Genomic DNA, 62,658 nt, shown 5'->3' with positions numbered 1-62,658 from the left:
CCCTTCAGCCAATCAAGTAAATATGGCATCATTAAAACCACGTTGCGTCATTAAAACATGGACAAATAACACAAATAACTAATGTCACGTTGAGTTGATAAGACGCATTGGGTAGTTATTTACTTTTGTAGAACTCAATAATTCACAGCGCAACATGAAGAAACATATTTTTGTGACACTTTAAAAGAAGAAACTTTTGTTCTGAAATAAGTTTGGGGCTTATACTTTCTATGGCCATGCTTGTAATTGCACTGAAGGAGCTCAATACTTTTCTTTAATAGCTTGAAACTTGCTGTTGCTCTTTCTCATGGAGGTTAGTAGTAGCTGTCCACCTTTTTTCTGGCAGACGCTTAACTGACAAGCTTCGGGCATTTGGCAAGATGTTATCCAGCATGGAGCTCATCTACTGCTCCCTCTGACAGGCCCCGGCACCTGCCAGCAGCCCCTTACCTCCTCTCACTGTGAGCGAACAATGCTCCGTGCTGAGGGAACTCTCTCAATCTCCCTCGTGCAGGTATTTCTCGCCTTGTTCCCGTGTTTTCCTCCGCTTTGATTAGACAGAGGAAGCCGAGGAGATACTTTCATGGATAATGAGACACTGGACAGAGGTTTTATTTGTTTCTAGAGCTAAGGTCTCCATTGGTCTGTTGGCAGAAGTGCTGAGGCTATATGGGCCTGCAGACGCGCCGTCATTTTGCTCTTTTGGTCTTCATTAAATCCATTAAGCTTTGTTAATTTTGTCAATTGATATGTTTCTGTCGATGTCTAATTTTGCTGACTGAAATAAAAACTGAATAAAACTTTTGTTGGCTCATAAAAGTGAAATGAGCAAATGAAAGGCATAATAACAAAAAGGACCAGTATAGTATCAACGGTATTATCCCAGCTTTCCTTTGACTGATATAATCTGAAGAGGTAGATGAGAAGAGTCTAATTTGCTCTCCTTTCTCCGTCGCAGCCAGGAAACTTAAGGTCTTACGCTTAATGCTGCCGTGACCGTGACAGATAAGCCCAGTGTAAGTCTACAAAGCCAGCTTCAATGCGTCCCAGATTAGTGCACCTCTTCCTCCGGGACCCTGGGCGGCACTGTGGACGACCCCGGCCTTGGCGACATGGCAGTGGGACATACAAGTGGGGAAAAAACGCCCTTCCTCTCGCCGTGATTAGAGCTATAATGGCGTCTGAACGCACTGTGGGCTGTTGGAGCGCTATCTGCTTCATGTGTGCACAGAAAACAGCAGGGTTCACGATCATTGCAATCTGCTGAGTGAGTTATGTGCCATAAGCTCAGAGATGCCCGCACTGTGAGCATGTTTTGTTCTTAAATGGGGTATAGTTTTCCATTTCCCATCCATTAATATGCATAGAACGGCTAATGAGGCTGAACCAACTTAGATAATAAGATTCTGGGGCTGCGGCACCGCTCGCCGCATTAATGGTGTAGTTCTTTGCCGTGAGGAATGTGTCTCCAGATGCTTTTGGACATAAGCTCAAAACGGGGGAGAACAGTGTCCAGGGCACTTGAATATACACAGCTTTTGATCTGCACTTGGACCCTAATGTTTTGTTACCCCTCCTGTAAATATTGTCTGTAACTAACTTCAGTGGAATCACTATCTTCACTGTTTTACACATTCATAGATCGCACAGAGGAACGTGCGGCTTTGTTGATCATTACGGCCCAATATTTCCATACATGTTTCAGCTCTTGCTTCTAAATTCATCTTTTTGTTGTTTTGAGGATGTTGACTAAGTGCAGCTGTAACATTAAACGCTATTTGAAAGGTCGCAATTAGCAAATCGCTCTAGCTGCAATTGTTTGTGTGATGTATATTGACCACTGCAGAAAACAAACTCCATGGGGTGTTATTATGTACCCGCAAACCATGAAATGTAGACATCCACAAACACATTCTCAAATATTAGTTTGGTAGTTCATATTTTAGTCTTCTCTAACATGTTAATGCTCCTGGATGTTTTATAAGGGGCATTGGACACTGAATATGTATGTAAAAAAAACATCATTTGCAAATCTAATCGCTGACCCTTTCCTTGCAAGGGGAAAAAAATAACTGCAATTGCATGGTCTTCCAAAATAGTTCAGCTCACAGTATTTTACAACTTCAGATAAACCTCCGAAGCATCTGCTGGTGGTATTTGGTTTTACAGTACAATATAGATTCTGGATTGTATTAAAATAATCCAAAATTCAAGGTATATTGTCTTAAGAGCGGCCAAACTGTGATTCTTGGCCTCCTCCTGTCAGCACGTTCTGTGACGGTGTATTAGCATTGTCTCCTCACAGTAAATATTGTGTCCCCATTCAGTCAGAGTGAAGAGAAAGAGCATTTGACTACAATGGGCTATTATTGGCTATAATAGGGATGAAGCAGACTCTCAGGAGAGACTGGGAGACTTGTGAACTGGAAATGTCTGCTGTTCATCACAGCATTTTACAGCCAACATTTTCTCGGCTAGAGCAGCATCACTGCCCCAGGATAACTTACACTGATGCCTCACTTCATTTACACACAGAAAGCGGCTTGTGGGGCCAAGCCGCTCTGAGGCCAGCCCTCTGTATGGATCCATATTAGCCTGCTCTTCTTTCATTCAAAAATCCAACAGGAAAGACAATCGTTTTTAGTCACTGGACCTTTGTGAAACATTTTCTCCCTCATTGTTCGCTGTTCTCTGGTTTACCACCCAGAAAGTCAGCCGCACTACTCAACAGCACTTTTCTGCACTTCCTGTGTGGACTCTCCTTAAATGCAGCAGTGCCTATAACATTGTGTCTCTCTCCTCTCGCCCTCCCCCATGCTGACCCTCTCACTGCCCCCCCCTCTAGACGGACCCCTCTCTGGTGCGGGGCCCGGCTGTCAGGCCCTCTCCTGTGAGTGCTGCTGCTGTGATTTCCTCTGGGCCATCAGGTGGGCTGCTGCTAACTAGCCAAGCCTGAGACAGGGTGACCTCAAGCCTCAACATGATGGGTCTGAATCAACAATGTGTTCGCCTAAACAGGGAGGGAGAGACCAAACAACTTAGAGCGCTGCCTGCCAGAGCAGGCCGACGGGCTGCATATATCTAAAAGTTATCTACATTTTAGTGTGCGACCAAGCATCTCATTTTCCTGCGGCATCCTAAAGTGTCTGTGGGGTCCGGGTTATGGCTTTTTAATCTTTACTAAACGCTTTTGCTCTGCTGTGCGCGCTGCAGTGTTTGTCACAGTGGTGTCTCACAGTAGGTGTATTGTAAATCAACTGGGTGCTGTGTGAACTGTCATTATAGTGATCATTAACAGTGGTGATATCATCAGCACATGGCACATACTTCATTATCCAGTCCCTCCTCTGTTTCTGAGGCCCTGCTGTATTTTTCTCTTTCACAACACTTTCTGATGTCTGCACAATCCTATAAGCCTGTCTGATTAACAGGCTCAGTGTAATGACTTTCTCCTGTGCCATCGTCTCCGATGGATCTCATTAAGGGTAATCATACTGTGGTATGAGTACCGAGCACTCTATGCACAAGCTAAGGTTTTTAAATAAATAATTTTTTACTCATTATTGAGTATTTAACAGGTGAGATTTAGTTGGTCAGATGAAAAATGTCATTTTGCTAATTAGAGTGATCAAGTAAATGTGTCTGTCAAACTCCAGTGTAGTGTGACTGCGCAGTGTTTGCCAGCGTTTAAAGTGATCATCAAATTTAATGATGGCATTACTGAAGAGCTGAAGCTTGCCGCAGTCACTCCCCACTCTCCAGGGTCTTCCTCTGCTCCTCAGAATCTTTCAAACTTTCTCTGTCTCTATTCCCTGGAGCTCGCTCCCATCATATCTGAAATGCGCGTACAGCAGTGGCCGTCTTTTGCTTGAGAGCTCTTTGCCTTATGCTTCCATCAGAGAGACTGAGTCTCACAGATGCACTGCTTAACAATGCCATCCCCTGCTCCCATCAGAGGGGGAAGGTTGGCCCGCAGAATCAGGGGGGCAGGTCCCCTGTGATTGGCCAGAGCTGAACATCGATGCCAGCTTCCATCTGTCATGATAGCCTATCTCTGAACCTTCAATCTGTCAAAAGCTTGCTGCCTAGCTGAAGGCTCCAGGAGATTTGGCGTGCTAAACACATTTGACAACAGGCATTATCGCTGTGAGGGGCCCGGCAAAAAACGCCATCAATGTGTTAATTGTGGCTGGAGATGTAAACTGTCACTTCTCATCTCTTTTAACACTTGCACTGCCACTTTATGCTCGGTTAGTTTGCCACAGTTTGGTAAACATATGGACATGTTTAGACTGATACACTTCTCCTGAAGCTCCGACTCACATCCTGTATATTTACTAGACCTGTTCCTTTAGTAAGATCCAAAAGTAATACTGATCGACATGACTGAAATTTTTATCACTACTGTATTTTGTTTTCCAAAAATAAATTGGTCCACCTAATGCCTGTTTCCATCTTTTAGAAGACTGAGTGAATGAGTTATTTTGATCTCATTCCACTTTTCCTTTAGAGCCTCAACCCCAAATGTCAAGTGCTGTCCTATTATCACTAATTGATTATCCTCTATCAAAGCACCTTATTATTTGTGAGTTGTAGCGATCAGCCCTATTATTTGCAGGCTTTCCCCTGACAGGCCTTTAATGGTGATGGTTGGTTTAACCCCCGGGCCTTGCTAATAGGATTTAGCAGCAGGTGACTGGTAACACAGACGCACTCCCCCCTAACCCTTTCACCCCCAGGACCATCAGACCCTCCCACTGCTGCTCCACAGACACACCACTAATTCAGCGCTGTCATTGCGCCCGCGCTGATCTCACTGCGCGCTGGCTCCAGAGGCAGTGCTGTCAGTACTGGCTCTCCCCTCCTCTTTGTTTTGTTTTTGTGGAGTCAGGATTCACTGGTGCAGCATACGTATGCAAAAGCCAATGTAAATAGAGCTGAGGCAGACAATGCGCCATCTTGAGGGTGACAGACGATGGCCAGACTCAGAGGCCATGGCCTTGCAGGTCCAACAGTGATGTAATCTATAACACACGTTTTTATTGTTTCAAATTATTGTTTTTTACACAAAATATGAACAGCAATAATATATGAAAGTGAAAAGAGAAAAGCAAATTGATCTGATTCTTTAATATAATATTTTCTCACATTGATTGAACAGTAAAATATCATAGCATTTGCTTACATTACTTATTGTATGTTTGGAAATTAAAAGTTGAATTTATCAATAAAGAAATCAATTAAATGTTTCTTATTATTTTACTTAAAAAATGATTTCTTTATTTATTTAAGGTGCTCCAGGTCTTAGTAACTAAAATTAGACACATTAGCCAGTGGTTTCTAGCCTGGCACTGCATCACACATGCAGAAGATTGAAAACCTTCCCTTCCCCTCAGAATTTCAGTATTCAGTATTTAGAGATGACCATTGTGTGTAAACAATTAATATTAGTAGAGTAGTTTACTCTGTGCCTAATTTCATCACCTGCATTTGTTTCTCTTTTTCTCAATGATTGGGGACAAAAATTGTATTTAATATATCTGATATAATAGGGCACAATGGGTGCAACCTGTTTTCCAAATTCTTCCAGTAACTGCTGATTTACAAATCACCCACCGATTTCATATTCTGGAGACTTGTCAAAGCAAGATACACATACATAACGAATGGACTGACTGGATGTGCTATAAAGGATTTTTTTGTTTGTGCAGATGTGACATAATTGTCCTATACACACATTTTTTTCATAGAGAATTCTCAACCTGCTATTTGTTATTGTTAGCAAAACCGCTCTTTATTTGCTTTGGTGGGCACCAGACAATCGTGTTGACTTTGGGAGGACTGTTTTCTGCCCCCTTTTAAAGTGAAATCACAGCTCCGCCCTTGTCAGCATACTGTACCTAGCGCCTGTGGCCGTTATCTGCAGCCCCTCGGAGCTAGTGGGCTCATAAGAGAAGCCTTGTCCCTTGTGTATCGGTCTAACAGGCCTGTCAGAAGCACTAGTTTATCCAGGTGAGTGCTGGGTGTCATTATCGTGGCCTTGTCCATCAGTATCACAGCAGCTAACTGAGGTGCGGCCATTCTCTCAGCTTTTATCACTTTATTTGGTGCCCATCCGTCTACCGTGTCCAGACAGTGCCACTGGTCATCCGTTTACCCGCTCAAGGGGAGGAGGAGCGCAGAGAGCCTGGGCACTGGCGACGCGGGCTGCTAACAGGAGGGGATGGGATTGTTATCCTAGTAATTAAAGACAGAGTGGCTTCCATGGTGGCTGTGCGGACAGGATGTGGCAAATTACTGCAGTGGTTGTGAGGGAAAGCGGCTCCCCTCTCTGCTCTGTCTGCTCTCCTGGGAGCTCATCATCTTCTCTAAGAGTCAGAATGGGATTTTGTAACCGCTATTCCCTCACCTTCCTCGTGTCTTTCTTTTATTTTCTTCTTGGTGTCATCCTCCTCTTCAAGTGCGTCTCAGAGTCTACAGTACCGTGTTGTAATTGTTGGGATTTAGCTCAACTTTGAGCTGTGCAGTGTCAGCGTTGTATGTTTGTATATTTACAAAGCGAGAATGATTTAAGTCAGCCTGTGAGTTGAACATGACTGATTTTGATCATTTACTCTGAGAGTTCCACAAAGTAATTCCCCCGACATCGGCAGAAGGCAACACGAGGAGACAAAGCGTAAATGGTAATTTATGTGCACATTTCATTCCTATCACATGTCACGAGCGACAGCCCGAGAGAGACCATGAGAAAAGTGTTTTGTTATTTGAGCATCACTACATATTTCTGAGCAAACCAAATGCCGTGTTTGTGGCTGTGTGACACTCTGCTCTGGTCCTTAGCAGAGGTGCTCAGGTGGTGCAGCTAACACTGGCCCTCGCACAGTCACCGCCCCGACAGCAAGGGGAACACTCTGGGGTTTAAAAGTACCCAAAGCATCCTGGGTAATTAGCCATTACGGCGCTGTCACAGAGGGTTCTGCAGTCAATACAGAGATAATTTGGGCAATGGTGAATGACAGTGCTGTCCAGGCTTTTGGGATGATCAAGGACAGATCCAGCTGCAGCAGGCATCTGTCAGGCCCATGAATCACTGTGGAGCCAGCGGCTGGTGAGCGGAGCAGAGAGAGGCGCACAAATAAACATGTTCCCCCTCTCTCCCCGCGCCACACCGGGAAATGGCTATTAAAGGTCTGCCGTTACAGAGCAGCCAGTGGAAAAGGCTTGTTACCTTCAGTGGCAAATGAATGACATTGGGAATAAGGTGAGGAATAAAAGTCACGCCAAGGGGACATTTCTCACTGTTATTTCAGCCACGTTGCTAAGACCCACGTATGCAGCTGGCATGCAAAATTAGACTATGAAAAGCAAGATAGATATCATCACACAATAAGTAACTTGGGTGGAGAAAAAATCTTCCTATAAAAGGAAAATAGTGTGTGAGGACCAATCAGATCACTCATGCCCAAGGACCAGGAGTTTATTAAGATGAACAAAAGACCCTGTACAGGACTTAATGTAGCCATAAATATCTTTTGTTCCGCATTGTAAAACTGACACTTTTCTTGTATCCTTCATTGGCTTATCCTCACTGTGTCCCCAACATTATCTAACAAGCTAGCAATGTGACTATTTCTGCTACACACATATTTACACAATGCTAAATGTCAACAAAGAAAGTTGCATGTACAGCTTGTTTTATTAACACTATCCTATGATTAGTTTAAATGTTCTATTATGATTATTATTTGTACAGTGGCAGAGGAACTCCTTTCTCCCATTTCTAACACATTCTTTATATCACAATGTTTGGAATATGTTGGTGACCATGTTATAACGTTGTCCCCCTTCGCTGAGTTTTTTGATAAGTTATTCCTTCAGCTGCCAGCAGGAGGAGCCTCATTTAAAGTCTTCACCAGCTCAAGTGCCTGTATTTCATTGTTGCTGTTTTTATACAAACATCATTTCAAATGATAAAATAATGATAATAAATGGTTTGTATATAGCGCTTTTTCTGGACACTCAAAGACACTGTACATTGCATCATTCATTCACTCCATACAAGTCTGTTTTTAATGCATAATATGTCCACTTTTATGTATTTACCAGAGCATTACAAAGCCTTTGGGGAGAGCCGTGAGTTGCTGCTTGGACACTGGCCGGCATCTGATCGCCCTCTGTCGGGTCGGCCGGGTGAGGATGTATGATTCTTCCAAGACCCAAAACATCCCATCACCCAGGTAACATCACTGACATTGTGCCTTATTGCAATGGTTCCTGACCAGGAGTACGGGGACCCCTTGGGGTGCTCGAGGACTTAGCAGGGGGTACTTGGAACTATTTCACGGTAAAAAAAACTAAGTGAAAGTGAAAGTAAAATGCATAGTTTTGGGAGTATTTTAGGTTTATTGAGAACATTACATTGGCTACATTTACATGGAGACCAAAAATCTGATCATGTACTGATTTCTGGAGTTCTCAGATTATTGACGTGGCATGTAAACAGCCTAATCTAATATACATTATCTGATATTAATACAATCTGATTGCCTAAACTAACCAAGAAAATACATAAAAAGGCCACAAACTCACAAAGACAAAGATTTAAAGACATTATGAAAAGACTGAAAGAATTTTTTTTTATAACAAATGAATTAAAAAACACAAAAGAGAATCTATAATTTGTGTGTAGAGAAAGTACAGTGTGTTTCTAACAGTTGAGTGATTAAGGTGCTGCACATATGCACAATATTACTCCATCCTCAGTGTTGTGAGTTTTAGTCCTAGCTCTGATTATTTACTGTTCAAATCATTGCTCCTTTCTCTTCACCCATACATTTTTCATTTAAGCTGAAGCACAGTTGCTATTTTGTATTTTCCTTCACTATTACAATTACTAAAGAAAATAAAACATTGCTGACTGAGTTTGAATCCTAGACCTTTAAGTTTATTAACCCTGTGCTGTATCCACTCGGCTGCCAAGCTCAAGACGCTGCTGCCACATGGACAGCAGTTTGAGTCCAAGTTCAAATATGGAGGCACAGTCATTCTCCACCTGGTTCTGCAGATGGGCCCGATTGAAGGAAGGGGATGGGAAATTTATCAGTTGCTAAAAAATCCAACTCTGCACTGGCTCATGTAGAACCCAGAGTTTTGGATTCTCTGATTTCTGAAGCGAATGTAAACACATCAGGTCTGATTATTGGGTTATCTGATTTCTCTAGTTATCTGATCTGACCATGTAAACGTAGCCACTGTCTTTATAACTTACAAATAGTCCTTTTGACTAAATAAACTGCAACAACTCTTGAGGGAGGTGGTACGCAGTGTAGCACTAAATGGTACAAGGGGTCGGCAAGACAACAAAGGTTGGGAACCACTGCTCTTTTCACAATGAATGTATCAGAGAGAATTTACTAATGCATTACAACAGCTTTACAAATACAATGTGCCTTGCCCTTGTGTAGTTATAAGGTGGGACATTACTGTCTCTTGTTCCCTGACATCTTTTACATTTTTCCACAGACTTTGTGTTTGCCTTAAATAATTTCTTTATTCTTCTCTGGGTTAAAATCAGGCCTCACGATTATAATAGTTGTAAAACATGGTGCTAACATTTTTTTTGCTTTTTTAATACCTGCTTTACACTGCATTGTTCTCAAATGTAGGCTTTGTCCTCTGTGCATACCGCCTCTAAAACCTGTGTGGGAGTTTTTCTTCTAAAGTAGTAATGCCTTATTATTCTTAATCATAATCACGCTGACCTTCAAATGCACAGGATCTAAAACTGAAACCCCCTGTAGGCAGAGGTAATAATAGCGTGATTTACTCCGACTGTCCCAAATAATTCCAAGCTAATCACAACTTTTGGATTTGGGACAAGTGGATGATGCATAGCGCCGGCGAGCTGCTTATGGACTATATTTACTGTCACCTTAAATGGAGCCGTAATGCAGTGCTGCTCACTTCCAGGCCTCTCATACTCTTTGATTCTTCATTAGTGGGGGAGATCATTTTCCGTATCCACCGTAGAGGCATATGGTTTGCATTTGTGTGAGATATAGGTCCGGGCTCGGAGCAGCATATTTAATCATGGCTGTAGAGACTCTGCCTGGGGACTTGAGCTTCTTCTTATCATACTTTAATCAATAAAGCTGGCACTATGTTAACACAAAGCTCCACTCTGTACCTGAGAGCGGGGCCGATATGGGTGGAGAGAGCCCAGGAAACGCTGCAAATGAAATATCAGATTACCCCCAGATTAAGTAGTTTATCTGCATAAGGTAGAAAACTATCTCTGTAATGTTACATTGAAATATTTTATGCCAGAAATGTTTCTTGTATTGTACTGTTTTTTCCAGAGTTCTTATTGAAAAAAAAAACTATTACTTGCTATTTCAACTACTAGCTATTTAAAAGTAAACAGCTAGCTTATGAGCTAAACCCATTTGAAACCCTCACAATTCTCCTTCTGAGGCACTGAAGAGGCACCAAGAGCCCCCACAGCTGCTGCACAGTGGAGGCGTCAAGGAAGCAAGGAAGGGAGAAACGAGAAGGTATCCAGGCGAGACTCACAGCTAGGTCTCACATGCCTTCAATTGTTCTGGCTAATGGACGTTCACTGGCGAATAAAACAGATTAACTGCTAAGGTCTTCCCAGAGGATGGTGAAAGACTGTTGTGGAGTGGAGGGAGCTGCGCAGGAGAAAGAGGAAGGAGGAGGTGGAGGAGCTGACAAGTGCAGGACACCACGCTCTGAAACAGGAACAAACCCAGGAGGCGCTGCACTGTTTCAGAGGATTAGAGACTGAAGGCAGTCAACCAGGTTTCCTCTGGTCAGGTTTTCACCGACCTCCAAAAAAATACTGGACAGGTTGGGCATGCTGGGCAGGTTGGCCCACAGTGGTGGCGTGGCTCAGTCGCAGCGGCTCAGGACTAACACCTGAACACCGTTTAGTTGCACATTTGTACAATGACAAATAAAGCACTTACTTACTATTACTATTACTACTACTGAACATTGACTTTGCCAGTTTGGTAAAAGTGTGTTGTTTTCCTTCTGTGGGAAACATTTCTTTGTGCTCTTAATATGGCACAGCTACCAAGTAAGGTTGTAATTAGTTTGGTTTATTTCACACGACAAATATATCAGCAGTTTTGGCTCTCGACCTTTAAGTTCCAGCAAATGTTGGCTGATATTATCTTTGGGCTTAACTCAGTAAAAGGAAATACATGGACTTAGCACTTTGTTTCTTTATGTAATGGGGGTAAAAACTAATGTTAAAAGCCCCTAAACATGGGCAGAGCTTAGCTGCAACCCTGTGTTTTAAAAACCTGTAGCACATGTTGCTGGAACTTCTCACTCTTCACCCCCATAACAAAGCATTTGAACCAATTCAAGTAAAATACATTTATTAAACATGGTGCATAAACACACACACATCAGCCGACTTCTACTGAGCGAATGTATACGTTTGGCAATGTGTAGAGTTTTTGACGATTTCTTCTCACGGAGCGTAATTCTGTGAACAAAGCTGCAAAGTGCCCATAATACAAAAAGGAAGCAGCTCTCGAATTGTTCCCTTCCTTCAGCATAATTACCACCATTTGTCTAAGAATGAAATTAGCTCCATGATAGGCAGTAAAAGTAGCGATCCATCACATACAATGAATTCTGATATATCCCAGTGACAGTCAATTAAAAAAAGAGAGATAATCCGCACCTTGCTTTTAGTATTTCATTCCACATATGTGTGCTAAATACAAGCCATAATTCTACATCAGTCTGCTGTTTATCTGTCCTGCTCATTTTTATCTGCGCGATGTGATTTGGTGTCTCCATTCAGGCAGGACGACTCGCTTCTTGTGACTGTTGTATGACCACATTTGAGTGTTCCCCGGGGAGCCATTCCTCTATATTCGTCTATAAAGGGAATTTGCAGAGAGCAGAGTGAGCGTGTTATGTCGGTCATTTGCTGTGCACGGATATTTCCCTCTAAACTGCGCTTTAAATGCTACGTTTCTCCCCATTACTCCTCGGCGAGAAACATTTAAATGCCCTTTAATTAGTGTGTCCTTCGTCTGTATCGATAGGCCACTGGTAATCACTCAGAGGACTAATGGCTCCTAATTGAATTGCCTTAAAGTGGAACACAATGCATCCAGTCATCACCGACGCAACGGCAGCAGCTTTTTTTTTTTTCGGGAGGAGCGCCAAATCGCGGGGTAATTTACTTCAGCGTTTCGCTAATCGAAGATACATAACTTCACAGCGGCGGCGGCGGAAGGCCTGGCGGTGTCAGATGATGCTTTCTCAATAGAGCCCGGGGAGGGATGGGGGAGCGGCGGGCGGATCATCAAAATCTCAGTAGCTATTGATTTGATCTTTTCATATTGTCAAGGAGAAACCTAATCATAATAGAGCAACATAGCATGATATCTCCCTCAAACGCCTTTTAACAGCCATTGCGGCTCATTATCCGGCGAGCTGCAGACACACCTCCGCACCTATAAGGACGTCCTGTCATGTTATCAGAGCAATCAAACACCGGCGAGTTCCGCACAACATGGCCGCCGCACTCACTGATGAACACTGAGAGGAGAAGGCAGTGGTTACAGGAAGTATTCAGACCTCGCTGTTTATTCCTGTGGTATACGTATCAAACTGACGGTCTCGTTTCAAGTCCGTGGGCAAACATCTTGGAACTAACCAGGCCTGGCTTTGCTTAGCTTTTCGAGATCAGGCACAGTTGCACGTTCTCAATGTACTTTGGCCGTATAGAAGCTGTACTTTTCTCCGTAATAAGCAATTAGTAGTAGGCCTTTCAAAGTAATTACTATATCGACTTGTCTTTTAGTAAATGACAGCTAAACAATATATTTTTGGGCTCAGTCTTTATCATCTACATCTATTTATAATTTTTTCCTCCCTATTTTCTTGATAACACTTAAGGTAAATACTATTGTTTCATTGTTTTTGTAACTTACTGCTTACTGACTAGTACTTTTAGAACAAACGTTTGCTGTCATTTTTATGCTTTGGCTTTTCTTTGCCGTAAAATGGTCTTCTATAATATCCTTTATCTCTATATTATCCTGCCTCAATATATCAGACTTCAATTTCCTGTTATCTTGAGAAGCCTAATAAGTATAATTTTTTTCAAGACTTAAATTGTTTTATTTCTAATGCGGTATTGTCAGGTAGTCGGTGTAAGATGTTTCCAAAAGAGAAAAGAAAAGAATTATTTTACATATAGTAAAATAGACATAATTAGTTGTCCGAAATCTTTTAGGATTCACTGTATTGGACCAAAGTATCCATGTACCTCTCCGTCGAGTCACAACTATAATTATGCAAAATATATTCATAGATCGTTAAGCTGACATTCCTTTAACATCTGGGTAAAAGCTGTACCTTAACTTTAAAAAAGCCTAGTTGTAACCGCACTAGAAGTTGTAATAAATGGATGTGAGAGTGAATGAGCTGTTTTATACAGTACATTTTATATAGGACTTAATGGCCCTATTTCCTGTAGTGGTGTCATTGGCATCACTGGAACTTTCTGTCCTAATTACACATCAGGCTGTCTGTTTCACATCTCCACAGTCCCTCATTATCCCTGAAGCCACCTCGCAGTCTTCAGTGCTACATTAGTAAAATGGAGCCTTTGATTTGTCCTCAAGAGCACAGACTTTGAAAAGATGAGATTGGTACAAGTGCGGCTTAGTGAAAGGAAGAAGTGTGGAGTATTAGCTTGGACGTGGCCTCGGGTGTTTCATATATTGACCATGTCGCCCTTCAGAATTTGGGGAGAAACTCCGCTTGAAGGCCACAGAAGGGATTTGATGCATCACAGACATAATAGGGGATATTTTGGCGTGCTCTCTGTATGAGAAGTCTGCTTTCCCTCTCTGGATGTGGGGAGAAGGAACTTGCCAGAGGGCATTTGTAAAAGCAAAATATTTTACTTGACAGTGGAAACAATCAGTGCCCACACCCCCCGCAGTAGTAATGATGCAGTGAAATCCAATTGCACCAAACTATGGTGAGCCACTTACTCACTCTTGCCGTACATGTAGTTCTCTGCTGTAACCAGTGTTTCTGAAATCAAAGATATGTCCATGGGCTGCATTTGCATGAGGCTGTCTGCCTCTGGCTCACTGGCGCTGACATTATGTCGGTCTTATTAAAGCGCTGGCCATTCCTCAGTGCTATAATTCAGCACAAAAATGACAGCAATAAGAAGCTGATCATGTCGGGTCACTCTGTTTGAAAGCTGCTCCTGCCTCAGCCTGCCTTAATTAAAGCCACCCAGCGCTCTTTCATCTTTACATATTCTGCGCCTGGGACATTGATACTCATTATTTCTTAAGTCTAAACACCAAGACTGTGTCAAGAATGCATCCATCATTGGCTGGCGGCGTGCAGTCAGCAGAAATATTTCCACCTTGTCAGCAAATTTAGCAATTTGCAATTTTCTTGCAGGGCTCCTGACATGTTTTTATGGCGGAAGATGAGTTTGAAATGCACAGATCATTAGGATGTGGCTTGTTAGTCGCCTGTGCCGGCCCTGGCTCTAATCACAGTAATTAACAGAGCCACATTAGAGAGCCACCTCAGAGGAGTGACTGTTCATTTGCATGGTGCTGCTGCTGTGTGCAGTGAATGCAGCAGTGCAGCCCTGGATGCTAGGCCCTATTCTCCCATTCATTATGTGCTAAAGCTTGAGTTATCCTCTCCTTGGTGCGGGGATGAATGTTATTAAAGGCATAGCTGTCTGACACAACTCTAATGAAAAATAGGATGTTTCTGAAGGTTATGTTGCCAGCAAGCTCACAAATGCCTGCTTCATTTTTCCCAGCCCGGCACAGGGCAGTGTAATTCCCACCTCTTGATAGATCTTTTCTCTTAAGTTTTTTGTGGCTGTGTGTGCTGGAGACTCATCATAAAGAGACCTTTATTATCTCTGTTTTTTTCCTCTGCAGATGCTCAACAAAGGGCGACACTGGACTTTCTGGCAGATGATACAATTGTGAAAAACTACATCCATGTGTGTTGAACAGGGGTCACTGCCTACGGATCTAATTTAGACCCGCCATCGTTTTTATGCAAGATAAGTGACATCAGGGGGTATGTTGGAGTCTTAATGTATTTTGGTGAACCTGTGCAAACAAACAAATCACAGAACTCACTGTAACGCTACACTGAAGCTTTAATCTCGGGCCTTCCATTAAGAGTGAGATCACTGTCATGGCAATATCTGCTGCTAATTCAAGTCTAGTTATGGGTTTTTTATTAACTTACATTTTAAATTTAATTTTATTAATGATTTGAATCTATTTTTGGTATTGAATAGAGCATACTTAATTCAAATGTACAGTCAAATAAGTCATAGTGTTGTATAGAATAAAATCTAATGATATTATAGAGCATTTGAGGGAAAAATTGGGTCTGTAAATGTTTAAGTAACTTCTTCATCTCAATGGGAAAGACAGAAAAAAATTGCTTTGTGTCAGGTCAAGCCGTGCCAAAAAAAGCTGGGCATCTGTTTTATGAAAATTCTATTTCATGAAGTCTTCAAGACATTTCGTTTTTTCATATCGCTCCTATTGCGAAACATCGGTTAAAACTACAACGTCTCATCTGAGTTGTAAGTGGACAAAACTAAACTCCAGTCACTTCCTTGTTTGACAGAGTAGGGATTGGTGTTCGGGTCAGGATTTCACTTTTCGGAGCGCAGTCCGAGGTGCTAGGTCATGTTGGAAGTGACCCGCCCCACCCACACAGCCGCCAGTCTCCCCTCCCCCCCTGCCCCGCTCTGGCCCGCCTGTCCCTAACAGCCCCATCAGAGTCACAGGGATCACACGGGACGCTGCTGACAGCTCCAATTTGCCCTGCGTCGAAAGAAATAATACATTCAAACAAACAGAAAAAAAAAAAAAAAAAGACTTCTTCTTCTCTCCCCAAACCGGCGTGTGAGCATATGTTTCACGTCCGCTTCACTCGGGGCGAAGTAACTCTCAAAATGAAGGTGATATGAGTCGAGTTAAATTAAAGCTAACAACATGCATCATCCGCTGGCAGTATTGATTTCATATTAAAAATCAATATCAGGGATTTATTGTTCTATTATGTCCAAGAGGCAACACAAACGAGCTCCACGGCCTTTATTTAAGAGAAGAAGAAGAAGAAAAAACTCAATTGATTGGTATGTAATTAATGTATGAGCAGAGTAATATGTTTGTGAAATTATAGAATATATATTGTTGTTTTAAAAAGGAAAGGCATTTTTTACTTACTTTGTTGAATATAGATGTTTTAGTGCCCCCTGAAAAGTAAATAATGCAAAGACAACAACAAAGCATATTTCTTCCATTAGTATAATTAGCATTTTTGAACATATTTGTTTGTGCTTAAATGTCATGGTGTAGAATAAAACATTGTCTCTTGTGCAGGTCTTCCCTCCTCTCCGTCTGCCTGTGCTGTTGTTGGCTGTCTAATCAAGAGCAGAGCCTATAAACACACATGTTTGGAGGTCAGCCAGCCGCACCCCGGACAATTGGTCACCACCTCTCGCTGGGCGTAAATCACTGCCTCTTTCCGCAGCCAAAAAAACCACAGGTACGAGGGCGTTCCTTTGCCTGAATCAGAAGAACATCGCGCAGAAGGCTAATTGGTGTAACGTGACGCTTAAATCTTTGGAAAGTTGTGAGGTCGCGGCTTATTCCTGAATTACGTAGACGCTCGTGTACTCTGTAATCTGGTGTGGAGGATGTGATTTCTCTCACCTGTGGCGCTTTCAAAGCATCCAACTGTTGTGTGGCTGTTGTCTGCGGCGCCGGGGCGGTTTGTTAGGGGATGTTTTTTTTTTTTTTTTGAAGCGGCGACTCGGCGTGTCAGATTATGCCACACATCCATTTGACTTTCATAAGCTGTTTACGCTTCAGAAATTGTGGCAATGGCTTCTCTCTTGTGCAAAAGGCTTTTACATATGTTGTGCGTCTTCCCGAAAAACGCCGCCCCAGTTATAGCTATCATTCTGTGGAAAGGGGAAAAAAAAAACACAAAACAAAACAAAGCAGCAGCGCGAGCTCGGGAAGGTTACATGAGGCTTGTCATTTCGTACTTTTCGTTTGTGATTTGCATCTTGTCTGGGATGAAGTGTGCGCTGGTAGAAGCGAGGGGGGATATAAGTTACATTTGTTGCTGTTTTTATTTCTTCTTTTTTTTTTTTTTTTCAATTTCATGCATTCATTCATCTTTCGCCTTTTCAATTTCGCAATGTTGAAACTTCAGTGTTTGAATTTAGTTTAATCCCTTTTTCCCCCTCTCTCTTTTGTCCGTACCTTGAAAAGAGAAATACCGTCAGTCTTCCAGGAACGGCTTAAAAAAATGTCCATAAGATACAATGAAATATAAATAATTATGTAAATAAGAACATAGTTTGCTTCATTTTTGCTGCATTTTTTTCAATTCGTCTTTTTATGTTTGGGATTTCCATAGACGACAACCTTTTCCGCAATGTACCAAACTTCTTTTGCACTATCAATATGATCAAAACCCATCTTTATAATTCCGATAAATGCATAATACTTCCCTGTTACTGTTACATGTGCATAATTTAGTCCCATGAACTTTTTAGGAACTGCCTCAAAAGCTGCACTTATGTTTGAGGTTTTGCACAAAGCCAGTGGTATAATGTGCTTAATTTGGAGAATATTGCTTACACATGGGCTCTTATTAGTGTGTGCAGGTCTGCTCTAAGGATCAGTGGCACTCTCCTTAAGGGATGGCCTCTCTCTTAGGGAGGGATGAAGCAAGTGCATGTGAAAAAAAAGCAGCATGACTCCTGTTCAAAGGCACAGACGACTTCTGACTGGATTAACATTTATTGACCGTTGGAGCTTTTCTCTTTTTTCCCCCGCCGCCTTTTTTATTTTCTCTTCTCTTCTCTTCCTTTCTTTTTTTTTTTTTTTCCTAGCTCCAGGACAAAGATTCAAACTTAATTGCTGTGGCTGTTCCACCAACTGATCACCAATGTGCCAACAAAAGCCTCCCTAATAGGCGCTTCATTAAGGATTAGAAAGTCTCTATTACAAAACAAATTAAGCATGCTCTGATCTTAACCTATAGGTCGAACGGCATTACGGCGAAGTTTAAGCTGTTAGACGGGCTGAAAAACTTATTACGGGTTAGCGCTGAGGTAGCAGTTTGGTATTGATTTTACGATAGCTAGGTATGATGATTTATGGAGTGCTTGTGTCAGTATAACAAGCTGAAGGACACACAATATCATCTCCAACATCATTAAAATTCAGAGGTCTCCAGAGCTGGCTCATCAAGTACTGTTCACCACCTTGGAACAGGCACAAAGGCATAGTTGAGGAAGACCAGCCAGCGCATGCATCCACTCACAAGCATTTAAACTGAATTCTCCACGACTACGACAGAATAGACAGACAACAGTGTGAGTAGTTGTTTAGTCTTTTGTTTGTTTGTTTTGGGTTTATTTCCGTTTTTTAACTGTGCACTTTGTGATTTGTGTGTAAGCTTGGTTAATGCTTATATCAATCGTACAGCGCGGCAGTTCAAAAGGTCTAAGCCTCAACACAATCAGCTCCACTGGCTCTGAACAGCAGCCACTAAAAAGAGCGTCAGCTTCACGCCAGCCAGGATGTGCGGTACACTAGAGCCCCCACTAGGCACACGGCGGTAACGCGCTCCGTCCGCCCTCCGAAAAGCCTGGATAAAAAGCTTCTCTCAGGGCTCATGATAAACGAGGCAGCTTTTTTCTTATTTGTTGTTTATTTAATACACTGAATATTATTCTCAGCAATTGTCTGATCTGGTTAAGGCATAAATAAAGACAAATTTAGTGTTGGTATAATGTTTTTCATATTCCACTCAGTCGCATATTGTAAATAAATTGTCTATATTTGTTTTTTTGTTTTTTTTATCCAACAGGGAAGTTGCATTTTTGTTGACAAAGAAAAGTTTTTTTTTTTTTTTTACATTCCTTTAAAGGTGTATTACGAGTTCTGATTTCAGGTAAAACAATTTATAACCGGGTTGCGCCATAACTTTTTAAAATAATTCTTTTGCTGTAAATGTGGTTTGAACAATAGTATAGTTTTAATAATATCCCACTCATTGCGCTTCTAAATAATCAAGTGTTTTTAAATAAATGTATAAATCCCATCGAGAATGTTCCAGTTTTTTACATTTCTGTGCAGTCACTTAAGTAAGAGCATATACTGTGTAAAAGACAACTTTAAAGTAGCATTTTCGGTCGTAATGTAAACAATTTCTATGCTTTGCTGCTAAAACAGGATTCTATCAACTGGTTGCTGTCTGTTTTCAGAAATCGTTTCCCGTTAAAAAACACCCCACCCCGATGAGGAGACGTGACACTACCATAGGAGCAGCTGCTGTCCAAAGGCTGGCCAGTAGGATGCAGGTGAAGCTTCAGATTCCTCCGGATCCTCTTCACCCGCCACTCCCCCCCCCCTTCCCCTGCACCCCCCCCCCTGCCCCCCCTGCTGGATGCCAGATTCTCTCCATCATCTCCTCCAACCGTGAGGTCTAAGCGGCGGGGCAGGGGCGCGTGGGCGGACATGCTGGGTGCTGGCAGAGTGCTCCGTCTGCTTGTGAGTAATGTGACTACAGACATGAACAAACCATCACCTCCCCATCCCTAACCCTCCTCTCCTCTCCTGTCCCGTACCCCTCTCTTTTTTTCCCTTTTTTTTTTTTACCCCCCCTTTCAAAATTTCTAGGAAGGCTCCCGCTGTGACTTGGCGCACCCCACTGGACAGCTGGAGACTTAGAGGCGAGGAGACGGTGCCAAGCTCGGGGCAGGGGAGCTGTAAAGGTGTAGGGCCCGCGGTGGCTCCCATACCTGCAAGCTGATCACCGGCCCATCATCTGTAATTATCCCCACTTATATAGCAGCCAGGTAAACGCTCGCGCAGACCCAGCCAAAGCATCGCTGGCGCATCAGAGAAAGTCTGCAACCCCGAAACGCAAACTTGAGGAAGAATCTATCTCATTATGTGGCTGTGATGAGGAAGCGGTCTCCGTTCTTATTATTCTGATTGATACACTATTACGGCTGCAGTAATAGCCATAATAGGCCTCTGCATTGTTGAGCCACAGCTAATTATATTCCCTAACAACAATTTGCTCAGTCAGTGAGAGCTTGTTATTAGCAAGCCCAAATGAGGAATACAGTATAATGAGAGTAGTATACACATATATTTACCTCCGCCGAGGAGCGTGTGTGTGTGCGCCAGTGTGGGGTTGTTGGTGCTAGTTTAGTTTGTTAGCAAGACCGCTTAATAAGGGATGGTGAGCTTTTAGTGGAATTATCAGCATGTTGAAAATGGTTGAAGAAAGACATTTTGAGGGGGGGCCAACAAAAACTGTGCTGGACAAAAATACCATTACATTTGTTTTATGGCTGAAATGAGCAAATTGTAAAGATTATTATGTACAAAAGTTGCTAACTCTGTAGTTTAGACCTCTGCAAACATGTTCTGAACATATTGTGATGTACTTTTCCAATGATTAAGTTTTTTTCTCCAACATTAGTGCTCCTGGACCAAATATTTCTTCTACAAACATAAGTCTATCACAATTGCAATGACAGTGGTCAAATTAGCATTTGCCCTAGCATATTAGCATATAATTTCATTGCAAGGCAAGACCAATGCATTTTCTGATATGATATATTTCACTGACTTTGTTGATTAAATAATTCTATTAGTTGGATTTGTTTTGATGGCTAACTCTACATCTAGGTGAAGAAGGAGCTGAAAGTGTAGCAGTGCGTTTTCAGACAGCTTTGACCCTCTTCGTAGATTGCCGTGCTTGGCTATATGTAGATGATATTAAAGCGAGACAGTTAGTCATGGTCCCCTATAGCTCCTAAAGTAGAATAGATCCATCCTTTAAGGAAAACACAGCACTTTAACATTATAAATAATAAGATAAGCCGCTCCCGTGTGGGGCACCCATGGCCCATTTTCCCCGCCCTTATTGTGAAAGTATGTGCCTAATCTTGATTCATCAGTTACTGGAGCTTATTATGGAGCGGTGACAGCACGCTCGGGTCGGTGATAAATGACACAGCTCAAGCCAGATTCAGAACGTGAGGCTCAAGTGCCAATTATCTATGCAGACCTGGTTAATAAGAGATCCCGTGTTAACTATCTGATCTCAGCGTGAGCGTCGTTTGTCACCGAGGGCCCCCATGTTTACCTCGACGGAGGAGACCTCCCCTGCCTAACATATGTAAAACCCGCATCTTTGTTCCTGTAATAACCTTTTATTAACGGCCTGACATCATGATTAAGTTTGGCCCAAACACGCTCACAATGAGGTAGACAATTACCCCGGGCGCTCGCACCACCGTCGCACATCACAGTCACCGGAATAATGAATATTGAGCTGCTGTTTGATCCATTCCACATCGAAAGCCCAATTTGCTGGAGCACCTGGAGCTGTGCCACTGCATGCAGTTTTTTGAGGCGATGATGGATACTCATGGGAGCTTATTTCCATGCACACATCTTCTCCTGATTTGTAAAGATGATAAGTGCTTTGACCTTAACTCATCATTACAGCTCATTAAAGCTTTTGTTTGCTCCACCTTGGCAGCAGCCGCTTTAAATCAGCTGCTTGAGAGGCATTAGCGCTGGCCACTGCAAAGAGTTGTCGGCGTGTCTGCGGTTTAGTTTTCATTTAGTAACTTCTTCGAGGTCTCAAGGTCTCCGATTAATAAACACTTGCTGTGGTCAGAGGAGCAGCAAAGCAGAGGGAGGTGAGATGCCCCCTGTCCTCTGCGAAAAGCCATCTCTGCTTCCCGCATCCTGATGTCTGGCTCGCAGCCTTGCTTACTCCTTCCCTGGGAAAGTAGCAAATAAAACTATTTGCAGTTCTGCAGAGCCAAGGGACTTTGTCTTCCATCATGAAACACCTCAGAGCTCGTAAGTGCAAGAGTTGTAAAAGACTTCCAGACAGCACTTGGAACATTTCCTTTAACCTTAGTTGTCCAGCGCGAAAGGGAGAGGAATGATTTTTGCGGAATATATAATTAATGGAGTGTTTTTGTATCATTGCTCAGATATGGAGTCAGTAGGAAGCCAGGTGGAGCGATCAGATCTCCACAGCATCCCCACTTCTTGTCCCCCACAGATCGCGAGACTGTCTAGGCAGCATCTGCTGAGGAAAATAAAGCCCCTTTCCCTTCTCATGTAGAGAAGATCATTTGCATAATATCCCCCTCTGTAAGGTGAAAACAGAATAATAATTGGTTTGCCCTTTTCTCTCTGTGTGTTGTAAAACAGTTAGGAATTAATTTGAGGATAACAGTGCAATTAATTCTAAATGCTAAAGATGGTGTGGGGGCTCTTATTCAAAAGAGGAGAAAGGATACAGAGGCTGAGGTCATGAGACAAAGACTTGTAGTGTAGTGTGGCTAAAACTTAACTCTACTACACTTAAAGAGCTGTGGAGGCTGGGGCTGACAAACAGGGCCGACCAGTGCGCTCATTTACCCTCCACATTCACTGAAGAGCCCGCGCCTGTACACACAGCTCTGTTGTTTGGATACTGTCTTAATGATGAATAATGGTCCAGCAGCGGGAAAAAAGGTTGCGTGAACACTTGGATTCATGAGTCTATTTTAACCTCGTTACAGTGTGCTGTAAATTTAACATGCATTCCCATTATGCCTAATGAGCGACACTCTAATCAGTGCTTAACTGGGTGTTCTGTTCTTGTTTTTGTGTGTAAGGACTGATCAGCTGGGCTCCCTCAGACACATGCCACTAACAGCGCCTGAGAGTAGAGCCCCGCGGTCAAGGCCAACTACTTGACTGCTCAGATTTCACTATAAATCGTACAGTGATTTTAATTAGGACAACAGTCATGACAGCTGGATGGTCGCCGCTTTGTATCCCACTTTACCCCCATTGCCCTGTCCAGTCGCACTCATGCATCCGGCTTCTTATGATGCCGGATGCATCATAAGACTCCATATATAAAAAAGGCTCCATATATAAAAAAGGAAAAGTAACAGTTTTGGAAATAGGGAAAAAGTAATACTTCTTCAAGACTGTTTGTATATATCGTCACCATGATACCATTAGATATCCCTACATCCTCAGTAACTGCTGATCAAATTCATAGGATTCATGCGCTCGGCCTGACATGCCCAGTGTAACATTGACACAGGCACATGCATATCTGTTGCGTCACCATGTAGGCCAGCGCCGGGCGTTAGCATATCCAGTGTTGTAACAGTGGGCCCGCACATGTCTCCCCTCCTGTAGCCTGTCCTATTAGGAGTAGTGGCTTCATTCGCCCGCACTTCCACAGTGGAACAAGGAACACGCCTCACCATGAGTCCCAATTACACCTAATGATGGCGAGAGGATGGAGCACATGCAGATTGTGCCGCAGTTCCTTTGTCACGCCGGGCACAAGGCGCGATCATTTATCACACCAGTCATATCCTGCCCTCCTCCCCGAGCCCAGACAATGAGTCCCAGCACATCATCCATGCTGTTATTTGTGTTTAACTGCCAGGAAAGCGGGAAATAAAGGTCCCGTTACAAGGCGTCGCAAAGGCATGAGCTGTATCCTGCATGCAAACCCGAGAGTGACAGGAAAGCTGAGAATAGATATATCCTAATCTGAGGTGGCCCGTGGCGATGTGAGAGTGTGACTGTGTTGACTGTTTTCTGCTAAAAGGGAGTATATTTTTTAATTTGTTGTATGTTGTTGAAGGTAGGTTGTTTAGGATTTAGTACCTTTTATAAGTAAATACGGTGTACACTTTACTTCACATTACACTCGTTCCCAGTTGCATCGGGAAGGGCATCTGGTATAAAACGTCTATACTGTTATGAACTGAATTGTTCGAGATTTCGCTGCTGTGGCCAAAACAAAGTTGATTTGTATGTGCCATGCTTAACTCACCTACAAGCCGCCGCCGCTGCTCTCGCAAAGCCTGAACCTATGTACTTTCGCTTGTTTTGTATCAATTTGCTCTTTGAAATCCAAATGAGCGCTGTGTATTGTCTGTAGAAAGGCAGGGGAGAGCTTAGCGTGAGATTTGGGAGGCGCAGTTGTAGCGCAGCGCAGAGGCGGCTCGGCGCTTGTCAGTGGCTTTCTCCTAATCCCGGCCTGATCTTTGTGTTTGATCCGCAGCATGGTCCTGAGACGGCATGAGCAGCAGCTATTGCCGTAATTTAAAGTCAATATTGTACTCATGATCCCTCTCCCCGGGCTAACTCAGAAGCCCTCTCGCCGCGATGGAGGAAGTCATAGTTGCTGCTTAGAGGGAATCCTGCTCCTGTGTACCTCTCTGATTCGCACATGAAGGCTGTGTACGCTCACGGAAAGTGAAGGCAACTCGAGGAGGGAGGATTAAATGTGGTGTTTTTCCCTCTTCGCTGGTGCCCGCTCTGTTTCCTGAGTCAGAGGAGCACAGCCAAAGCACTAAGCTGAAGCTCAATGTTGGAAATAGTGGACAGGGTTACAGGCGAATTGCTCAATACAGTATTTCTAGCTGTTGTAATAGTTGTAGTGGTCTCAACATTACTCTCTTTGACTATTCAGAGAGGCTGTGGCATTCCTCACGCTTAATGCACAGGTTTGTACCACCATGCAGCACAGGTTCCACTCCTGAGCATGCCACTTCTCATCGGAAAGGACATCCTTAAGCTTTAACTACAATAGGCCTGCACTAGCACTAATCAGGACCCGATAAGGAATACTTGCTGCGATTGTGGGAGTTCCTAAGTGCTCGTTCTGCTTTCTGATTGGATAATTGTCCTGAGAACTGAAACAAATAACACTTTATTGATCTCACAATGGAGAAATTCACTTGTTTTCAACATTCAGGCCATTTTTTTTATTATATGTTTTCAACAATTGATAATCAAGAACTCACATTTAATTCTTTATTCACAGAAACAGACTATACTTAATGTATTCATGATAGTACCACATCAACATCATTGTCATAGAAATGCTTTCTACTTTCTGTTATTGCTGGAAAATATTACTAACTCTCTCTCTCACTCGGGTTCATAATACATTTATTTTGTAAGCCAATATTCCTGTTGCTTATATAAGGTTAATGTGACCGCTCCTACGAAGCCTATCAGAAGCGGTTATCGACTTGGGGATCCAGCTAACAAGCCCACAGTGACATCAATAGCTTTGATGATTCATTCAGAAGCGCTTTAATAGATCTAAGATTAGAAAATGGTGCAGATCCACAAATCTCCTCCCATGTTATTACACAAGCCGCCCAGATATTTATCCAGTGTGAGTGACATGAGCTATAGGGGGCGGCTCAAGGGCCTGTTAAATCCATACGTGTCATGATCGGCCGTGTGTTACACTAAAACTTTCAACAGAGTGCATCGCTGACAAACACTTTGATTGAGGCCATATGTAGCAATAAATTGAAGCGTCAGGGTCAGTGAACTCTCGGCGGATGGGGTGAAATGTCAAAAATTGATTCTCTCAGTGGTCACTATTTGTTTTGCTGTAGTGTCAACATTTTATTGTGGTGTGGCCTTTTATTTAGTTTACTGTTCAGAGGTGTAGTGTCTGACTGAAGTGGACAGTGATGACTACATTTCTTTTAGATCAAAATAGATGCTGAGAATTAAGGAAAATAAGCATTAACACTGGTCATACTGCCTTTGTTATGCCTGCTATGCTAAGCAGAGAAGGACCTGGTTGGAACCAATGATAATTTTTACAACATATTTTAATCTAGTTTTAGTCTTACTCTTTTGACGAAAATCTAATTTAATTTTAGCAATATGTGTCAAAAAATATATTGAGTTTTAGTCTAGTTTTAGTCAACTAAAATTGCATGCCTATTTAGCTACTAACTTTAGCTTTTAACTAAATTTAAGATGAATTTAGTTGACTTTGCATTTATAATATTTAATATACCGGTAATCATATTTAATCCAGGTTCTGTGCTTTATGGAGCTTCTCCCACATAAACAAAGCTCAGAGCTTTTCCTTTGGCAGAGAATGTATATAATATGAGACTCTTTCAAACTGTCAATCGAAGTTTGGATGGTTTTAACTTTAATTTAGTCTTATTTTAGTGGACGTTAGTGATAGTTTTAGTCTCATGAAAAACTTTAAATTTAGTTTTAGTCCAATTTTTGTCGGTAAAAATATTACTTTGACTAAAATTATGACTAAATATTTAGTTTGGAAACACCAGGAAGCCTGTGTGAATGTGTGAATGTGAGGTTGGTAGTGGTCGGAGGGGTTGATGGCACAGACTTTATTATTATTATTATTATTATTAATCTTTTATTTTAATCAAAGCACCTTTGTCACCGGTCACAGATTGTATCTTGCTAGTCAACTTTTATGCACGCTACATTGTACAAAAACACTGGTCTTTGCCTGGGTAAGTGTTTCATTCATGTTATGTTTTTGTGTTTCCCAGTATTACTTGTTTTGCATGTTAAATATTTTTGCTCTATTTCTTGATAATGTAACAAAATAATCATTGAAGTAAGGATGTTAATAGTTTTGCATTATTTTCAATTCAAAAGTGGAGAAATGCTCAATCTATGCATGGTCACAGTTAAATACAGGCACTACAAGCTTTGGTTGCATGTATCTACATATTCTGCCTTTAAGATATTTTCTTGCTACTGATACGCATTTCTCTATCCCGTCACTGTTATGAAAAACCTTTAAATCTTCTAAATCTAGTCATTATTAAGCCCTATATTTAGCCCGGGAGCAAATTTCCCCGTAACACCCTATTATTTAAGCCAACCCCAGGCTGAATTGAGCGTGTACCTTTATTGTTGTAGCTCCTGTATGTAGCGCAACACAGAACGTAATCTATATCCGTGGACGCGACACGCGCCTCTGCCCCACTTATAACTTAAATGACTAGTTTAGTTAACCTTCCTGTTTAAGCCCAGCATATTGTTATGACAGCAACAGTGCACTGCATAATTTCCACGGCATTAACATCAGTCATCGTCCCGCCGACTATAAATACACCTGCCAGCGCTTGGTGTTTGGGAAGAGTTCTTTCCGGCGGATGGTGCACAGGACTCCAGAGGTGAGGCGCTCTGATAGTACAAGCTCATGAAATATTTGCTGACTTCCATCACCTATGGGACTAGTGTTCTGATGGAGCCAATGATATGTGCCCCTATTAGTCTCCAAGGAGTTTCCCTAGCCCACTTTCACCCGATCTGTGCCAATTAAGTAGCAGAATTATGTATATTAGCTGGAGTCACTTGCTTTTCCGCGCAGAGGAATGCGTATAGGGGAGGATGACAGAGGGATAGTGTTGAATAATTAGAGTGAATTTTCAGAGCCCCGGAAACTCAATCATACGCTGCCATATGCTAACTATTTTTAACCTATCCTCTCCTCCCCGTCTCCCCCCCGTCTCCTTCGTTTGTTCCCGCAGAAACACAGTGTCCCCGCCGCTGCTACTTTGCTCAAAGTAATTGTTAAAAGTCTGCATCAAGACTGGAGGGGTTAGGGGGCACGAACAACCTCCTCTGCAAAGTCAGTTTTTTAAAGTTGATTGCAATTCCTAGTTTAAAAAAGTACTCCTGGCTTTCTATACTCGTCGTGTCTAATTCTCATCTTCTCTCCATCAGTGCTAAACAAGGAAATAGATGGCGAAAGCTACGCATGAAAAATCAGTAATTGAGCTCTTCAGAGTTGCTGTAAACTCATTATGTCACGCTTGGTCTGCCTTCCGTACAATACTTGGAGCGCTGGCCTGTAGTCTTCTTTATGGGGCCGGGAGCTTTGGGGAAATATAAAGTGTCACAGGCAGAGCCCTCACGCTCGCAGACACTTCCCACAGTCATCAGTATTCTAATGAGTCACCGCCGCCGCCGGCCCACTCTGTTTATTTTTAGAGATCCCAAGATTGATGAGACGCTCATATCATCCTTAACCACCAACTAATTAACTAATTAGGACATTCAAATGAAGACTTGCTCTGGATAATGCGGCGTGGCTCGTGGGCAAACAGCTCCAGATTCAAATGGCTTGACTCAGCTTTGGGAGTGCAGCCTCTCCTTTTCTCATTTATAGTTCGTGTTCGCCTCATTAATGCCTAATAGTTGTGATGAAGGCATGTGTTGATCAGTGTAAATAGGGCTGCCTCGCATGTCACCAGTGTTGTCCTTGTCTCGTGTCATTACATTGGCCATGTCTCAATCTTGAAAGTTCTATACTATTGAGCATACATTCTTTGCAACTGAATTTAATTATATGTAAGAGAAATATATAGCCCAAATGTTGTCAGCAGAGGGTGCATGGAGTCGTTTGAGGCAGGTTGTGTACATGCCACTCTAGAATTTTATGCCATCATTTCAGATGGAGGGATTGGATTTATATAACAATGGGTTATTCACACTTTTTGAAAAGACGTAACAAATATCATCATGTAATGAACCTTATCATTTTGTCAGGGATTTTGTCTAAAAACTGCTGTGAGTCCAGTGAGACTCATCCAGTTTTTTTAGTCCCTTCATCTTCACAAGGGGGGAAAATGAAGGGCAGTAGGGTCTAGGTCTAGGCCACCCCTCTAAACCCAATGAACAGGTTTTCTGACACAGTGTTCCATCAGAAGACCAGAAGAACGAGAATGTTTATCCTGGGCCTTGTGAATTTACATGTGAGGAAGTGGAGAGATCAAAGGTCTGCGGAAATCCACTTCCCCTGGAGCTTGGTGTCCCAGTCGCAGGTCCTCATTGTGAAGCAAATTCCAGTGGGTGAAACAGTGGACCAGAAGTCACCCTATACGTAAATGGAGAGGTGTCCAGAACAGGGTTCTTCCTGCATGTCTGCTTCAAATGAAGTGATTCAGAGGAGCAGGCTGAGCTGCATTCTGATAGAGGGAGAAGAGAGCAGAACAAAGGTCCACTCTTGTCCATCTGCAGAGGAGAGGACAGAGCTCTGACTGGAAACTGCAGAGCCTTTGAGGGAACGAATCTGACAGGATGGACTGAACAGCACCAGGATGGATGTGGATTCTTCACATTGGAGACTAGTAAGAAGAGGTGGAACAACCGAATCTGTTACCAGCAAATTTCTATGAGGAGTTGTTGAGAATGAGCACTGTGCGATGTGAATTCACCTGCCCCAGAGAGACAACGACACAGCTGTCTACAATCATTATTTTGACTAAATTTGGTTAACACAGCTGAGCCAGCCCAACTGTGACAAACTTGGACCAATGAATCAACAAAGTGTAATCTGTAATAATGAATAGTGTAATTAAATGTGCTTTAAATAGTATAGAAATGCGATGCTAAATCTATTTTTTTTTTTATGTAAGTATTTTTTTTCTTTATTTACTCTGGATATCAACAATAACATTGGATGAACCAGATGTATTGTTTTTTTCAACACTTGAGTCTACAATGACAAAATAAACAATATAAAACAAGCTCAAATAAGGCACATTTTACACTTGAAACAGATCTGGCCTGATTTTAGTCACTTTCTGAACTCTCTGCTAAAGATGTCAACGTCAGCCTGCAGTTTTTGTCCAGCGGGGATAGAGTTCCACAGTCTAACCCTCTTAGAGGGTTAAAGGAGAAGCTGGACTGTCCAGAAGATGTCTGAGCTTTGGGAGTGAACTAGGTGATCTTGATCTGTTGTCTTGTTATTTGAGTGAATCATTGGTGGGTCTTTTAACGTTTTAGAGTTTGGGGTGGCAAAATGTAACCTAGTTGCGCTTCTGATTGCTATTAGTTTGTGAATTCTAGAGCTGTGCATTTAATTTAATTTTAACAGCCTTCTCGGGCAGTATCCGCACCTGGTTTGGAATTTGGTGGAGTATTTTCTATTTTTCTGTATATTAAAGAAATACTATGTAACTTTTTATGTGGAAAAAAACCTGATATTTGTGTGTATTTGACCTTTTAGTTGCTTTATGGGTGCTCTATGATGCTTTATGGGTGCTCTATGATGCTTTATGGGTGCTCTATGATGTTCCAGAATCAATTGTTTTTGGGTTTCTGGCAAGTCTCTGGTACGAACCTCTCAAAACAATTGATCCTGGAGCGTCATAAAGTCCACTGTGAGGGAAGGCAAAGGTGCCAAAATGCTCTCATAACACCACTGAGTACTAAAAGGTCAAATAATGCACCAACATGACAAATATTTTTCAGTTAAAAAGTTGCATAGTGCACCTTTAAGGGATCCTGGAGAAAGCATTACTTTTTCGTTCAAGCTGAAGCTTATAAAGGTTCATTTGATCCATTTTTAAAATCAACATATTTCTTCAAAAATCAAGCCTTATACTGTGCACTACTTGGTCTTTATATGTCTATGCAGTTCAGGTATTGCCCTTACTTATTTCAGGTGCCCTTAGTCATGTATAGCTTACCTTCATGCATTCACTCAGCACCCAGAGCCTATGTTTATTTCACATCACAGGACCTCATATCGATCACGCCAACAGCGTCACCTTATGCCATATGCACCCTTACTCTCCACCATCGCCCCATGATTTCAAATCACACTCCGCTTAGGCTGACTTTGAACTTTGACTCCACCTGCAGCTATAGGGCCTTGACGGCTCACCGAGACCGACATTTCACTCACAGTCTCATAATTAGTTTTTTTTACCATTGACTCATTGACTTTCCCTCGCCTTGATCTTGCAGCATAGAGAATCTGGCTGGTCAGAAAAGCATCATTATCTATCTATTCGCGCTGATTGTTTGCCCGTAAGGTGTAATATGTCAGCATTTTGTAGGCTGTAATTGGAAAGAGCTATGGATGATGGGTAATTGTTGTTATAAAGTCAGCTCCTTCAAAACATGCACTGTTACGAGCTATTAGAGCAGCAGAGAGTCTCCTTATTATGATTGAGGAGATGCTGGTTTCACTTTGTTTGCAGCTTGTTTTGTTGAAAAATGCCTTTGACACCAACAGTTGGACGGTTTAATCCCGACGCGGCTCCATTTTTAAAGGTTAATAATCCTTTTAATTAAGGGATGAGTCTGATATTGAACAGAAAACCTAATCGCCAAAGGATTACCGCCGAGATGAATATAGCCATAGCAATTAGTCCAATAATTAAGGTTTTAGTGCCGGACCGAGATGCAGGGAACTCTCGTGATGTGTCATAAAATTCATAGAGTTGTTAGCGCGAATGTGTGAGCGCGCTGGCTGCTCGCGTTTACGGTGTGCGCCCGGGGTGGTGCAGGAACATGGCGTCCCAGTGGGTAGAGCTACAACAGATGTTCGGCCCGAGTCTGGCTCTCACAGCACAATATGATCGCTCCATCAGTAAGCACATCTGCATTCAGCCAAACACTATGAATAAATAACAATGGCGGCAGAACGATAAATCATCTGCGGAAATGTATCACCTCCATCCTAAAACAAAAAGAAAATGCAAGTAAGCTATATGTATATGGACATGTTATAGAGTATATACAGTATATACTGTGTCCTACAATCATGCCGTCTTGGCCGCTTGTTGTCCAGTTCCAAACAACAGCATTTCAGACTTGTCACTTGTCACCCGTATCTGATTTTTTTATGTTTACAAGTAACAAAGGACACATTTTAGAATTTTCAGGGTGCATGATCGATAAGTGCTTTATAATTAGATTCACAACAGACAGAGGTCTTTCTGCTTTTACAATGGACAAGGTACATTATGGAACTTTTTATGTGATATTAGTGTGTATTTGACCTATTAGAGACCCAGCGGCTGTATGGGTGGTTGGCAGGGCACCTTTACTTTCCTTCATAGTGGCCTCTATAATGCTCCAGGACCAGCTGTTTTAAGGATTTCTGGTTGGTATGGAATGCATGCGTAACCATGTAGATGGTTCAATCATCAGAGAAAACTTACCAGAAACCCTAAAACCACATGGATCCTAGAGCGTTAAAGAAGCAGCCGTGATGGAAAATAAAAGGTCAAATACGCGCTAATACATTTATTCTCATTACATATTCAGTCAAAACTTTAAGTTGCTTATATTTTTGGACTTAAAAAAATCCACATCTAAGATGAAAGGCACAGCTATATCATAGGGTATAACCCAGAATCCTTTTGGAAACTCATCACTTCTTTCTTTATAACTTTTCGATTCATAACCATTAGCTCACAGTATACATTGCACAGGGCTTTGCAGAAATGCATAATTTGATCATGACGAGATGCATTCTGCTAATCAAACTAGCTTTGGTAATGAAACCACCTCATATCTTTTAATTATAGTCTTATTCACAGAACATGTGCAGTGGATCTGATCACGTGACTTTTTCATTACTGGCCGTGTTTGAGGCTGAGGGAATGGAGACGATGGCAGCTGCTGATGACCAGTCACGGCGGGGCACTTGTGTCTGTAATTGCATTTTGTCACCTACAGAGGGTGTTAAGAATCCTTGTTAGAAGCGATGGGGAAAATCTCAGAGCAACAATTATTGTTGGGCAAATTACCAGGTAGCCAATATCTAAGCTGTCAGGAAAGGTTAGGAGGAATGAGGGGAAGAAGATGGACTATTCAGACATTCATCATGGCCATAGTTGCCACTTCCAAATTGAAAATGGGGAGGGAATGCTGCCTTCATTTTCTCAAAATTTGAATGAGTTAGCCTGGATTATTGCGCTGATTGACAGAGAGGCTGGATAAGTAAATGGCCTGGTAATTTATGTGGGTGCTTGTGTCTTAGATCCATTCCACATATCACTGCTAGGCGTTTCGGCATTAACAGTGCGTGATAAACGAGATGAGGATGAACAGGCTTCAACAGCATACTGTCTACATAAGCATGTGTGTATGAGAAGATAAATCTGTATTAGAAGGTTGCATTAGAACGCTACAGTGGGGATGGGCACCGTGTTACATTTACTCCAGTCATTTATTTTAGCACCCATTTGGTTATTTGTGGAGACTTTTTTACATATATATATTTTTTTAATTAAAAAAAAGAACATTTCTATGCAAAATAGATTGTGTCTCTCGAAATATCGATAGTAACAGCAGAAGCAGCAAAATTAGTTGTAGTAATACAATATCATCATCATGATTTGGTGTAGAGTTGCAGATTATATCACCAAATTATTAATATTAGGTGACGCAATATCCACATCTCAAGAAACCACAATATTTTGTATAATCACGGAGGTCTTTCTCAGCAAAGCCTAAAATTTTAGTCCACATTTGTTTTTGTTTTTTTGTATTGTTTTGACACAATTGAATGATTAAAAGCAAAATGCTTACAATGGGTGAATTTGCATCCGTTGTTCCCAACTTGCACTCTCAAACACTCTCTCATTCATCCTGGCCTATTGTACATGTTTTTAGTGGTAGGGGAAACCGGAGTACCCGGATGAAACCTACGCAGACACGGGGAGAACATGCAAACTCCAGAAAGGCCCCGTCCAGGTGGGAATTTAACCCGCGACCTTCTAGCTGTGAAGCACGAGCACTAACCGCTGCGCTACCGTGCTGCCCAATGTCATGTATATGTTTACATATGATATCAAAATAGTTCAGATATATCAAATATTGCGTTTTTCCTCATATTGTGCTGCACACCGGCTGATGGAGCGGTTGAGACTCTGGCCTCACAATAAGAAGGTTCTAGGTACCACTGGCCTGTTCTGCCCCCGGGTGCTCCGGTTTCCCCGATCAACCGTTGGCAAGCTTTTGGATCATAAACAGTTCTTATAGGTTTACTACATACTGGTTTTAGCCATTCAATATGGAAACCCAAAGCATGGAGCTCATTCCACTTTGTGATTGGCTCATTAGCTTTATAAGAAAAAATGGAAACATTGACAAGTTTACATCATGTAAAATCTAAATTCATATTGTTATCATACAACATGTTACCTCATATCTGGGGACATGAATAGGCTATGTTTATGTAACAACACCATCTTTACATGTAGTTGCTGTTTGTTTTTTTCTCTGCCAGCCAAGTTAATTTATACTTGTGTTGAAGAATGTAGTTGTAGATAACAGTACTTTACCTCGAGTACACATGTATTTATTTTTCCTCAACTGACAGACATCTCATCCTTCTCCAAACCTCATTGGCAGGATTTCTGTATTGGCACTAACTGCCCGTGGTGGTACCATTGCACAGCTTTGCCACGCGAGACTCTGCCTCCACCATCTGTCTATTTCAACTCTCTATTACATTCAAACCACATGCTTGGAATTGTAGCTTCCTGGTTTTAATGGGATTTTTGAGGCAATCATAAAATAAATATTCTTCTGTCCTCTAGCTGCCGGGGCGTCGCTCCAGCCGAGCGTCCATGTTCATTTGCCTTGTCCTTTGAATCCCATTTATGGCGGGATATAAATTGAATTATTGAAAAGCTATTGTTTGTTGCGTGAAATCAGTGGAGCGGTAAAGGGGTTAAAGTCGGAGAGTCATAAAAACAATAAGCAAGGCTGAGGAAAAAAATCTTCTCCAATCAGGATTGGGTCAATATTTTGCCCCCCACCATATAACAGGATTTAATAGGACATGCTCTGTGTGTATTTATAGATTGGGGACATCTGCTGAAAATGGAAAAGGTTTAGGTAGTATTGATTGTGAATTGTAAAAGTTTTACTCACATGCTGCAGGTGACTCCAAGTTTTGTGGGATGCATTTTGGGACATGATCTACTTGGAAAACTAGGACTGAGTGCGACAAGAGAGGAACTGCCAGTCCTGTGGGTAAAGTGGACAGACTGCTCCTTGTCACTGAATTATATCTTCTCTTACACATTTAAGAACATAGAGAAATAAAACCATGTTGGTGCTCTCCTGATAGCAAACATCTATTTTTATATTGTATGTTGGATGGAACGATTCTTAACCTTAATAGGTGTAGCAGTTGTTGTATTTGTACCTTTGTTAGTGGTACTTGTGGGATTAGCTGTAAAGTATGGCATAATGAAATCTCTTTATACTCACAGCAGGTGTAATATTAATAGTAAAAGTAGTTGTAATGTATTGTTTTCTGGTTACTGTTTTGACCATCACACCACCCCAAAGGTGTTCCTATAATGTTTACCATTGTGGTAAAAGCAGCAGCAATATTAGTCGTTGGATATTGTCAGTTGGTGTTGGCAACTGAATTAAATGTGACGTGATTTCTGCAGCACTAGTGGTGGTGTAGTGGTAGAGGAACGGGAAAAATGGAGGGTCCAGAGAGGAGGGTATGCTACACGCAAATATCCATCTTGTCCAGCAAACGAACCCCAGGACCTTCTTACAGTGGGGTGAGTGGACCAACCACTGTGCCAATTATAAGTGTTATCTTACAACACTTAGACTGCAGCTTTTGAATTTCCTCCTTTATCGTTGCATAAATGAGGTGATGAGTTTTGTTCGACCAGTGCCTAATTACCGAGGGTCAAGTTCTGCCATGGTCCGCAGTCTCTGTTCCTTGGATTAACGAGACTGCCTGACTTCTACCTGCTGCACATCATTCCTCATTGTTCTCCAGCATCAGTTATGCAGGGGGCGCTGATGAAGCTGTTAGCGAAACATCTTGCCCGTGCTCTTGTCACCGCATCTCCGCTCAGCCATTTGCAAGCTGTGACCATTGTTGATTCAAGGTGAGCCCCGGTATTATTGCCGTACAGGCTTGTGTTTTTATTGTTGTTATTTCCGAGAATGAGGGCCCATTTTGTCATTTAATTGAGGCTCATGGGCTCGGGCGGCGAAACGGCACACGGGGGAATAAGACGTCAAGCAGCTGAATTTCCACAGCCATTAACTGTTCCACACTCAATTAGAATGCATAGGTTCCTGACATCACATAACTTATGGGTCTCCAGGCTGAGATAACCCCCGCTATAAAAGCACCACCGCTTTGAAGACGCGCAGCCAGATACAGGGGGTTCAGGAAGTGTTCATACCCCTCTTAATATCCCTATGTCTATGTTATTATGTTAAAGTCTTGATCTGACAAAGCTTAGATAATTTTTTCCATTCTTAAAAAATATAGTTGTAGCAAATCTGTTTCGTCCTCACGCAGTGGCTCCAGAAACATGTAGCATATCTCTTTTACAGAGACACCAGAGATATGTTGTCTAACCAGTCAGGAAATTGAAGGATAGATTTTAAAGGGCACCACCTGACAAGAGTTGACTAAGTTTTGCCTTGTTGTTAACTTGTCTCATAATTCTAAAGAATGTTGAAAGCAGTACTAAGTAACTTGTTTACCTTAATAAACCATTTGCGTAGTGCCTCTGGGGGTAATACAAGTGCTAATGGGATGATTGGGGGGTCTTTTATCTCCTCCTGGTGTCTCTGGCCAGAAAACCACAATTGCAACTTTCCTGCCTATGAGTTGGAGCCACCAATACACACTAATGAAATCACGAAGAAGAACAGGCTAACGGGTAAAGCTAACTGAGGGCTAGTGGCACGTTAAAGGTATTTACAGCCTAGAATGAGTGAAAAAAAAATATCTCCATTGTGTAATTGGATGTTCAATATCCCTCTCTCCCTTTGTCTTTTCTGTCACCTTAGTATTATTCTCATGAACAATTAATGAGTAAAAATCGCAACATGCTACGACACGTGCAGTGGCGCTTATGGCCTCTGGGGGCATGAGTTACTTAGTTCTGCTTTAAGTGACTCTTCACAGCTCAAACAACACACACAGCATAAAATTACTATTTGCAAATCAGATTTCACAAATTATTGACTTCAATCCCATATGACATTGCTTTTAAGGTGCAAATAAATTGACAGAAACGTCTGCTGTTATGCAGAGAAAGGGGAAGTTTCCCATGTGAGATTGTGACTGGATATTAAAGTACCTTAACCTCCAAAACGAATGCCAAACATTTTCAGAACTGGTTTTGTCTTACACTGGAGTGGCAAAGATGGTAGGAGCTGTTTTAGGGCCCGGCATAGGTTGAACGGGGCTGATCTGTTCGGTTCTCCAGCAGGCTGTAGACAGAGACCACTCAGTTCAGGTCCAGAGGTGGCAATTAATCCAGTAAAAGGTAGATGCTGTTTGGTTGCAATTGTTAAGCAGAGTCCAAATCCTTGTGTGCTGTTTTGCCCCATTTTGGAAGAGGGATAGGTGTCCAGCTTCCTCGCAGCTTGGACAAAGGCCCAGTAAGCAACCAAAGGAAGGCCTTGTGTCCCCTCAGGGGGAAGAAGAGGTCTGTTGAACAACAATGACCTAAGCTTTTATATGGCTTCAGGTTAAAGTTGGTTGTTGTCCAGACTTAACATCCCAATTTTTTACTGGCATGAGTTTGCAAGCACATTAACAACTTTCAAGGAGTAAATCTTGGAGTGCTGAATGCTTACAACAACTAGTCTGATGGGTATGCTGTGCACCAACGATCCTAGGAAAAACAAAATCGATACAAATGCTTCATATACTTAGATATTTAGACGCACTGTGTTTTTTTTTAATTCACGCTAGTTTACTTTTACAAAACACCGATAAAGGACAAAACTGATTTTATCCCAAAAATCAGGTACAGGGCCTTTAATGTATGATTTGCAGGTTAATCAGTGCAGAAATGTTACCCATAGAAAGGAAATTGATATGGGTTTATCATCCAATTTCAGCTTGCGTTTTTAAAGTTTTCCCGTACAAATATCCGAGGCGTGACGTGATAAAACGCTTTTATTGCTGGTGCAGCGAAAAACATATCGTGCTGGTCGGCTCACAGGACGCCGACGATTACTTCTTAAGAGCTTGCGTCTTCTTTAACCATCAATTAAAGGCACTCTCACAGCGGCGTCCTCACATCTCCATCTTTAATAAATCACGCACCAGAAACAATGTAGGAGGAGGCACATGTGACACAGTTGTAATACAGCATAAATATGACTTATGAACGGGCGCAAATTGAGGCGCTTAATGAAAACTGGGATTTGTTATGCTCGCCGTGGGCCGCGTGGGGAAAGGTGATACTGACAATCAGAATTATGATGATAGAAATGTACTTTGATCTCTGTTTAATATTCTTTGGTGATCTCTCGCCAGCCACTATAACTCACTGGGAGAACAGACAGCTTCTATTTGCCAGGTAATTAATAACACACCGCTGGGGCGAGATTTGGCTATTATTTCTAATATGTGGTGTGATTGTAAGAAGCACCTTTTTCCAACGGCGCGATTGCATTCATTTATATCTTGTTATTTTGTGAATGCTTTTCCAAGAGCTTTAATTTATACAGAGTGAAGGCGAATTTCAGTACAGCCATCAGTAATGTAATTCGAAGAGAGAGACTGCTGCTATCCACATGGTTACCAAGTAATTCAAATTGATCTCTGGGATAATTTAGCATATTACAAAAAGCAGTATTAAGCTTTCATTATTCTGAATATGACTGGTCGCTCCCTTTTCGTTTCTCCGCTAATTTTTCAAAGTGTTGCAGAGCTGGATCCGCTTTGCTCACTATTTTGGCTTTCTGGTTACATTAATTTCCCCTTTTATCAGTAGAGGTAGTGATGGTAGTGTACATTCAACCAAAGCAATAGTTTAGTATAGAATTTGGAGCTGCACAATATCTTGCCAAATTATTGTTACCGCAATATTGTGTGGCGTTATATCCTCATTGCCAGAAGACACAATACATCCCAAAATCCACGAGGTCTTTCATCTGACTGAGCTTTACATGTTTTTTTTGCAAAGGCAGCCTAAAACAGAATTGGATAGAAACTTAAAGGTGGGGTATTATGTTTTTTCAGGCACATAGTGCCATTCTATAGCACACTGAAATAATGTATGCAATCACTATGCATCCCAAAATTGTTTGGAAAATGCGGCAAATATAAAAAAAAAACTTTAAAGGATTTTCCCTCATAGCAACACTGTTCCTATGAGGGAATAGTGTTGCTCTTTCGCCTCTGTCTGTTTAAGAAACTCCATGCCTGTCTGGCACGCACATGAGCACTCCCCCTTCAGTGCTTTGTTGTAGTTTTTTTATGTGTGTATAAATGAGCACAGACAACATAAGCCAGGGGTTTCTTACAAACGTATTTAAAATAGATGAATTAAAAGCTAAGTCTGAAGGGGTGGGTGCTGTGGGCTGAACATGGGAGGGGCCCCGTCCCCAGGCGGAGCCTCGTCCCCTCCAGTAAAACAGCAGGAAAATGGCTGCTGACAGGAGATTCAAAGATTACTCAAAAATACATGAATCACACTGGAGGCATATTTTTCATGAGGGAATGACACACTAACATGATAAAAATCCTTAAAAAGTTATTTTTTACATAATACCAAAAGTTTTTGTCATGGTTTTCCTGATTTTGTTCCATTTTAACCTAATTATACTCCGGATTTAGTATTGTGATAACACAATATGTGGGAAAACGTTGCTACAATATGCATAAGTCACTTAAGATTTTTGTTTGACTTAAATGGAACATATGGTAAAATTGTTTTGTAAACTATCACAATTATGTTGTTAATGCAATATTCAAGGTGCATGTTCAAGGCGCATATTCTGCTGCCCATAAGGGATTAGCACTATGGAGGTAGAGGCTGTAGTAGTATTACAGCAGTAGTGGCATTGTTTTGGTAATGCATGATTTGTGATGTATATGGCCTAGAGGTTAAGTGGGTGCACAGATTACGTGCCTCAGCATTGAGCTCTGACAGTGTCTGTCTCCATTCATCACTGTGTCCAACCAATAAAGTCTACAGACAAAAAGAATATTCTGAACAAAATGTAGTAATAGAAGCAAGAGTAAGCAGCATCTATAGACACTGGAGTGCTTTGTCAGTTCAGTGCTTGTTGATGTACGTAAGAGTAGTACTGTAGAACGTATTACATCAGTATGAGTTAGCAGTAGTTATTATTTGAGCAATTTACATTCTTAATTTACATCTGTTATGACAACTCAATGCATATTCAGTTAGATAATTTGTACTTTTACTCAAGAAAAGGTTTAGTTGATTACTTGTTCCTGATTATGCATGTATTCCACACAGTAAAAGTAATCACTTTGAAATGCTGTTTTTCTCTTGACCACACAGAGGTGATGAGTTTTAATAGACTGGCTGCTAATCGTCAAGCACATAACAGGGATTATGAGGCGGGCTGGCCGGCAGAATTGGAGTCAGAGGTTGGCCTATAGATCATGCTGGTTTCTGGCTCACTCCGTTGGTGGCAAAGCAATAAAGTTCGAATAGGTGCGAGGCGCTGCCATGAAAACAACAAAAGCCTCCATCAGCCTCTTGCCTTCAAGTCGGAGCCTCCTATAGGTCAAGCGTCGCCGTGACTCCCGACAATATGACAGATTAACGACAACAGGTTGAGCCCTGCACTTTGGGCCGCCCACAATCCCAATTATGTCCGTCTTAATGTACACTGAACAGCCACGATCGCAGGGCCATGGACAGGGTAAACACACTTGCAGGAAGCAGACTAGTGACAGCATAATAAAGTGCCATGATTGATTCGGGCCTTGCTGTGTGCCAGATCGCTTTATTGTGTGGGAGGAGTGGCACCAGATTGTTGGCTATAGGTTTAGTGAGACATCAGAGGAGAGGAGATAAGATGTAGGAATTGCTGTATTACTGTATGGCAAGGTATTGTAGCCTAATCTTTCGTTTTACAGTTTTGTTGTGTCAAGGGTAAAAGCAAAAAAAAGAAAGTCTGCTACCCGGCTTGCATATCAGCACCCACAACTCTTTGTCTCTGCTTGTACCTTGAAAAAGGAGTTAATGCATATTAATGGGGCCCATAAAAGCAACTAATTGAGCATTCCGGATCTTGCTGAGTTGGGCATCTGTGAGTGACATTGTGCAGCACCAGGACCTCCACCAGACTACCTTTATTAGCCCTCTGAACTGGGCTGTAGGTCGGCCCGTTAAAAGCAGGAAGGGCCTCTTTCACTAAATATTGTTGTGACAGGCTCATATTTGATGCCCCCAATCTGTGCCGTGGAGGCGACGTCTGTGGCAGCCGCGAGCAGAGCAGCCTTCGAGCAGTTTGTGTAATGGATTGCCGCTCCAAAAAAGTTAATCCTAGTTTAGAGCGATTTAATTGAGCTCAATAAAATGTAGCCATATGCGCCCCATAAAAATCAACAGCGTTCCATATGAGTGCTAAGTAAACACGCCTCGGATATTAGCGCATGTATAACAAGCCTCATATCCAGAGCTGTGCAATGTAATTTCAGTAATGATTAAAACAAAGCATGCCTTTACCTCTTGTACAAAGTTATGGAGAAAATGCTGGCGTGTAGTCAAGACATTTACATAGAAGACGGTTCATGGTTTATGGTTTTTCAAAAATAATTACAGCTTTATTGTGTTCCTCTGGAAGAAAGCATCTGACTTTTACCAGTCCGTTATGCTCTTTATCATATTTGTAAGCTATGACTGAATATAAGCTAACTCACCAGCCAAAATGATAAGATGTAGGGCAATGATACCGTATTTCAATAGAGGGCAGCACACCACCATTGCAGATTGGCTTTTAAATCATATTTAATTGCTCTTTTGTGTAGCAGACTGTATCTGCAGTTTGACTGGAGCTTGAAACATACCGCTCTTCTAATGTGCAGTTGCATGCACACCATATATTGTGTGTCTATCAAATCCTTTCTCCATATGCCTCTGTTAACAACCTTCTGTCTGCTACATGCAAATCTGTTTGCTGCGATAATAAAGCTGGCATCCTTGTAATGGACGAAGGGGTCAGGCACACACAGCCAGGCGCTCTCTGCTGTCTTGAGCGTCTCTGGGTTTTACTAAAGTGTCATAAGACATTTGATTGTAAATCTTAGTGACCTTGAAGTCACTGGAGAAAGCACAGATCCGTAAACCAATCATCGCACGGCTGCCCCTGTCAGCCACGCTCCTGTTCACACACTCACTGCCTGAATTTCCTGATGTTAAACAGAGGGAAAAGGGAGGAATAGGCTCTGTAGATGCTCATCACAATATCATGTATCAACTTTATTTGATATTTACTCAACAGTGGCACTTTTGTGTGTGGAAAATAGATAATATAGTTATTTTACAGCTGTGCATTTCTAAGTACAAGGGTATCGTGGTTTTAAAGGCTTAGCAAAAACTCTGCCTCAGCATTTCTCTGACGACTTCAACAGCAGTACAAAGATCAGAGCTATTATAGATTTGCAGAAAAATCTATTTTGGGAATCTTTCAGAGCTAAAAAAAGAAAAGAAAAAGACAATAGCAACTGCACATCTGTGATTTAGAGTGGTATGAGAGATGTACTCGCCTCCTTCACTGGATTATAACTGCGGTTGTTACTAGTCTGCATGTACAGGATCAAAATGCTCCTCTGCTCTACTTTATTTTTTCAAGAAACAACTTTACTGAACTTTGAGTTTGTGTTTTAGATGCAACTTGATTCAAAGGCTTACACCTGTTGGCTACAGGAATAGAATAACAAAAATTGCTGTCTTTATGGACATTCATATTTTTGCATTTGCATTGTTTGCATTGTCTGTTTGAAATAATCTGTATTTTATTTCATATATATATCTTTATGTGAATAAGAGACAGGCAGTGGAGAAGTCTGACACCGAGCACTGCCTACAGGCTGTATTTGCTTGCTCTTGACATAGGAAAGCAGCTTTGTAGTTTCCTGAAGCATCTAGGGATGGAGATTAGCATGGAGCCATCAGCAGCCCTGCAGTCCCTCCCTTCCCTGTGTGTGCTGTCAGGGCGCCTCCTCTCTGCTTGTCAGAAGCTCCGACGAAGAGCTGTAAAAACCTTTTCCCCTCTCCTTAACAACTGCAAAACAACACGCACACACCCCAGCCGAGGTGCCTGCTTTTCTGAGGCCTCTGACAGGACGTGCTACAGGCACAAATTGTAATTCATAAAGGTTAAGGGGGTCAATGCCTTTTATTACCAGTCTGAGTGCATCCAGCTTGATGGGGCGGGCATGCAAATGCAATGTCTCAGTGTTGTATGCGGCTGGAGACAGTCAGAGCGTGCGTCTGAACTGGATTAAGAAAAGGTGAGCAAAGAGTGTTCTGCCCACCCTCCACAGCCATGTAGGACCACACAGCCGCTGCCCAGTTAATTGGACAGTGTGACACTGACCCCAGGTAGTTAATGGTCTCTTTGATACGTGCTACTTGCAATTAATGCATTGTAAATCTTCATGTTTTATTATACAATTAAATCTGACCTATAAGGTTCGCTGTGTCTCACTGCCTGTGCCAACAAGAACACAATCATACAAATTGCATCAAATCTTCATTGATTTTCAGCAACAATTTGTGGTTTGTTTACACTTTTTCTTTAAAACACTTAATATAATCAGCTGTTAATTAATTCAAACTGAAGAATAAATAATGCATTTACTGAATTTCAATTGTCTTTAAATTAAAGCTACTCCTTCTGTTTCTCTGCAGGCAACAGGCAACAAAGGGCATAATCACCTCACGCCCCATTGCTCCCTCTGCTGGATACTTACAGACATGGCTTCAGTGTTCACATAGATAATCAACGTTTTATTTTGAATTGTTGTGTATTTACACAGTAAAACAGTTTTGATGTTGTTTGAAGATTACATTATTTAATTGTCTTTAAACGATGTTTGAATTGCAACAACTGTGGCTTAAATGTTTGCTGTTTAAACCTAAGGGACAGGCAGGACAGAAGGACAGTTCTTTGCTTCAGCCAGAGACCATGCACTCATTACCTTTCCATCACAGAACAGCTGCTGTCGACTCATTCATCACTATTACAAACCTGGTCGGTGTTGATCCCCCACAGCTCACCATGAGCCCTATGCACCGTCCCCCAAGAGCTTATGCTGTTATATACACAAACTCTACAGGTGACAGAGGGGATAGACAAGAGCAAGGAGCAAAGTTATGTCATAGACACAAAAAGTACCTTTGAATTGAAAGAAATCTCACCAAATACCTTGTAAAGAAATAAACCTGTTAAAGATTCTCCCAACCAAAGACAATGGAACAAACTGTTATCTTACGGCGCAGTTAGAGAAATTGACTGAATTGATATGGACTCCAATTTTAAACATTTTGACGCAACTGGGCTTGAATGTGGACTGTTTATTTCATTTTATTTATTATTTTATTTAATGTATGTTGTTGTTTTAGACTCATGTTTTTATAAGACTCTTTCTTTAGTCACTTGTGAAGGTTTTTTTTCCTATTGTTCATGTGTTAGTTTTGAATTATATTATACAACTATACATCAAAATATTGAAACTTGACCAAAAAAGTGATGAGAAAAGTCACAAAAGAGCAATAGAAAGGGGGAAAAAATGCAACAAAAAAGTGATGAAAATGTAACAGAAAAGCTGAGAAAAGAGTGACAAAAATGTGACGAAAAGTGGCAAAAATGTGACGAAAACGTAAGGAAAAAGATCTGTTTAGATGAGTTTTGTAGGTCTTTGCTTTCAAATGAGGCACTACACTGGCCTTTTAGATTTGGGTAAATCTGAACTGGAGAAAACACACTTGGTTAAGGCGGGGATTAAGAGGTTAATGTAGGCTATTGCATTTTTGTTACATTTGAGATATACAGAAGACGACTCAAGAACCTTCATTGAAGATGGACAACTGCTGTACGACTGAGAGCCTACACATACATTTGAGATATATATATATACTTTTTTTTTTTTAAAATGTTCCATTTAAGTTCTAGTTTGTTACTCCACATGTAAAAATGTTTTGTCCATGGACCGCTGTCATGTTTATATCTTTTATACATTTTATCAATGACCTTTCTTTGTCGTCATCCGGGCCTTTACGTACGACACACATAGCGCATGCGCAGTTTGCTTCTGTGGTTCGACCTCTGCAGTCGGTAAGTGCAATGGCAGTTTGAATGAGAGAATATTATTTGCAAATCCCTTCTCATCTGTCCGTCTGTCTCCATGTTGCACATCAGCAGTATCGGTAGCATGTAAAGCAGATTAATGTGTACTCAGCAGTGACATTATTTCGTATGCGGAACATTTGTACACCGGGTTGACCTCACTTATGTTCCGTCTTCTTTTACAGACAGATTCCGGGCTTCAGACAGATTTGACCGCACTGGTACTAACTACCTAAACTAGAAAATGTACGCCTGTGCAAAGTTTGTGTCTACGCCGGCCTTGGTGAGTGTTTCTGGTTCTGCTTTTCCCCATTAGGAAGCCTACAAGTAGTTGAATGAGTGCGAGTGGGCCTGTGTGAACTTGACTAGCTCACTGGCAAGGGTATCTGCAGAGTAGGCCAGTAGATTAGCCTGCTAGCTGGCTAGTGCTGTACTATTCAATGACATGCTCCTGATGTTCACCTCTGACGATATATTTCTGCCGTTTGCATACTCAACACTTGACGGCAAGGCTACAATCTTCATACAGTGCTTATTCTTACGATATGGAGATGATATTTTATTGATTTGCAATAGACTAGCCAAGGTCAGTATTAGCTCAAATGTAGCTAGTGGCATATAATTTCAGTAGTCCGTCCAACTTGTAGGTTATGTTTAACCGGCCGATTTGATTTTCATTTTGGCCACACAATGGTGCATCCTGTTTTACTCTGTAAATGCTAAATTATATTATGTTTGTTTCAGGTCCGTGCTGGCTCCCGGGCACTGTACAGACCCATTTCTGCCTCTGTGCTGTCTCGGCCAGATGTTCCAACAGGGGTAAGGACATTTGTGTCATATAAACATACTGCTTATATTTATGACATTCTGAAATAAGTCACCACAAGGATGTAATACAAACATGTTGCAATGAGTGATGTATTTGAAGTATGCAGATTGAATCCTAGTAATCATCTTTTTTCCATATCTTTTTTGCAGCAAAATGCAGTGGTGATGCCACAGAGCGCACTCTCTCAGGTTGTGAGGAGCTTTCAGACCAGTGCCGTGAGCAGGGACATCGACACCGCAGCCAAGTTCATTGGCGCTGGAGCTGCCACAGTCGGAGTGGCTGGATCTGGAGCTGGTATCGGCACAGTCTTCGGCAGTCTCATTATTGGCTATGCTAGGTTTGTGAAAGAATAAAAGTAATCACAATTTGCTTCTGCGTAATCATTCAGTGTGTGTTGTGCTAAAATGAATTTTTTGTTTTTAGGAATCCATCTTTAAAGCAGCAGCTGTTTTCTTATGCCATCCTGGGATTTGCTTTGTCTGAAGCTATGGGACTGTTCTGTTTGATGGTTGCTTTCCTTATCCTGTTTGCAATGTAAAATGCTCTTACACTTTGAATACAGATGTAACTACATATTTTATTGTGGCTACCAATTTGTTCTGTGTTGGTGTCATGGAAATGTACATTTTTGGATCTTTCAGACACTGTTTAAATAAGCAAAACATGTATTGTACAAATGTCATTATGTGATTAAAATACATGTTGTCTATTTGACAGTAGCAACAAGTTTTCTGACTTGAACATCTTGCCAGTGGTGCTGAGCAGTCTTTGCTGCAAGATCTTGTCCTTGTTTGGGACACTACTGCATAAACAGCCTTGTATCTTCTAGTCGACACTTCACCTGCCTGCTTGCTTTTTACATCTGTTTCAGCTGCAGAAATGTCCTGTAATTAGGCAGCAAGTTTGGTGCTTGCTTTTGTAAATTGCAATAAATCTAGATTTAATTTAAGAATAATATTGTTTGACTCTCCTTAATCTGACTCTAAATCTAAATTTCGGGTGAACATTTCCTGTTCAAGGTTAGTAGATATAAGTTTCCCTACTCAATTCAGGTCCCCCAACTTATGTCCATATATTTTCTAGTTATGTGATCGTCCAACCATTGTGTGATTTAAGTGGTTGTAGTTGATGCTGCCCCACAGATGGAATAATACAAATAATAGATTCAAATCATTAAAATGCATTTTCGAGGGAGAACTGTGACGTATACGGAAGCGCTAAGACTGCTCTCGCGAGGAACCGTGCATAGACGTGGGATTGTGGCTTCAAGGGTTGTGGCTGTGGGGTAAGTGTCCACCATGTGTCCACTGAGAGCGTATGATGCAAAGCAGTCGGAAAACGGCTTTTTTAATTTTTTTTCAGACCAGTGTCAGTATAATCTAATATATTGACTTAGCCGCCTTTGTTTACAATGAAATTCAGCTGCAAATATGGCGACGCCTGTATGTTGACGTAGGGTTCAAGCTAGTCCATGGAAGCGACTGGAACACAGCATCACTTTTTTCTGTATCACCTTTGGAATAATCGTGGTGCCTTTCTGTCATTAAATGTTGAGCAAACCGCTAGCTTTTGAGATGCTGCTATCTGCATGATGTCTGCATGGTCCAAACAACTCGATACCAGCGGCTTTCGTGATGCTACGGATGTAAACAAGCCAAGGTGCCGCCCATCACGGATGCTTTGTCTACAGATCTATCCTTTTCTCCTACTATGAACATTAAGCGCGTCTCATTTTCAATCACCACGGTTTCCTAAACTTTTAATGTGTTTAAATTCCCCTCTTGGTGAAATGGTTTTGCGAAATAAATACTCAGGGGTTTTGTTGTATTTTTTTTACAGGATAAATTGACAGGAATTCCCTAATATGAGTGATGATAAACCCTTTTTATGCACTGCTCCTGGTTGTGGTCAGGTAGGTATTGATCATAGATCGATACAACTATTAAAAAAAAATTAAAAAGTGCTGGTCATTTCATCCTTTCAGTAGCAAATCCCATCTGTCGCATGATTATTGTAGATAATCTAGACTCATACATTTTGGTGTTACAGTATATAGTGGTTATTATTATTTGCTTGTATCAGCTATTATTATTATTTGCTTTTATCAGCTATTATCAATCAGTGTCTTTATATTTTTGATTTCTGTGTTTCCTCTTTGAACATAGAGATTCACAAATGAAGACCACCTGGCTGTTCACAGACACAAGCATGAGATGACCCTTAAGTTTGGCCCAGCAAGGAATGACAGTGTCATCATTGCTGGTATGTTTTTGGATTGAAGAGAAAAATAACAAACTTTGATGTACATTCTAATAATGTTTGGGTTATTCTCTTCTAAGACCAAACGCCAACTCCTACTCGCTTTTTGAAGAACTGTGAGGAAGTCGGGCTCTTCAATGAACTTGCAAGTCCCTTTGACCATGACTTCAAAAAAGCAACAGAAGAGGATATTAAAAAGGTAATTTCAAGGCTCTTGCTTTCTTAATTTTTATATTTTTAAGTGTATTTTATTCACTGTATGCGCCTATTGTAGTTACCTTTGGATTTGTCACCTCTCGCAACACCTGTTATACGAAACAAAACTGGGGCACCAACAACTGTTGATGCACATCGAGACAGCCCCTTGCCCCATCCTGAATCCACCACTAATGATGAAAAGGTAATCATTTTTGGGTAAAAAAAAAAAAAAATACTAGTCTTTTTCAGGTTGCTTAAATGTTTTAGACCTTTTATTCCTTTAAATTTGCATTGATTTCTGACTTGCCTAATGTTTTCAGGACATTTCCCTGCAGCCCACCTCACTGCCAGCATCTACTATAGTCCATCCTGCCTCCCTCCAAGTCCCCAATGTGCTTCTAGCAACTACAGAGGCGAATGTTGTGATACAGCAAGCTCTCCCATCGCCAACATCCAGTTCTGTTATAACTCAAGTCCCATCCTCTAATAGGCCTATTGTGTAAGTAAAAGTTTATTTACCTGACTACTTTTTACTATATGCTTATTGTTTTTTGGTCACTTAAGGCTATTCAACATTCCTGTTTTTATAATGTGGGCCTCATACAATTTATTTTGATATCTGGGTGTGAATATTTTAATGATATGCAAATCTTGTTCTCAATGTCAATCAGATTAACTTTATTATTATTATTATTATTATTATTATTATTATTATTATTATTATTATATTCAAAAACACAGCTAATGTATAATATTCAACTTTGTGTGGTTTGATTCACATCTCTGTTTTTCCCTCTTCAGGCCGGTGTCTGGTACCTTCCCTGTGCTGTTACAGCTGCCTAATGGTCAAACCATGCCAGTGGCTATACCTGCATCAATTACAAGCTCAAGTGTACATATCCCAACTACAATCCCTGTAAGTTAACTACTGACCAACATTTGTCAACTTATTCACTACCACAGCGGTTCTCAAACGGTGGTACATGTACCAATGGTGATCCACAGCCAACTTTTTAAGTGCTGCTTTAAAAGGAGGCTCAAGTTCAAGATGAAGCCCATTTTATTGCCATTTTCGTGCTGGTTGAGCGCAGATGTAGTCTTTGTTAGTCCTGTTGATACTTGAAAAGCCAAATATTATGAAGTAGTGGTTGGTGTGAAGAAAAGTTTAGATCAGGCTCAAAAAATCCACCCCAATCCTACCCGAGCGGATTCACACTTTGACTCTAAACCAACCAATAATAGAGGGACACGTTTGATCAATATAATCAGGGAAGCCCAGAGCTTAACATGCATGTCCTACCTGTGGCTTTCACCAAGAACGCTTACACTTCCCAAGAGCCTCTCCTCATCTCTTCCTCCTTTGTCGTCCTTTGACATCTCTCCAACAGTTGTTTTTGGTCCACCGTGAGTTAAACATTTTCCTGAGAGAAAGAGAATATCCCGATGGTTCCGCTGCATCGTTGGCATCAAAGCACACAGGGTTCAGCGCTTTTTTCTTCATGCAGTCACGCATTCTCTACAGCCTATGAACCCAACCTGGCCCAAGGACTTGACAGGGAAATCTAGGCTCAACTTCGTCAGCTCTGGCAGGCTTGTGTTTCTGTCGAGCTTGGGTCAAGAATCTAAACTCCAGTGTGGCGTAACTTAAACTGAGAACTGTTGCGCTATTGAATATTGACCAAAATGTCCCTAATTTCTCATTAAATAGTGCCAAATGTATACAGTCATTGTCATAATTACAACAAATAAACTGTGGAAATTCTACTGCATTGTTCCAGCACTTTTTATATTTTATAATTTACTTGTTTGGCTCATGAGGTTTGGCACTGGATAAATACCAAAAGCATCAGAATGAAATCATAGGCATTCAAGTGTATGTGGTTGGGCAAGTGAGCCAAAGACAGGAATTGGCTGATGCACAGTAGGCTGCTTTCCAGGAAGTTACACTCCTATTTGTCCTTGCACAATGAGAATTATCGTTCTTGATTTTTGGCACACTGCACACATTACACTGCTAATGCGCTTTGTGGTGCAATTATAACGGCTGTTTATCACATCGTCTTTCCGGTGAACTTTGCGGAAAATCAAGGTCTTGTTGATAACGGAGTGCACTTTCCCATGTGGAGGCCTGTCTTGTTTGCTCACAATGGAGCTGATTGTTTATGTGGAACACTGAGCAGCAGATGATTATCGTCTGATGGTTGCACAGCAGGGGAAAACTTCCGTCTTCCCGGTCTTTTGGGAGCGGGATGGGCAGGAGTGGCTCATAGAACACAAGCGCACTCCATCATCTCTCTGTTTTTTTCTTCCTAAACGCTATTCCTTCTGTGTTATTGTGAGGAGAGGCCTTGCATTGGCCTCCTGACTCATGTCTCTCTATCCTCTCCTCACCATCCCTGTCCATATGCTCTCCTGCAGCCAGCCAGAGGTTCATTAGCGTGCATGCTGCATCTCCATGTGGCGCTGCCTCCACAAAATAACAGGCCATCCAACCTAATGAGGCTGAGATATGAGGAAGCGCGCACAACCAGCCGGGGCCGTGTTGTTGGGTGCTTGTGCGTTGCCTGCCTCTTAGGGACGAAGACTAATTCTGTCTGTGCTCATCTGTGTCTCTGTTGTCAGCTTGTCAGACCTGTCACCATAGTGCCTAACGTCCCCGGCATCCCAGGACCGCCCTCGCCCCAGCCCACCCAATCAGAAGCTAAGCTGGTACAGTACTCGTTACCTATTTCACTTTGAAATGAAATATGTAAAGTTCATCTGCTTAGAGATGCTAACTGAGAGACCTGCAATTTGATATGACAGTTTTGTGATGGAAAATAAACAGCTGCTTATTCAGTGGCTCTTTGAGCAGCTCGGATCTCCTATTTTGATGGTCATTTAACATTTGCCTAAATGTAAAGCTTCAAATGTTTTAAATAAATTCATAAAATCATCTTTTTTTAAGCACAACTGTTTTTTGATACAAATGTTCCTGACTGAATTCAGCATTCAAATTGCCTTACTAAAAATCTTAACTTCAGTGTTAACATCGCAGGTAATGATTTGAGCCTTAATTAAAATGTTCCACTTCTCACTGCAGCAGCGATGCCTGTGCCCTTAGTTGGAACCGATGCCTCTGTGTTCATCTGTAAATAATATATATTAGTATTAGGGGTGGGACTTTAACGCGTTAATTTCAATGAATTAATTACAAAGATTTTAATGCGTTAAACCTGAGCCTTTCTATTTGCGCTGTTTCTGGTACGCCCATCTCAATGCAAAACATGTTGAGGCAAACACAGAGACATCCTCGATGCTAATGTTAGCATTAAGCCTCAGACAAACGCTCCAGCCAGCCCACTCTGAGCCAAAACAACCCCAACCCTTGTCAGTATAAGAAATGGCACTTTGATTTCTGTTTACAGCAATTCCAGCAACTTAAAGGTGCTGTTTTATGGCCTTTTGCTTTATTTATTTTTTACTTTTATATAAATGTGGCATCATTATTACGGTTTACTGTTCCTAAAACACTTAAAAGCTAAAAAGCTATAAATTCACTTTGCCTCTGTCACTTGAATAACTATACAGATTAACAATGATAAATGCATTTGTTGTTGAACTCATGTTTCTATCTTATTGAATAATTTAGGTGCAAAAAATGTTTGCTTTTGGTTTTCGATTAAGATGCGATTAATAGCGATTGATTAATCAATCACAATCATTACAGACCTGTAATTAATTAAACATTTTAATCGAGTCCCCACCACTAATTACTTAACTAATTATAAAATATATAATACCAACAAAGTATTAAGAAAACCAGAATGTTGTGAAATGTAGCCCTTTATCACTGGTACTGTGTGTTTACATCCCACAGTAAATACTGTGACATTAGCCTGGCAAGGCTAAATGAATAGACCAGCCGGACTGGCCAGGATACAGTCATGTAGTTACAGACTTAATTAGAATTGTTTTGTAATGACAATTATGATTTCCATTCGTCTCCTAAATAAGGTCTGTTTTGTACAGTAACATTTCTGCGTAGCTGTCATCAGGTTTGATTTGCTTTTTTATCTCTGTCTTGGATAAATTTAAAAAAAAAAAAAAAAAATAAACCACATGGGACAGGATAGTGTAATTTTAAGTTTCAAATCTCCGCGGGCTTCTGGGACTTGTACAGCAGCTTAAGTACCTCTCACATTATGCATGTGCCATGATTATTGATATGAAAGTTAAGCGAAGACTGAAATTTCATAATTCTGGCATAGTTTTGACTTATAGCTACCCACCCAGTGTCTTTTAGTGGTTTGTAAAATACCAGCCTATAAACGGTGATCTACTCTACCTCATATATTTAAAATACTTCTCCATGAAAGTACTAGTCTTCTGTTCTCCCTAATAACCGTGAGGGGCAGGAATATGAAGTGTCAGGAAGCAGATCTGTGGCAACGTGATGAAGCACGAACCAGAGAACCCGTAAGTGCTCACAGCGTGCTACGGCCGCGAAAATGAACCGATAAAGAGAGGGCGAAGGATTGATCCTGTGGAGGAGTTGGGGGGGTGGGCTGGAGAGCTGGGTTGTCAGGGATCATGGGGTACCGCAATGACAAACGTAGAGACAGCGTTCTGCCCAGCACGCTGTCGCTGGGGCCAACCGGAGGGGAGGGGGGCGAGCGACGCGAGCCAGCTGGGGGCATCCTGGCACATTAAGTCAGCCTCACCCTGAGAGGAACCTTTTGTTCAGCAGAATCCTCCCTGACCTGTGTGCAGCCCCCTCCCTCAGTCCCTCCACATCCAGCTCATCAGCAAACACCTAATGAGCCCACGTCAAGAAAACAGGCCCGCACTACAACCTGCCCCGCTTCCCGCCCCCACGCGCATCTCAGGGGGCGCGGAGACGGCACTTTACAAGGACTGATGATGCTGCAAAGACCACAATAATGATAATTAACTTGCTGAATTTAGAAGATTATGCTGTTAATTAGTTGCAAAATAAAGATAAGTAATATAGTAGCAGATGGTTGAATAACACCCATGAGATGGAGGGTTATTACACTGATGAGGTTTCCATGGCAGAGATGAAATATGAATCTGACTGGCTTTTCCCTCTTTCTATGGCCCATTCCCTGAGAATAATATCTTGTTTCTGCCAGAAGAGCTTCTGGAAGGGTATTACACGATAAACTAATTTGGTAGATAGATTGGTCTGGCAAAGGTAGTTGTGAGAATAATGTGGCCCCTCTGTTTCCCCATGTAAATGTATTCCCTCGCACTTTGTTATTGCGTCGAAAGGCTCGTTCGCTTTCACCTTGTTTGCTCACGATTTGATTCTGGAGGAATTGGCTTGTGAATCATGGTCACATGGCTGCTCTGAAATGGTTTCTGAATGTGGTCGTACAGCTTGTGATCTGCTCTCCGTCAAAATGTGTGTTAGACATGGAGATGTTATTACTTAGGTTCGATATAAAAATCAAAGTGTAAACATGAGGCCAGTTTGAGACAATAAATTAATGAAAAAAAAGAAATGTCTACTTTAAAAGCATCACACTTTTTCATTCCATTAAGATTAGTCCCAGGTTAAAATGGTGTATTTATTTAAAAAGCACAGCCAAAAAAAAAGCATATTTACTGACCAGAGTTATTCTTATTGTCCAAGCTGTTGCTAAAATGTAAGCTCTAAATTAGCTTTTGTAATCTATCGATTTCTTGTATTTCCAGCAATTACAGCCCACGGTAAGCCAGCAGCTCCCTCAGGTAACCAATGGTGATGGTGGTGAGTTGCAGAGCAGTGCTGTGACCCACACAGCTGCCCCCGCGTCTCCTGCCCCAACCCCTGCCCCAGTGCCAGTTCCTGTCCCGGTCACTGCCCCTGCCCCGGTTGTCACCATACCTCCAGCTCTGGCTCCCTCTGAGGAGCCCTCTGCACACTCCCTCCAGCAGCCGGCCACCTCCACCACAGAAACCCCTGTAAGTGGAAACCATAAAAAATAAACAAACAATGTCTTCCCGCTTCCATCCAGCATAATTTTAAGACACTGTTTCAAAGCTGTTTACAGGACAGGTTTATATTTGTTTTGTTTTGTCCCAGGCCTCTCCAGTGCCCCCTGCACCAAACCCCCCCAGCACAGGAGGTCGGCGGCGCAGAACCACCAGTGAAGACCCTGACGAGAAGAGGCGTAAGTTTCTGGAGCGGAACCGGGCCGCGGCGTCCCGCTGTCGGCAGAAGAGGAAAGTGTGGGTCCAGTCCCTGGAGAAAAAGTCTGAGGACCTCTGCTCCATGAACGGGCAACTACAGGTGATCTCCAGCTTCAGATGGTGCCTTTAACAACGGTGCTATGCTCACAGGTGTCCCTGCTGTCAATAAGTATGTACATGTTTAGCGTAGTGTGCAGCGCGTCTGAGCACAGACTTCTCCCTTCTGTGGTGATGAAGTCATTAAAGCCCATTAAAGAGAGCTGGTGGTGACAGCAGCAGAGTGTGAGCCCTTTCCATCGATATGTCCCTGTCAATAAAGATGTATCCTCCAGATGTCAGCCGCACACAAGCGTGTCTTCGCTTCTGTCTCAGCAGTTTACTGAATGGCCTCAAAAATCTCCTAGGGAAAGGTGTCTTTTTGAACCTTCATTTCACTGGAAGCAATTAGGATCTGATGCTGACAAGTTCGAAACAGTTCATGTATCTGCTGTCTCTGTTGATAAGTGTGAGCCGGGGGTGCGGCACATCGGTGTTCCAGACAATTAAATGAGATGTGCTGTTTATTTGCTCACTGTCTTATTTTCCATCTAAGCAGAGTAAGACGTGGCGGAGGAGGGGCTTAGGCGGCATTGGAGTAATGGGTTCACGTTGTTAATATTAGGTTCAAAAAGATGTTATCAGTACTTGTCATGGGTGCACTGACTGTGATTTCATTTAAATAAGGTAGATGAGAGAGGAATGATAGGTGAGCGGGTGGGGTTATAAACGGAACACACGCTTGTGTTAAGTACAAAGAAGGGACCAACATGTGGCAGAGAATAAAGAGCATTAATCAGCAGTGCAGGTTTAGTAAAGGGCCCACGCTGACGCGGCCCAGCTGATCAGTGAAAGTGCCGCTAATGATGCACAATTATTTTAACATCATCCTTAACTGGCTTTTTAATGAGGTGTCAGACCAGGCAACTCGCTGGGCTCTGCAACACCCAGGAACCACATGCTCAAAGTTAGAGACAAGCTTAGCCCTCATCTCTTGCAAGAGCATTTTTTTCAGTTATGGCACTATTTGTTTGAGAGATGGAAGATGTTTTATTATTTTCCTTATGTTTGCAGGGATCTTTTTAAAAAGCCCTTTTTATTGGCTGTAAGTGGCAGCAGTCATGGTGGAAGTGAAGCGAATATGGCGCTGGTACATCCGCTCCTTCCAGCTGTGTTTAAATCTGTCGTACAATAGTTCAGCCCTGCCAGCAGCAGCAAGGCTAAACAGATGGAATCAAATAAATTGGCTGCTTTTAGACTAATAGATTAAGCTGCCCGCAGTCCTTTAAAGGAGAAGAGACGGAGCTTAAATCTGCCACGGTGCGTTCGTGGGCCCCTGGCCGCTCTAAATCCAGTTAAAGTCACCTTCAGCGTAATGTGGCTCTCTTTTACGACATGCAGAAATCCTGCGCTCCCCTGGGAGCTGTAACGACACACTGTGTAAATCTCTGCTGCATCTACAAAGTTGCTCTGACAAATCTGAGCAGCTCACCTCTGACAAATGTGCCGGGCGCGAGTCGGTGAAGGCCTATAATTATTGTGCAGAAAAACATAAATGGGCAAGTGCATCACACTTCTGCATTCATTCATTATGCTGCTGCCACTCTGGGCTTTCCCATTGGCCAAGTGTTAACTGCTCACCACATTTACCTCAGTCAAGCTTTTGTCTTCCACTGTCCACTGTATAATACTGTATGCCTTTAGCTATAATCTAATATATGAAGTTTATTGTGTATCTTGAACACTCAACTCAAAAGCTTTCTTGAGCTCAATCCTGAGACAAAACAGAAATAAAGCATTATTTCAAACTGAGGCCTAAAGTTAGTGCTTTATTAACTGTTGTCTCGCTGATTCGTTTGTTCACTATGACGCGAGAGATAAGCTTAAAGCAGTGGAGTCTGATTGTTCCTGTTCAAACATATTTTTTTAGTTTTGGAACAAAAAGTCTGTCTAGCTCTCGCAATCCTTCCTGCGCATATGAATTGTTCAAGCAAATTAACTATATGCATGTTTCACACCCATATACTGCTTTGAGTGGTGGCAAAGTGAAGGAGGGGAGCATACTCTGTGGTGGCAAAAATACATTTACACCAAAAAGTCATGTACTCTAGCTTTAAGATTAATTAACAAATTATTAATGAATTTTGTCCTCTGCATTTAACCCATCCTTCAATGCTGCTGGGGCAACCCGTAAGGAGCAGTAGGCGGGACCATGTCCAGATGTGGTCACAATCACCTGGCTGGAGGATTCACCTCCACAGGGGTTTATAGAGCTTTATACAGCTGGGCGACAGTCGCTCAGATGGTAGAGCGTGCCGTCTTATAACTGTATGGTTGATGGTTCTTACTCTGGCTCCTGCAGGCACAGACTGTCGTTGTTTTCTTGGGCAACACACTTAACCCTCTTGTCTCCAGTGTCTGTGTACTGAGGTGTATGACTGAGTGCAAATGATACGTTAATGTACAGTGGGGGGAAAATGCATGTGAACGCTTTGGAATTTCTCACATTTCTGCCTAAATTGTCTGCTTACCTAAAACCACCCAAACATTTACATTTTATCGTATTTTTAATGGCCATAACATGTAAACATTCACAGGAAAGCACAGAATAAGTAAGTGAACCCAGGATTCTCGCTGAAGTTTTGTAAAGAGGAACGTTGGAATCATTGTGCACGTCTGATCTGCAACCACAGAAAACACCTGGATGAAGTTATTGCTGCCAAAAAACAGTTATTTAATAAATTCAACTTGTGAATTTGTTTTTCCATTGATGAGGAGATTGATCCAGGCCCTAGGCAACAAAACAAACCCACACCATGATTCTCCATGCACCATACTTTACAGTGGGGATAGGGTTTTGAAGTTGCTGTTCCAGTTTTCCTCAGCACATGACATTGTGTGATTCTTTGACCATTCCACTTTACAAAACTTCCTGGGTTCACTTACTTATTCCTTGCTGTCCTGCAAATTAGTTTAAGCAGACACTGTTTACTCATTCTTTTGATTTGATGAAGATCAGACCACATTTTATGACCAATTTAGGCATAAATGCGAAAAGCGTTTTTCCTCCCACTGTAGATCAAATTGAGTGTGAGAAAAACACCATATGAAATTTCCATTATAGCTGTATGTATTTCTTAACCACAGATAATGTGTCATTAGATTCAAAACATTGATATGATCACAAAAGTGTTTTTTATTAAACAATAAGATGGAAAGTGGGCCTCTGTATCAGTATTGTGTCTATACTGTGACTGTTTTCAATCTTTTTCACTTTTCTGTTCCACTTTATTAAACCCTCTTGTGTGCCTCCTGTCTCCGTCAGAATGAAGTCACCCTGCTGAGAAACGAAGTGGCTCAGCTGAAGCAGCTCCTCCTGGCTCATAAAGATTGCCCTGTAACGGCCATGCAGAAGAAATCTGGCTATCACAGTGAGTAATGCACCATTATTCTCAGCCCGAGGCATCCAGTCCAACACGTGGAAAATGAGCCACAGCTAACATCTCCAGGCCTTCCTTATGAGCAAACATGAGCTTTTGACACATAGCCCCGACTTTGTGTTGAGAAAGTTGGCAAAAGTTTAAATATTTGGTGGCAAATTGGAACACAAATTCAGATTAATAGCAGAGGCCACAGGTGTCCACATCCAAACAACCGGTTTGTCTCAATATGAAAAAGCATTTGTTAGTGAGGTTTGGATGCAACACAGCGGAGGAATGTGAAGTTTGATTGCTGTCACAGAATACAATAATGCTCACAATGTCATAATTGAATGCAAAATCTGAATTTACAGAAGTTTATTTGCATTCCTGTTGTCAGCTGTCTGTCTATGAGCTTGATTTGAACCGCACTACTAGTATTTCTCCTTGGTTTTGTCATGTCTTCTGCTGATAACCCGAACACGCAGCGGCCCCGGAGCTCTTCTTCTCTGCTCTAAATGCTTGCGCTGACTCGTATTGACAATGATTGCCTCTGAAATGGGTCCATTAAAGCAGGGGCCTGACAGGACTGCAGAGCGCTGTGGTTGTGGGCTCTTCATTATGCAGCAGCCCTTATTGCATGGCGTCCCTCTGACACCCGTCATGTGCATTAAGGGACTGATGCTTTCCAGGCTAGAGTGGGCTGGGCATCAGCTGGACTACTGTAGAAGGACTCGGAGCGGGCTATCCTTCCTCTGTTTGCCCAAGATCTTGTCTTTTTGTTGGACTTTGTGTGAGAAAACAAGCATTATGTCTGTTGTTGTCTCTGTTTTTTGTTCAAATGGGCTAAATCAGATGGAAAAATATACTTTGCTCATTCATTTTTTGGAATTAATAGTTTTAAATCGTCAGCACAGACACACTTCCGGAAAACACTGATTGGTTGGAAAGAAGAGGCTCGAACTGAAATGCAGATAAACTGTAGTGATCCTTAACCGATACAGTTGTGGAACGTCATCAGTGCACAGGCATTTCTTCACACGTGTAAAAATCTCCTACATCTCCCATAAGGCCACGGTGCCCTCCAAGTCCCAGTTACTACCCTTGGCGCTCCCGCCCAGGCGTAGCAGCGGCAGGTGCAGGGGAAATTACCCAGACTGCCCCGCAAACAAGCCAGGACATGTTTTTGGGTTTGGCTCACCGGTCCGTCCATCTGCTCGCGGCTCTACCCGAGGAGGGTCTGGCTGCCGAGTGAAAGCGGCCGAAATTGCCGGTATTATGATGTATCAGGCGGCCGGGGCCTTAGTGCCATTAGGAGCAATAATGCACACTTGAACATGGTGTAAAAAAAGAAAAAAAGGAAAAAAGAAAATAGCAGCAGGCTGATTTATTCTGCGCTTGACCTTCTGTGCTGAGAAAAGTTTATAGCTCTCTGACATTCACGGGCGCTAAATCAAATGGTCAAAGTCCAGTCAGGAACGGCAGAAGAAAGCCCTCCGCCGCGCTCGCTTTGCATTTTTAATCGCCGCTCGGGAATGCGCTCTTACTTTACGTTCTCGAAAATCATTTATTACAAAGTGCCAGAACAAGTGACTTCATATCATTAGCAATATTAATTATCATTGTGCTCCTTATTCCTTTATGAAACAGAGCATGAGAGAGGAGCGTGTTTTTTTTTTCTTTTTTTTTTTCTTTCTGCCTCCATCAGGATCCAATTAATTCAATGCAACTGCCGAACAGCTGGTGGCATTTCGACTCCAAGTCTTCCCTCCTCTCCAGTGCGAGCATCATTAAAATCAGGTGCTGTAATCATCTGTCGCGGCAGTAGTTGGCAAGGTAACAAAAAAACAAATGAGAGCGCAGTTAAGGGATGGGGAAACAGTGCCACATGCCCCGCAATGTAATGTACCCTTATGATGTGGGTTTAAATTGACATTGGAGCTTTAATTAAAGGAAAAGGGTGGCACAAGTAGCATTATGGGGATTAATGGAACAGTTTGCAGAAACAGCACGCCGAGGAGGAGGCTGCAGCGCCACATCTGACGAGGACGACTTGTTCCAAACCTTTTCCCACTGCCTTCCTTTCTGATGTGTCGAAATGTTGGACCTAATAAAAGCACATGAAGTATGGAAGTTGCGCGGCGTTACACACGGATGCTGTGATGTATAGAGTTGGTCGTTTGTCGTAATTAACTGATTATCGGCCCGAAATGAAAAGGTCCTGTTCATTTAAAGGATGAAGGAAGAAGTGCACAGCTGGGTTGTTAGGACGTCCGACCCTCAGCGGGGTGGTTGTAGGTTCAAACTGTCAGCCCGCCAAACGTGTAACGGTGAGATCACTTGGGACGCCTTGTTCAATGGCTACAGGGTCAGTAATGTGCCTATCCACTTCCATATATAGTACAAGTCGTAGAGTAGTCCGACTAAACATGTGCACCACAAGCTCTAGTCCTGTAGGAAGCACTGCGAAAATGTCTCTAACCAGATTCAGGAAGTGCTCGTACTCCTCTTTTTATTGTTCCTTTAGTGTGATGTTGAAGTTTGATAAAGGAAATGTTTCCTATGCTTAAATCTCTAATTAAGAGGGTTAAAAAACGGCTGCATTTTGTATGGCGTCTGAATTCGTATGTCACTATAAAAATGTAGGTTATTTCCCCTTTTTTAGGGAAAGCAGTGCAGAACTTTTACAAATGGAAAAGAAATGCCACACCACGCAACATTTCACTGATTTTATTTAATTTTTTTTTTTTTACAGATATTCTTATTGTTAAAAGAAATCCCTAAAAATGACGTGTTTGCTCTGAGCAGCTCACCTCTCCTCAGACCCTCCTAACTGTAACTTTACTGAGAGCAGTGGCGTCTCCTGCTCATCATCGAGAATATGAGTTTTAAATAGGTTTGGTCCTCATCCAAATCCATTATTGGCTATTTGTGTCTAGCTGGTCATTAGGAGCATGTTTTGTTTTGCTGGAAACGGTATAATCCAAAAATGTTAGTAGTGTCCCTTTAATGAATAAAAATTATTACAAGAGGTCTGAAAAATGTTGTGAACCCACTGTATGTACACTCAACAATCCTTTTTCACAGTGGCCGTCCAATCTGATGAACCAAGGGAGTTTGAAAATGTACATTTATTTATCCGCGGCCTCTTGAATCAAATGTGAACCGTGTCCTATGTCCACAGTTCTGGAGAAGGACGAGAGCTGCGAGGAGATGTCGGTCCCGAGCAGCCCTCAGAACGAGGCCATCCAGCACAGCTCCGTGAGCACTTCCAACGGGGTCAGCTCTTCCTCAGCCAACCCCGCCGTGACCGTGCTCTCCAGCGCGGGCACCACCACCTCCTCAGACCAGAGCACAACCGGGAGCTGATCCCACACTCCGGCGCACCGTGGCCTCTTCAGTCTCACACCAACAGAGGAAGGAATTCTCTCGGATTTTTATTTGATCTCTATTTATTTTGTGCATTTTTGCTTAAATGAAAAAAGAACCTGGCACTTTAGGTGTAACATGAAGATGTAAACCATGGTTATGGAATGTTTGTATTGTGACTTATTTATTAATCTTATTTATTTTATTTATATCTGTATGAAGAGCCTGAAGCTTGATCAGTGAATTGTTAAGGACTTAACTTGACCAAAGTGTTGCTGTGGCTCAATGTTTAATTTATTTGCCTGTTTCTTATCTATTGTGAGCACTATATGGAATGATGAAACTCCCGTCACTTTTCCCCCGTTTGGTTTATTTCCATTTTGCACATTTTGAGAGATGACGGGTTTACCTTTAAAGGTTTGTTGGTCCATTCGATCTGTACTGGCAGCTTTTTCTTAAGTTTTGGATATTGTTACAAATGTACATGAATCAGATTTGGACACTGTTAGTTGTGTGTGGGCGCAGCTGTAGTTGGTTTGTGCAGTTTGAATGTCCGACCTCCGCTTGTACAATAGGTGTGAGGAGGTCCATTGATACACCTGTGTGTGAACTCATTTTACATTCCATCTATAGAGCGATTGTTTCTCAAGCAGTGATTGTAGGACACACTACCTTCTCATTACTCAGTCATGGTGATGTGGACTCATGCAGTGCCATTAATGTTTTGTATAAACTTTTTCAGTGCATATCTCCATTTCGTTGAAGCCTTTTGTTTCAGACTAAAAAGGCTCTGATGAAAGAAAGAGCCTGTAGAGAAAATATCTGCCTGTAACGTTTTTTTAAGTGACTTGCGCCGAACGCTTTAGATCTTAATGCTGTTCTCGGGGTACATTTTTAGTAACACTGTAAATAACACTGTATGCGATCTTTAGGTGTTCTATCTGTACCTTGTTTTTAGGTTAGTCAGGATCATGTATCTGAGCCCAGTGATCACAGAACTGACTTTTAGTCAATAGATACGCCTTATTGACTAATAATGTTAATAAGGCTTGAGATGTGATCTGGATTTACACTTTTACCTAAAGTGGATGTATATTAGCATAACACTTTTTCTGCTTGTTATACCTACAAGAATTTATTCATCTTTGGAAAAATATGTAGTAGGAGCCAATGGAGTCAGTTTGCCTTTTCTCTTCATTCCTATTGCTTACTACTGTGTAGTTTAAAGATAAAATAACACTGTTTTCTGAGGATCATTTAAAGTGTGATTGTTGCATTAGTGCCATTTGCATGAGATTACAATTCTCTGCGAGAATTTCTGGTAATGAGTTTGAAAATATTACAAGTTCATTCAGTTAAGTTAAAAAAAAATCTTTTGTTTTACTTCAGTTTTACAGCTTAAAGGGATGTGACTCTGTGTTCAAAGTGTACTTGTTACTTGTGGAAGTTATGAAAAAAAATATGAATTGATAAATTGTTGTAATAAAACTTTTAATATCACTTTAAATCTTCTGTCAGTCTGTTTTGAACTCTCTTTCTCTGCAGA

At 41.8% G+C, this 62,658-nt stretch overlaps 2 protein-coding genes across 3 annotated transcripts; both read left to right on the top strand.

Annotated features, from left to right (window-relative positions):
• Nucleotides 1-44,762: 44,762 nt before the first annotated feature.
• Nucleotides 44,763-46,507, top strand: atp5mc3a (ATP synthase membrane subunit c locus 3a). Its single transcript, XM_079563098.1, has 5 exons — nt 44,763-44,813; nt 45,011-45,108; nt 45,570-45,644; nt 45,804-45,991; nt 46,078-46,507. The coding sequence occupies exons 2-5, from the start codon at nt 45,070-45,072 to the stop codon at nt 46,190-46,192; spliced, it is 417 nt and encodes a 138-aa protein (XP_079419224.1). The 5' UTR covers nt 44,763-44,813; nt 45,011-45,069; the 3' UTR covers nt 46,193-46,507.
• A 356-nt stretch (nt 46,508-46,863) lies between these two features.
• On the top strand, nt 46,864-62,404 carry atf2 (activating transcription factor 2). 2 transcript variants are annotated; one of them, XM_079563163.1, is made up of 12 exons: nt 46,864-46,939; nt 47,494-47,566; nt 47,820-47,916; nt 47,994-48,112; nt 48,188-48,313; nt 48,432-48,610; nt 48,913-49,027; nt 50,734-50,820; nt 53,812-54,060; nt 54,182-54,388; nt 57,650-57,755; nt 60,928-62,403. In XM_079563163.1, exons 2-12 carry the CDS (start codon nt 47,519-47,521, stop codon nt 61,110-61,112), a joined length of 1,518 nt encoding a protein of 505 aa, XP_079419289.1. In that variant the 5' UTR covers nt 46,864-46,939; nt 47,494-47,518; the 3' UTR covers nt 61,113-62,403. The 2 variants fall into 2 exon arrangements, with proteins under 2 accessions (XP_079419289.1, XP_079419290.1); XM_079563164.1 differs by lacking the exon at nt 46,864-46,939 and adding an exon at nt 47,033-47,313 and having other exon boundaries at nt 60,928-62,404.
• Nucleotides 62,405-62,658: the final 254 nt, after the last annotated feature.

This window comes from Gobius niger (assembly GCF_951799975.1).
Source record: "Gobius niger genome assembly, chromosome: 9".
NCBI lineage: Eukaryota > Metazoa > Chordata > Actinopteri > Gobiiformes > Gobiidae > Gobius > Gobius niger.
Note: the sequence above shows the minus strand (reverse complement) of the source record. Positions and strands in the feature narration are given on the sequence as shown.

Coding starts and splice junctions, on each gene's coding strand:
- atf2 (XM_079563164.1), top strand. CDS start 47,519: ATGAGTGATGATAAACCCTTTTTATGCACTGCTCCTGGTTGTGGTCAG. Junction 49,028..50,733: donor ATATCCCAACTACAATCCCT/GTAAGTTAACTA, acceptor CTCTGTTGTCAG/CTTGTCAGACCTGTCACCAT. Junction 54,389..57,649: donor CCATGAACGGGCAACTACAG/GTGATCTCCAGC, acceptor TGTCTCCGTCAG/AATGAAGTCACCCTGCTGAG.
- atp5mc3a (XM_079563098.1), top strand. CDS start 45,070: ATGTACGCCTGTGCAAAGTTTGTGTCTACGCCGGCCTTG. Junction 45,109..45,569: donor TTGTGTCTACGCCGGCCTTG/GTGAGTGTTTCT, acceptor TGTTTGTTTCAG/GTCCGTGCTGGCTCCCGGGC. Junction 45,992..46,077: donor CTCATTATTGGCTATGCTAG/GTTTGTGAAAGA, acceptor TTTTGTTTTTAG/GAATCCATCTTTAAAGCAGC.